General features: G+C 38.5%; 3 protein-coding genes across 4 annotated transcripts; 2 read left to right on the top strand and 1 right to left on the bottom strand.

The window, feature by feature from the left end:
* The first annotated feature begins 19126 nt into the window (after window positions 1-19126).
* Window positions 19127-27786, top strand: CTSO (cathepsin O). 2 transcript variants are annotated; one of them, XM_018926680.3, is made up of 8 exons: window positions 19127-19346; window positions 19957-20062; window positions 21073-21206; window positions 21584-21751; window positions 23161-23282; window positions 24464-24627; window positions 25090-25182; window positions 26525-27786. In XM_018926680.3, the coding sequence occupies exons 1-8, from the start codon at window positions 19212-19214 to the stop codon at window positions 26557-26559; spliced, it is 957 nt and encodes a 318-aa protein (XP_018782225.3). In that variant the 5' UTR covers window positions 19127-19211; the 3' UTR covers window positions 26560-27786. The 2 variants fall into 2 exon arrangements, with proteins under 2 accessions (XP_018782225.3, XP_030094782.2); XM_030238922.2 differs by lacking the exon at window positions 19127-19346 and adding an exon at window positions 19421-19654.
* A 57-nt stretch (window positions 27787-27843) lies between these two features.
* On the bottom strand, window positions 27844-39251 carry TDO2 (tryptophan 2,3-dioxygenase). Its single transcript, XM_009101196.4, is given in 13 exon segments — window positions 27844-28640; window positions 29551-29641; window positions 30203-30282; window positions 30784-30841; window positions 30958-31044; window positions 31047-31068; window positions 32023-32130; window positions 32931-33117; window positions 34793-34920; window positions 36578-36648; window positions 37450-37540; window positions 38643-38748; window positions 39134-39251. Coding segments are annotated over 13 exon segments (1218 nt in total). The 5' UTR covers window positions 39169-39251; the 3' UTR covers window positions 27844-28486.
* An 8383-nt stretch (window positions 39252-47634) lies between these two features.
* ASIC5 (acid sensing ion channel subunit family member 5) lies at window positions 47635-64005 on the top strand. Its single transcript, XM_009101198.3, has 10 exons — window positions 47635-47674; window positions 49843-50149; window positions 51973-52204; window positions 53336-53455; window positions 54374-54523; window positions 55133-55280; window positions 56782-56838; window positions 58889-59057; window positions 62417-62508; window positions 63143-64005. The coding sequence occupies exons 1-10, from the start codon at window positions 47635-47637 to the stop codon at window positions 63340-63342; spliced, it is 1515 nt and encodes a 504-aa protein (XP_009099446.1). The 3' UTR covers window positions 63343-64005.
* The last annotated feature ends 8084 nt before the right edge of the window (window positions 64006-72089 follow it).

The raw sequence follows: 72089 nt of genomic DNA, 5'->3' as shown, positions 1-72089 counted from the left end.
TCCTCCTTTGGTGCTAGTGCTAACAGAAAGCCAAAATTGCTCAGTGAGTTAGTTTAGGAAAACATTTATTATTCGCTTATTTTTTTCTTTTTAACCTTCATTTGTTATTTCTGAGAAATTCTGTACAAATCAGTGTAATATCAGATATAATCACAAAAAAAATTACCTGAAGGCAATTCAGAATGTGAAATGTATGTCTAAAAAATACACTAATTAAACATTGACAGCTAATATTGATTTTGATGTAAAAAGTGAAAAACAGCAAGGCTGAAAATGGTGTAAGTTCCTTAATGGTGGCACAGTCACAGAGCTCAAGACAATCCATCCATTTATTATTTTTTTAATAAGTACATATAAGTTTGTACAGTTCCCTTCTTTTAGTCTAACATATACTAAGCAAAAAAGCAGCAGAGTTTTTAGGCAGACATTATATTTATAAGCTATATACCCTGCTATTTTTTTTTACTAATAACTTTACTGCAGGAAGAGGGAAAGCCACCTATTCCTCTGAATAAATGCTGCCTTCCCTGGTGTGCTAGGTCTGGCTGGGATGGAGTTGATCCTGAGTACAGCCCATATCATGGTGTATTTTGGACTTGTGATTAGACCAGTGGCATAAACACACCAGTGTTTTGACTTTCACAGCACCATGGTTTTCTTTTCACTACTTTGCCCACCTCAGCAAGTAAGCCAAAGGTGTGACATGAGGCTGGAAAGGAACACAGTTGGGACAGTGGACCCAAACTGACCAAAGGGACATTTCCTACAATATGCCATTATGCCCTGCAATAAAAGCTCAGGGAAAGGAGGAGGAGGACAGGGCTTTTAGTTATGGCTTTCACTTTCCCAACCAACCATCGTGCGTGCTTGCTTCTCAGGAATTGGATGGACTTTAGCCTGCCAACAAAAAATAGTGAATATATTTCCAATTTACTATTCTGCTTGCACGTGTAGAAGTTTTGCTGCTTCATCTCAGGCCAGGGGTTGCCAGCCTTTGCTCTTCTAGTTCTCTCCTCTGTCCCACTGTGGGGTGAGTAGCTGGGTGGGTGCTTAGCTGCTGGCCAGTTAACCCATGACACCTGGGCACACTCAGAAACACTCTTCTCACCATTACACTTCCAGTGCTTCTTCTCAAGTTTGGGAATTCTGAATAAAGAAGACAGATTGTGACATTTCTATTCCTTTTAATCTAGCATACTCATTGCTGTTTAAAGGGCAGGGATGAAGATCTAATTTAGAATCTGCAAAAACCAGATAAATATGCCTAAAACCCATGAAAAGTTGATAACGCCTACTCTCAGCTACTTAAAGGCAGCACTGTGAAGTCATCATGCCCAACAACTGATTAAGATAGCTGATGAAAATCATCTAGTGCAGATAGTATGAATACCTCTGAGGCATATAGTACTTTACACATTATGAAACCTTTAGAATTTAACTGAATTATTGACAAACAACAGAGAAAAAAGGAATTTAGGCAAGTGATGAGTTATAAAACTGAGCCTAAGACTGTGAAGCTGTGATCTAAAGCTTCCTATATGTGTTTGACAAATATTGTAGAAAATACTTAAACAAAAGCAAGAGATATATAATTTTTTTTGCCGTCCTTTGTTAAAGCAGGGGTAATCTGTTAGCTACACAGACACATAATTGGGCACAGAGGCAGCACCCAAGTACAAAACAGGCTCCATGCAAGGAAACAAACAAATTCAACAGGAGGGTGGAGTCACTAGAACAACACACATATATTACTATTACATACATATATTACTACTACATATATTACTATTCTACAGCTGTCCAAACAGCTCAAATTGAAAAGTTCCCCTTTAATAAAAATTACCTTCTCTTTTTCTGTCAAAACAAACAAGGACAGACATAATAAAGTATCATCTTGGTTACATGACAAATTGTTCATTACATCAGATCATAGAGTGGTAACCTGTTCACTAAAACAAGTGTAATTATTCTGCTAAGATAAGTTAATTAATTTTTTCCCTTTTCACATTTAGTTTTCCTCATCTTTATTGGATCTCCCATGTACAAATGAGGGGACATGACTCTCATCTCTATCACTAATACCATTACTTTTGACTCTCTTCAGAACATTATGTAAGCAAATAACTAGGTAAAAAAAAAATCCATGCCCTGATTTTTACTGGTGTAAAAAAATAAACAATTCAGATTCAATCTCTATAGCCTTAAATAACAATATAAATAATCCTGTTATTGTCAAAATTACATGGATTATTATTAAGATGACCATTATAAAGTATCACATCTACTTTGTATGCAAGAAATTCTTTAGTTTAAGACAGGAACTGGATATTTTTTCTTGAGACTGGGATCTTCACCAAAAGTGGCACCAGCATAAAAGCTCTCCTTTCCTTTGAGAAGCACAGCAGTTGGGAGGAGAAGCTTCAGATGGGCTCAAGCACAGTATCAATTCACATGACAGTTTTCACCATCAGCCTGTGTGCATTATGCACCTCTTGGTGAATAAATCCACAGAAAGTGTTAGTTTCTTCTCTCTTTGCCAGTCTGAAAAGGACAAATAACCCACATATTCCAATTCAAACCCTATATTTTAACCCACATAATGGAAAAAGGTTTCAAGAACTCTACAATTTTTTCAAGTGCTCCTAATACCTTATTACTTAAAAAATACCCCCCCCCTAAAAAAAAAAAACCCAACAAAACACTAACAAATAGGACAGCTTGCTTAATGGAAGAGACTGTCATAAATTTTATGGCAAAGCATAGCAATAAAGTCCAATTGCTCTGTGATACTGTAGCATAAAATGTCAGCTTCAACACAAGGGCAAGTGAACCCACTTAGTTTCTGGTGAAAGCTGAAGTTTGAAGGCATACACTGAGATGTACAGCAGACCTCTCTAATACATCCATCGGTGGAAAGTCATTTTCTCTTTCATAGCTGTCTGGAGAGAGACAGAGCTGTTGGCTCAAACAACAGTGACTGAACACTTTTTCACTCTAGTGCATTCTGATAAATAAAGGCTTCATTCAACTGAAACAGGAATGAGCTTCCAAATTCAGTACCTCAGGCTGCTTTGAAATATCCCCTTTGAAACTCAAGGCAAACCTTTTGTTGAATAATATCTATTAGTAAAATTTTATACCATTTCTGGCAGACTACAAATAAGAATCAGAAATAAGAATCAGAATAAGAACAGATTTAAAAGATCTCATGAGGTCAAATTTGCCTAACTGAGGTTCTCTTCTCAAGTTCTGAATACCTTTGAAGGTGGAGATTACACAATCACTCTCGTGTTTAATGTCTGAACACCCTCAAGGTAAATTTTTTTTTTCTACTATTTAATTGGATTTACCTCATTGCAATTTCTCTCTGATGCCTCTTGTTCTGTCACTGTGCACCTACCAGAAAAGTTTGGCTTCATCTTCCCTGTAACTACCCACCAGACAGTTTAGGACAGCAACAGCCTCTTTACTTCTTCAGGCTAAGCAATCCCAGCTCTCAGACTCTCCTTGTGTGCGATTTGTTTGTTCTAGCATCCCAGTGGCCTTTCTGTGGACTCACCCCCGTACATCTATGTATTTCTTGTAGTGGGGAGCCCAGAGCTGAACACAGTATTTCAGATGCAGCCTCACAAGTACCAAATGGAGGGACATAATCACTTCCCTCCACCTGCTCTCCCTGCCCTTGCTTTTAGTCTAGCATGCAGTTGGCCTTCTTTATTGAGAGGATACATCACTTTCACATGTTCAGCTTGTCCACAGGGACACCTAAATTATTTTCTGCAGTTCTGCATCTCCAGACTGGACTGGTATAGCTTCATTCCTATAGACAGTAAACTCATCTTCATTGCTTATGTTTTTAAGAGCATCTGGGCTACAGTATCTCATCTTTGAGCACTTCACACTGCCATAACTCTTCACAGCAAACCAGACAAGCTCTGTTTATTGCTCTACTCTAGCATAGCATGTAAGCACTAAAGGCAAACAAAACCTTTTCATTAGCCAAACAAGAGCTTGGATTTTCAACCAAGGCCAAGACAGTGCTGGCAGAAAGCAAAATTACTGTGTATCACCTCATAAATCCTGGACTCGGCTCACATTCATAGGGAGTTAGGAAAAGGCTGCTATGAGTCATCTCTCAAATGCTCTAAGGTTACACCAACCTGAGTGTCCTCATAGCATCCCCTAACAGCCACAAAATAAGCATTTGGGACTTTTGTTTGTGAACATACTAACATTTACTTCCTCTTCCTTGTCCTGGTCCTTTGATATGCGATGTACAGAACGTAGTATTTCTTAGTTTTCATCTGGCTCAGAAAATCAATCTCTTTCATGCCACTGGGTGCCTGACCACAAAATTATGCAATTAATTCTGTGGAGGAGGGGTTGGAAGTAGTACTTCATTATGAGCAGACACCAAACCTCAGTCTCATTTCCTTTGCACTGTTTACCTCAATTTAAAGATCAATGTATCTCTAATCAGAAGTTAGAATGATATATAACATCATGCACTGAAAATTTTGCTTTGGAAAAATAAATGTAAGCTGCAAAGCATTTGATATTGTGATTTCCTGGTGTAGCTTACCAGAAGCAGAATGATCTTACCAGCCCAGTATCAAAACCGAATGCCTAATTCTTCACTCCTTTACAGCCTGTGTTCCTACAGATCTGTAAACAGTGGCAGTAAAATGTTACCATTTTAGCAAGACACATTTTCTGCTTTTTAGCAAAGAGTGAAATCTGTAAAACATTCCAAAGAGATTTTGCCAGGATCTTAATCTCTATTCATTGCGGCCATTACACCTGAAACTTATTTTTACTGCTAAAACAGAAGTTTTTGAGACCATAGTTGAGCTTCCACGAGGATTTAGTAAAATACTCCTAAGGCAGCACTGAGGAATAATTGCAACAATTAAGTATGGACACATCAGCTATCAAAAAATAGCAGAATGGTCACACGGTGCTGACTCCTACTTCTTTCCTTCTCTTCTATTAAAGCATTTAAAAAGAAAAAAAATATGACTCTCTTTCTTGCCATGTTATACACAAGTGTATGTGTCAATAAAAGCTGTGCATTAACTATGATATGTCACAGAGTCACAAATAGGACAGCCAAAAACACCTGCTTTGAATACTTCAAAATGTATTACAGACTGGTGATAATATAGAAGAATTTTAGAAGACAAGAGATCCAGGAAAAATCATGTGCTCTACATGTGCTCAGCAGTGTGCACAAGTAGAACTATAGAATATCCTGATTTGGATGAGACCCACAAGGATCATCCTGAATCCACACAGGACAACCTAGAAGTTAAATCTTATGTCTAAGAACAAACACCTATTTAACACCAAGAGGCTTGGGGCGATGATCACTACCTGGAAGATCCCGTTCTAGTGCTTGACCACTCCCTCAGTGAAGAACTTTCTCCAAATAGCCAGTCTAAACTCACCCTTTCACAGCTTCAAGTCATTTCCTCACCTGTAACTTTCATAATCAGACACACCATTTTATAAATTATGTAACACCTACCTAATGTCAGCTGTTTCTATTTCAATATCTGCTTTAGCTAACAGGATTCTACAGATTTCAAAGAAATAAAATACTAGTAACCTACATTATTTTCTTGTTATTTTCAACTTCTGTTAACTTGCTTAGCTGTTTCAGAACACTAAATATGTTCTTCTATACCAACACCAAGAAAAGTTAATGAGGTTATGGCAGTGGTTAAGGCACTCATTATCATGATGTTGACTTAATAAAAGGAATCCATTTTAAGAAATGCAGCACTGTAATGATAATGGAAAACCTTTTTTCTTTTTTTTTCCCTTACACCTGTCAGGTAGGTGCAGACTCAGGAACTCTATTCACAGCCTCGTTAGAACAAGACTGAGTGAAACAGAGGAATACAGAAAGGGATAACAGAGAAGCACGTGAGATGCAATACTACAGCCTGTGGAGACAAGAAAATCTTCAGAGCCCTAAGCCACACAGAACTTTGTGCATCAGCAGGGGCCACAGGGAATTACAAAAGCAGAAGTCACAGCTGATAGCTCTTGGGACATGGCATATTAAGAAGCCACAAAGTTAGGTGAATCTCTGAAGTAATTGTGCTTACCTGCACAAGGAAGTGCAACTGGAAATGGTACCTTCTGGACATTCTCAGTCTGTACATCTTTGCAGGTGCAGCACTCTCTTTGAAATCTATACCTATTTCACCAGGGAGGAAACTAGATTTCAGTTGCCACTCATAAGATTTTTCTTCTTGAAACAGGTATAATACAGACATAGGATAGAAGAGAACAAGTCAATTTTAGTTAAATCTGAAGTTCAGGTATGAAGCATGATACAACAGAAGAAACACTGTAACAAAAGCTCACTTCCTGATCCATAGAAAGTGGATAAAATCAATTTTTGAAACATTGAGGGGAGAAAAGATACTGCACAGGATCAGAATAAAATAAAAACCAGAACTTGTGGTTTAGTGTGTTTGAGGATTATTTGTTCTTTTTTGGTTTTTTCTGATTGACCAAGCAAAACTTTTAAAACAAAGACATTTTCAGTATGTAAAAGTAGCCTAAAAGAAAGCTAGAGAGGGACTTTTTACAAGGACATGTAGGGATAGGACAAGGAAAGAAGGTTGGTTTAGAATAAAAATAAGGCACAGAAGTCCTGACTGCTTTAGCTTTCTGGTTAGGCAGCTGTTTATTCAGGAAAGCTAGCATGTAACAGCACAAGAATAACAAAACCATTTTGTTGATGTTTTCACAGCTACTCATTGTAACTACCATTTAAATGGCTACATTCTTACACAGTGCATCAAATTATGATTGAAGAAAAAAGTAGTTGAAATAAGACTCAGATACTATGTAAAATACCACTATCCCCTGATATTAAGTAATGTTTGAGTGCAATTGATTCTCTGTCACAGCAGCTGAACAGAGAACTATTTCAACCAGCACCTCCATCCTATGTACTGTATTCCAGAATGCCATTCTCATCCCTGCTATTGCCTGAGTGAATACACAGGCATACATCAGACCAGACAAAGTTTCAAATGGTAATATGGTACAAGACTGAGGTTTAAACTAACCCCTGAAACTCTAAGAGCAGATACATGTCACTGTGGTACAGTTTATTCACTATCTTTTATTGATGCACTTTGTGTCTGACTTCCTGCTCTGTACAAAAAGCCCACTTGACTCTTGCTATGAAATACTTAGAGATTTTTTCCAGACAACCAGATCTTAAAATTCTGATCACTTTTATGCCCAAATTTTTTGTGATATTATATCCCAGCTACAGAATTTTTCAAAATGTGCTCACAAGCAGCATATTGCTCACCTATGCTGCACTGAGATGTTTTTAAGCATTCATTCTTTTTCCCACAGTCTACAGGGTTTGACAGATCAAAACAGGATGCAACAAAAAGCCATGCACCCTTTTAAATACTTTTACATCAAGTGGTGGTTCTGCTATTAAAGTAATGGATACTCAGTAAAGATTGAGCATGACCCTCTCTGTTTTGGTAAATGCAACCTGGAGAATGTAGGTCTTTACTACCAGTGCCCATAATTTCTTGGGAAAAAACCTGTCATCTATTGAAATACACTCTGAATAATATTTACTAAAATACTTTATTTTTTAAATAACTGTGAAGAGAATTGTAAAATACTGTTTAAAAACAATTTCAATTGCTGCATTTCAACACTTAAATACCTTTTTAATAAATAATATGCACCTCAAAGTTATTGTAATTTAAGCTTATAACTTTAGACAACATAGTTATGTATATAAAGTAGGTTTATATTCTATAATAAAAAATATCATTTGCTTTTAAGATGCACTGTGTTAATTACATATATGCATACATTTCTTCTGTTACTACATTATTATTATCATCATAATCATCAAGTTCTCTGTAATTAGTTTACATTTTAGATTGGGAATGGAATATCATGGAGCCAGTATAAGCTAGCATGGATCAGGCTGAAGGAGGAATGACAGCATCTCCACCATGCCCATCTCTGGCTTTCCTGGAAGAATCCTCTCCTTGCTCACAGCAGGAACACACCTGAATGTCTCCACAATACCCCAAATACCATGCTATTAGCTGGGAAGTTTTTCTTTAGCCACAGGTTAATGAGAATCAGCTCAGAGTTGATGAAACATACTGTTCAAGCCCTTTTGTAGAACCCTACTTTGATCCTTCTGGGTTTATAGTTAATTAATAGTAAACTAACTCCACAGTAAACCATTAGTTGGATTTTGTGTTTAGAAAAGATGCAAGAGGCTTCAGGACTAGAAGCTGGTGATAGAAGTTCTTCACAGGATTTACACCATTAAAGGACAAACTGGGGGGAAAAATTAACTCTTTCACACTAAGAAACTTGTGCTTTAAATTCCTGACTATTCCTAAGTACCTCCAGTGCAGAAAAGTAAAACTGCTTAGAGTATTTTTAAAGGTGGCACGCTAAATACTATATATAGCTCTCTAAACATCTTTTATTCAGATTAAAACTATTCAGCAAATGAATGTCTTTTGTCTATAGCTCATTGACTCAAAAGCATCATTTGTTTTTCTTCCTGAAATAATATATCACATAAAAGTTGAACTTAAGTCATGGACAAAGACCTCAAGGAGTGAGGTGAAGATAAATCACTTACAGACAGCATTTATATTATCAGTACCAGTGAGGCTTCTTTGTTTATTGAAAGACTGTTAGAAAATGTATTAATAGCTTTTAATTTGATGCACTGCACTTGCCCAAAATAAATCTAATCCATTTTTAGACCACCACAATTCATCACTTTAACTTATTACATGGGAAGAAATTCTTAATTGCCTCCAGAGTAATTTATTTTAAATGAAAGTGAAAAGAATTCATAAATTAATCATCCTTTTCAATTATTCTTTCCCAAAGCAGTGGGACCACTTATTTTCAAGAATGTTTTTCCTACACAGAGAACATGAGACTGCTCAGTAAAACTCACTGAGCACCCAATTTCATGCTGTATTTTGGTTTGTGACACAGCTGCTGCCCTGACATTTTCAGTCTTCAGAGTGGTTAGAAGAATCAAAGAGAAGCAAGGAAGGACTAAGTTGAAGTCAAAATTGGAGTCATCTCTGATGACTAATCAGTATTTAAGAGCTAAACTTGTATTTAAACCAATTTATCTTCTCTACAGTTACCAACCACAACTTAATCTAGAGTTTGATATTTCAATGAACCAAGTGCATTTGTAGGGTTATTTCATTTGGCAAGCCATGGACAAAATTATTTAGCTTTTTATCATGTTATAAAACTCCTTTCCTAGTCCCCAGAGGTGGTAACTGAATAACTGCAGGATAAGTCCAGAAAAAAAAAAAAAAAACAGTCAGAGGCTAAAATCCACTGTGTTAATAAAACTAAGGAAGTCTAAGCAGGCATGCCAGAGGGGTGTGAAACTTACCAATGACCTATCAAGTTTCCATGGTGCAGCACTTCTTGCAATTCTAGTTAGGCGTTATATCTACACTTTAGGAGAGAACTATGCTTGGATTAATAGTAGAGCAGCTGCTGGTCTTTTTTTTCTTTCTTATTTTGATTTGCAAAAGGCTGGAAAACAATCTTCCCTTTCCAAGAGGATTAAACTAAAGGATTGATCAAAACTATACAGCCTGATGGGATATTCTTCTGCTTAACTGGGGAAAAGACAATGCATGGCATACTTGGCTTTCAAATGAGATGTCATTGACTCAAGTCTTAATTTTGTGGTCCTTAAAATAGTCAACACCTTTATCCAAAGGAACATGAGATAGTACTGGCCATTTGTCCCAACATCCAAATAAGACAATTTCTCCACTTCTGTCTGCATGTCAGCTGGTATCTTGAGCATGGGATGGCTGCACCAGCTGCTCACCAGGAACATGGGTGGCTGCCAAGCCTGCAGTCAGCCCTGGGTGCTGCAGTATATAACTGGGAATCTTGAAGGGGTTACATTCTCACTGTAAAGGCAGAAGTTGCTCTCTCTCCAATATATTTGACTCCAACAAGAATGTATTTTCTAATGCTATGAAAGGGTAAAGTCACCCCACTCCAGTGGGTTTCCTTCCTTTCCTGAAATGCACTGAAAACACAGCCAGGCCAGGCCTAGCTGGAAATCATCACTCTCTGGCCATTTCCCTGGTGTGCTTTCCTGTCCTGCCTCCCTGCCCAGCTGGCCACCTGTGCTGCTCCCCACCTGCTGCACAGCCCAGAGGATACCTTCACCTGGGCAGAATAGCACTCAACAGAACAGAAGAATGAGAAATATTAAATTCCCTTTAATAAAATTCCAAAAAAGGAGCAAAATTAACCAAAGTCTATTCAGATTCAAAACAAAGGATCTCTGAGTCCTCCCACAGCTGTAAGACCAATCTTAAGGAAAGTGCACTCCCAGCACTTGCTTCCCTAATAAGCACATTATCTCTGCAAAGATGAGTTCACAGGGTGCAGCTAGCACAGGGCAGTTGCACACTCCAAAGAAATATACTCTTCATAAAGAAAAAGTCCTGTGGCAATTGAAACTCAGCACTGTTTAAGGCAGCCTGCCCATGTAATTAGCGAGGGCAGACTGTAATATGACAGGCCTGCTGGGGAAAATGAGCTCCTGAAAGCTCTGGAAGTTGGGCTTAGGTAAGCACCTTTTGCCACAGCATTTAGTGTCCATTTTAATTGCACACATGTCCTTGGCTCTGAATTACAACAAATTGTTAAGGCAAATAACATCTCAGTTATTTAATTGCTAGGGCCAGACAGCCTGTGCTGTCAATGGATGACATCTCAGGTAATGCATATTCTTCCCAAAACTGGACCACAAAGGTATATAATAAAAATGTTCTAAGCACTCATTAGAGCTCATTTCCTTCTGCAGTCTGCAAATGTGAAATCTAATTTTCTAGGTCTTTGTACTCTCTTTGCATTCACTTTGGCTGGAAATGAATGGTGGCATGAACTAAAAATATCCCCTCAACATTGAAATTAAGTACATTGGGTTAAAATACATAGTCCAAACATCTGCAGTTCTTCTCAGCTCAAATTATACATTATTTAATTTCACTAAGTTCTCCATCATTTCAAAATACTTAAGCACGACTAACTTAATGGGAAAAACTGTTTTGAGCACAGAAAATACTAACCTTATTTTATATTCATGGTCAACCAAAAGAAGCAGCATGTCTGATTTTGACCCTAGGAAGCCTAGTAGAGATTTTACAAATTTTTTAACCATCCCAAAGGGAAATTATGTTAAGTTCAAAAGAAAGATATCCCTCTGAGTCTCAAAAAAAAAAAAAAAATTAAAAAAGTAAATGAAACAAATGCTGTCTGCATAGAAACATACATGGTAACCTGACAATAAAGAGCAATCTTCTACTCAGCAACGGGCAACACAACCAGAAAAACTAACAGAGATAATTGCTTCTCTAAGAGCATGTACCAATCTCAGCCACACATCCACATCTGCCCATGAATATTATGTTTACATTCCCCAGAAATGACCACACAAAGACCAAAAAAACATAGTTTGACACAATGTTTCTCCATCAGTATTAAAACCCAGTGACATGCTGGTAACTCAACACAGACATCTTGGTGGAGCTGGCAGGCTCAAAGTCTGAAAAGCTCCCACAGTTTTAGCATGAGCATCTCCTATACACATATACCATTCTTCAGACAAAATGTTCCCTCAAGAATTAACTCAATCTATTTGAAAACTGTTGCTTAAAAAATATTACCGTAATGTTGTTAATTTTAAGTGAAACTTAAATGTAGGTGTTAAATTAGATATTAAATCCTTTTCATGTAATACTAAATATCTATTACTTTCCCTCAAATTCTACCATGTTGTGTATTCATAGTCTTTGGATACTGAGCTATCACAATAAACACACTGTAGATGTTCTGTATGTGGCTAGCCTGGTTATTAAAACAGCTATTTCTTGTGTCCTTTTGAAAGAGTGATGTTTCCAATGATCTCTATGAAGGTCTTCAACTCGAATGAGCTCTTAATATGCCAAGCTAAGATACAAGAAGGTTTTGGTTTTAGAAGGCAACATATAACACTTGCCATGATCAGGATTTTCAAAAGAAATTGCCTCTCCAGTTCCCCTTTGTGCTCAGCTACACATGAGAAGCTGTGGTGTGCAGAACAGAATACTAACCCCATCATTAAGAATCTGACTTTTATTACATATAAAGTTTCTACTTCCTGGGAAAACTAGAAGTGTAACTCAGTATCCTCATGAACTAAAATAAGTCAGACCTGGCACCCTTTTAAAACCACAACTAACTTTTGCTAACAGAGAAAGGGTGAAGTTAGCTGTCATTATGTTTTACATCAACCCACACATAATAAATATTTGAGTAATTAATGAAACCTTTTTCTTTTTTTTTTTTTTTTTTTTGCAACAGTTCCGGACATCATCTAATTTTTTCAAAACAATGTAATTTAATCATCTGGGAAACTAAGTGAACTGCCATGTATGGTCTTACACAGGAGGCCAACTCTAGTGGTTTGTAAGAAGAAAACTAGAAGCTGTAATAGGATTTCTCCCTTCCCCCTGACAAGCCGTAGACACAAGTTCAAAGTCTGTAACAAGACAAATATACAAGGCTCCTTTATGCCCACCATAACATTAATTTCATATCACTATAATTACACACTCACACAAAGCTCCTCCTGGTTTGCACCATCTAAAAATACCACTAGGACCACAGAATGGTGAAACTAAACTTTTGTTCACAGTCATAAAAAAGCATCAGCTCACTTGAAAAGTCAACATTTATTTGAAATTATGTTAAAGTAGTAGTTTAAGTTAAAAATTTTACATTAAGTATAAACAACTACAGGCCCAGAATTTTCTTGACTGCTGCTTTACATATGTATAATACATTATCCTATGATCCTCCAACTAAAAAATACATTCAAATTCCAATTTATATGATGCTTACATTAAGTCAAGTGAAAGGACACCTTTATGAATCCTGAAGCATCCTTCCTTTCTGCATGACAAAAGCATTTTTACCTTTTCTTTGTCTCCAAACTTTTATCAGTGTAAGTATATTTGACACACTCCTACTGCACTTTTTTCTTTCTAAAAAGAAGAATCAGTTCTTGCAACTGAACAAGAGGAACTGTCCAAAATTTAACAAAGGCAACTGTGGGGTCTGTACCGCAGTTGTCCAAAATTTAACAAAGACAACTGCATTTGAGGTGGAACAACCCCACACTCCAGGACAGGCTGGGGTGACCTGCTGGAAAGCAACTCAGCAGAGAAGGATCTGGGGGTCCTGGTGGACAACTTGTCCATGAACAAGTAGGGCCCTTGTGGCCAGAAAGGCTGATGGTGGCCTTGGGTGCATTAGGAAGAACATTCCAGCAGGAGGAGGGAGCTGATCCTGCTCCTCTGCTCAGCCCTGGTAAGGCACATCTGGAGTGTTGTGTCCAGTTCTAAGCTCCTCAGGACAAGAGAGACTGGTTCAGCAGAAGACTACAAAAATTATGGAGGGTCTGGATCACCCGTCTTAGGAGAAAAGGCTGAGGGAGCTGGGCCTGTTCAGCCTTGAGAAGAGACAACTAAGAGGCGAACTCAGGTCTGTCAGTACCTGAAGGGAGGGTGACAGAAGGACAGCCAGACTTGTCCCAGTGGTACCAAGTGATAGGACAAGAGGCAGTGGGCAGAACCTGATGCACAGGAGGTTCCACCTGAACATGAGGAAAAACTTCACTGCGCAGGTGATGAGCACTGGTACAGATTGCCAAGAGAGGTGGTGGAGTCTCCTTCCACGGAGATATTCAAAGTCATCTGGACACAATCCTCAGTAAACACAATCCTCATGGTCTAGGGGACCTTGCTTGAGCAGTGAGGCTGGACAAGGTGACTGCCAGTGGATCCTTCCAATCTCATCCATTCTGTGATTAAAATATCAGGATAATGACATGTCACTCTTATACCGGCCATAAATGCAGACTGAAGATGACAACCATGGCAGGTTGTGTGCTTTCCATGGCAATAAAAGAGGTAAAAAAGGGAATAGTCCTATAGCTCTTTCTCTAAATCTATTTTCCTGCATACTAATCCTCCCATTTTCAACAGGCAGCTGGGTCCTAATACTCTCCTAGCATGTCAGAGCTGCAAGACTCTTTTCAGAAAAGCTCAACCTCTTTAGCAGCACGTATGGAAACCGGCAAAATGGAGCTGTATTTCACACAAGCAACAGCAGGGAAGGCAGGACTGTCACTCCTCTTGCATGAAAGCCTTTTAAACCAAATTTTTAAGCAACAAAACAAGTTAAACTTCCAGCAAAACTTTACACAATAAAAAACTCAACCACTGATGTAAAACAGACCCTCTGTGCACAGGTTAGTCATGGACACTGATCTCATGCCTGGGTGCAAATTTGACATTGGTTTTACATTGCTGACCTTCCCACAAACAGCATTGGAGTTCTATGGATAAAAAGCACTATGGGGACAAAGTATAACTTCAATAGCATTACAATCACAGCAGTAAGTCGCAACTGAATCACACCAATGTGACTGTAAAATCTGTTCTTTAAAGTGCCACAGTAAAACAAAAGAGGAAGGTATTGCATATGAAACAGAAAGGATACTGAAACAGAAAGAATATAAAGTCAGGTGATTCAACAGCATTTTTGAATTATAATCACCCATGGAGAAAGTCAGCAAGCAGATCCTGCAAAAAGGAGAACAAAATCTATGTAAGATAGAAATACCTTGATTCCTAATGGTGCTTTTTTTCTTTAATTTTGATTCTCCTTTCAGGTGAATTCTGAAAACCCTCTTAATCTCCTGCTGGATTCCTCTACCAAGAAAGTCACTGATGAGGAATTCATGAAGGACATACAAACCAAGTAACTGGAGCATTTACAGACATCTGCAAAGTAGACTCTGTAAAACAGCATTACTTCTACATATAAGCCCTTTGTCCACATCCCACGGTCAAAAAGTTTGATGGAAGAATTCAGAACAATTAGAGTGAAAAAATGTTTATCTGTACTTGTGCCCTTAAGCCAAGCTGCAGCAAATATTGCCTGAAATTCTTCCTGAAAAGCTGACCACTTAACCCACTTTCTGAAAAGACCGAAAACAAGCAAACAAAAAGTCAACAAGAAAATAAGATTTGAATGACCTGGATATGAGAAATTTTCTCAGCTGAGAATATTTAATGTGAATTTGTAGACACTGGCAAGTGGGACTGGCAATGAAGACAGGGCAAATCAGATTTCTCAGAGAAAAGCCAATTCTCAGATCCCTAAAACTGACAAGACTTCTTACTTCATTCTCACTCAGAACAGGTGTTGCTCCTTTCTGCATTTTTATTTTTTGCTTCACTGTTTGATTTTGAATATTAGCTCCACTGTCAGCCTTCTTCATTTATAATTCATCCCTTACAGACAAGACTGAAGAAAAACCTTTTAAAAGGAGCTAGAGACTTACTGGTGTTAAGAATATTCAGCTGAGCTAAAGCCAGGTTTGAGAAGCAGATCCTCCAGTTATTTCATTATTTGCAAAAGAAGATCATTCTGCCAGGAGAGACTTCATGGCCAACACAGATGTTTGTCATGATCCACCTAAGGCAGCCCCTGGCACAGTTTGGTTATTCCTGCAAACCCAAGTGCTCCCATGTGTAAATTTCATTGCTTCTCACAAATTTTAAGTCCACCTTGGGGCTCAGAAAGGACAACTTCTGAACATTTGCTACATCAACAGCACTCATTTACGCTCACAGGAATACATTTCATCCCAAGATTGCAATTCTCACTTGCTTTGCTTACATTTAATATTTGTTAGCAGTGCAACTGTATTAGCAAACAACACCTTTGCAAGGTCCTAAAATAAGCAAATCCTCTAACACAGTTTTTCCCCACAAGCCTTTTTAGGAACGGGGGTTTAGCTCCATCTGCTGGATTTACACAATTTCTCTCTGAGGCTGAAGACCACACAACACAAATGGATTTCTTTTCCATTTGTTATACATCTTATATGCCTAAAGCAGGAACCCAAACTGCTGCTTAGTAAATACCTCTCCAAGTGCTATAAAGGCATCACTCTTACCTGAAGGTCTATTAACACATCTCATTAATGCCCTTAGGAGCAGCAACACCCATCCTTGGCACACCTGTCTCCAACTTAAAAGTAATTTCTTGTATTTTGCCCTGTTTGCTATGCTAATCATAAACACAGAGGCCAGGGGTCACTGAAGCTAGACTGTCCAACCAGCTTTAATTAACTACTTCAAACTTCTAAGCAAAAAACACTGGAGGACAAAACAAAAAGCCTGACTAGAAAACATGAGCATGATCTTTCAATCTGAACCAGTAATACCATAAAAACCCACCCACTAATAATACTGGTGTGTCATGAGAAATTTTAGAAATATGTGTTTTGCAGCTGATGGGAAGCAAATTCTCTTAGTAAAGGAATATCCTTATTTTAAGAAAACATCTTACAATTATTTTAGAGGTTCCTAAATACATATTCATTGTTTCAGCTCATCAAATACTTCCAATGAATAGCAGAATGGGAGAGAGATATATAAAATTTTATTAAAATATATTTTTAAAAGCTATTTACAGCTATAAAATTTTAAATCAGAAAAAAAAAGGAGGGGAAGGCATAAAAATATTTTTATCATCTGTCTGTGACGACTAGTGTAACTAATATATGGCTTACCTGTGTCAATGAACCAATACGAATTGCATCAATAAAGCCTTTAAAAAAACTCAACCAAACAAAAAACCCAAAACAGTACACCCAACAAACACCCCTATACCCTATTATTGTCATAGGCCTTATTCTTACATTATTTTTACAAGTGTATTTTCTTTTATCTTAATGAAGCATGGCTAAATCTACACTGGAGTAATTCAAAGCAGAGCAGGGACTGCATGCCTGCAGACTGAGCTCTCTGTGTACTTTGGTGGGATTTTGTTCATCTGAGCACAGGCACAAAATGTTTTTATGGCACGGTAGGTATTTCAGTGGAAAAAGAAAACCATCTGAAACACTTTGGCTGTCAGTCACCTACCCCTGGCTGTTTGTTACACTTTCTTTCTCCTGAGCCAGTCACCAGAGGAGACACTGAATTTTCTTACAATCTCTCCTCCTGAACAAGATATATTAAAACATCTATTTAGTACACAGAGACCAAATCCAGGGGAAACAAACCTTTTCTTCTTCCTATACTATACAGAATTTTTAATGCAAAGCAATCTGAGATACATCTATTTTCCAAAAATAGGAGAGGATTTTTTTTTTTGCTTGTTTGTTTGGGGGTTATCTATTTTAATTAAAATAAAAATGAAAGCTGTGTGGTTTGTAACCACATTACAGAAGTCCTTTGCTGCCCTCATGTGTTTCATGGGCAAAGTAACCTTTCAAGTATACATGCAAACCAAAAGGGCTCCTCCAATCAGGATTACTTCTGTTTGAAAACAGCATAGTCTATGCAAACAATAACCAAAAAATAGCTGAAAGTTTATGTCTTTTTTCTAATTAAGCTAGGTTGGCTTGTTTAAAGTTTAATGACTATATATTAAAAAGAAAAAGTATTCAGATTGAGATTATCATAATCCTGGAACAACAGATTTCAAGGGCAGCAGGCCAATTTAGAGAGCATTGATCATGTTAGACTGATGGAAAATCTTAATTTTTTAATGAAAAGTATGTTTTAAAATAAAGTATAATTTCAACATCTTTCTGTTGCTTACACTAACTGGCAAAGTAACTTCTTTCCTGTTCCATTCTACTGCACCATAGAGAATAAAACCCCATGACTGCTGCACTAAGGCTGCTGCTCCTCCCACAGCCAGTACACCCAAAGCTGTGGTGACCATACCAAGCTGTCCTTTGACACTCCTACCAGACACTACACCCTGCACTTCTCAGGAGGGCCTCAGTGCTCAGTCACAGTTTGATGGAATTTGCTTCAGAATTTGGCTGCTGAGGATCAAACCATCCTTAAAAAGGTTTCACTGTTCAGTTCTTATGTCATCCTATTCAGTCCCTGTGCTGATTCCAGACCTCAATCTGTCAAGACGAGTTTGTAATAAATTGTAATAGTCTCCAACGCCAGTCCTGGGTTTACAGTGATGAACAGTGTCAGAATAACCAGTAAAATCTGCCCTGCTAACAAGCTCTTCCATTCACTGGCTATGAGCCATAAATAGCCTTCACTGTAACAGAACCAGTGGCAGTTCAGCTAATTCCATGGGAGGAGGGCAAAGGCAAAGCTGGATTGTGATCCCCAGAGGTTTGTTCCCCAAGCACAGCGCTACCAGGCGTGCTACTGGCACCACAAGGGAACATGTGCCTTCATCTGTGTTAACAAGACGGTAACAAGAGGGTAACAAGGTGGGGAGAAAACAGCAGAGAGAACTGAAACATACAGCAGGTTTAAAACATACAAATATCCTATTTCCAGGCACTGCGTAAAAATGCCTGGTGATGGAAATTAACGAAGAGGGCTCTATTAACTCGTAGTGTCCTAATGGAGCTTCTAAACGCTGAACACTGACCTGCTTACCCAAGCATGACCAGTCTCTGAGGAAAGCCATGGTTTCTCTCCGTCTGTTCTTTCAGCACCAGCTCTCTCACCGGGACGCACGGGCTGCGGGCACGGCTGTGCAGCACCGGGCAGCTCTGCTCTGCCTGCCCGTGCGTTCCCTTGCTAAAGCCTCTAACCTGCATTGCTGCAGCTTCCCTCTCCTATTGGCAGCCCAGCTTGCAGGTACCAATGGACTCTCCTGTAGGAGAGAGTCCTATAACCTGGCAGATACCTGAACGCTCAGCATCCCTTCACCCCTCCCTTGCAGCCCTGCGCGCCTGTCCATCTCCTGCACGGAAAACACCACTGGAAACATGGCTCTGCCCAGGCGCCGCTGAGCGCTCTCGAACACAGCTCGGGCTGGGCGACATCCCCCCAGAGCCTCGGGAGAAGGATCCGCAGGAGCGCCCCCAGCCCCGAGCGGCGCTGCGGGAGCCGCGCTGCGGGGCGGGCGCTCCTTGATGCCCCGCCCCGCCCGCCTGGGCACCGGGCCCGCGGGAAGCGGCAGCGGGGCCGGCCTCCGGCCGCGGGCTGGGAAGGAAGCAGGGTTCGGCCCCTTTCCCCCTCGGAACCCGTCGGACCTCAGCTCCGCGGGCCGGGGTGCGTGCCCGGGCCCGCCCCGCCATGGCACGGCGGCCGATGGCGGTGCTGGCGCTGCTGCTGTGCCTGCTGCGGCCGGGCAGTGCCGCCCTCACGGGCACCCGGCTGCGGGACGGCGGCGGCGGCCGGCAGCGAGAGGGAGCGGCGGCGGCTCTGCGGGTAGGTGTCCCAGCCCGCGGTGCCCTCGCCATCCGCGCTGCGGGGCTGAGCGGGCTCTGCGGGGCTGAGCGGGCTCTGGGCCGGCTGGGACAGGCCGGAGGCGGGGACAGGCGGAGCTCCCCTCCCGCAGGCCCGGACGCGCCCGCCCGGTGCCGCTCCCGGGGTCACCGCCGGCCGCCAGAGCGGCTGCCCAGCGACATCGGGCCGCCGGGGAGAGGCGAAGAGGCCTCCAGGTCATTATGCTGTTCTTTCGCTTCGCGAGTGATGGGGTTAACTGGAGACGTTGTTGCATGTCTCTCAACCACAAGGTTTGTTGTGCTGTCAAAGAAGGACCTCAGATGAGTTTGACGCAGCTTGTTCTCAGCGTGCCTGTTTTGTCTATGTCATGTCAATTTTTTTGCACTTAACAAATGCTTTTTTTGGTACCTCTTGGAGGTGAAATTAGTGTAATGGCTCTCCTATTGCTAGGGATACAGGATGAATTTGAGGCGAACAGTTCTTGTTGGGTAATTTCATGTTTACTGTTACTAACCTTTTTTTTTTTCTGCTCTTACAGTTTTGTCCCTGCTGCTAACTTAATAATGCCCAGAATTATTTTTTATTCCTTCAGGAAAGTGCTAAAAGAATTAGATTATTGAATTCATTATCAAAAGATAATACGACTGCTGTCTATGGAATAAATCAGTTTTCTCACCTGTTTCCTGAAGAGTTCAAAGGTACCTTTTCTGGATTTCTAATGCCTTTTCTGTCATTTTTTACTTCTTTCCCAGAACCTTGTGTCTTTCACACTTACAGATCCTTCCTGTGCTGATAGTCAGCTAATTTACAATGGCTGGTACCAAACTGTAAGTACTTCTGGAGGATACAACAATCCTCTTCATGTTCTGTAGTCTTGCAAGGTTGAATTACCCACAGCCTGAATATGTTTTTGTATTCAGGCAATTCTGGTTTTCTTTCTTTTTCTCACTGCTCTTTAAAGCTTTCTTCAGTTACAAGAGAAGAAAGGAAGATACACAAGGTTCTTCCTTTTTGAAAAAGGAAAATAGACAAGGTTCTGCAGTAAGTTCATATTCCCCAGCCCAGCACAAAGCTGACTACAGTCCAGACAATGCTTGGAGGTCCATGGCTGTATAATGGCAGCTGGAGCTTTCTCAAGCAATATGACACACTTAATTTTTTTTTTTCCTAGAAAACTCTAAAAAATTTCCCCTCGTGCTGTTCATGTCTGTTGTTACATTTTCCATTTATCAGAGGATTTAACATCTTGCTTTCATTTTAAATAATTAAGCAACATTTTTTAGTGAAAACCCAGCAACTTTAAGGTGTTTCAGAATCTTTATTCTCCTCTTATTTTCCCCTTGTACATGGGTAAAACAAAGTATTTTTTAAGTAAGTAAAATGTTTTGGATATTTTCACATAAATTTTTTTTTATGGAGTGGTTATGGTTATTGTTCAGCTTCAGAAAATCTTCACACTTTCTACCCACATTCCCTACATAGAGTTTTTCTGTTCTTTCTGAAGCTGTAGAAATACTTACATTCATTCTGGAGCATAATGACTATTTTAAAATACATGAATTTTCTGTGGATTTTAGAATGCGATATAATCTCGTGTTTGTAATTGTAGATCAAAGTTACCAGTGAATTCTAGTAAAGTAGTTGTTAGTGGGATTTTTTTTTTTTTTTTTTGTTCATAGATTTAGATATGTTTATGTTCTGTGTTCAGCTATTTACTTGAGAAGCATGCCTCACAAACTTCCCAGATACATAAAAGTGCCAAAGGGGAAGGAAAAGCCTTTGCCAAAGAAGTTTGACTGGAGGGACAAGAAAGTTATTGCAGAAGTGAGAAATCAGCAGACAGTAAGTCCTGGTGTTTTCCCTTCCCTCCCCCCCCCTTTTTTTTTTTTTTTTGAAAATAAGATATCTCAAAGTAAAAGCATCCAAAGCATCCTCAGACCTATTGTAAAGAACAAAAATTCAAAAATTCATGAGGAAGGAGTCCTTAAAAAGACACCCATAATGCCTTTCTAGCATTCAGAGAGAAATATAGGGGGGAAAACAGTTCAGTATTTTAAATGGATGTTAACATTTCTTTATAATTGCCTTAAAAACAGGGTTCAAGGATGATGTATTAAATGAGGAGCATTGGAAGATTCTTTTGCCTCTTTTTTCATATCAGGCTTCAAAATCAAAGCTGACTTTTGCTTTCTCTGCCATTTCTCTTCTGTCTCTATCAGTGTGGAGGCTGCTGGGCTTTCAGCGTGGTAGGTGGCATAGAATCTGCCTATGCAATTAAAAGAAATACCCTGGAAGAGCTCAGTGTGCAGCAAGTTATTGACTGCTCGTACAATAACTACGGCTGCAGCGGGGGATCCACTGTGAGCGCTTTGAGCTGGCTGAACCAGGTTTGAAACTCTTTGTAAAAATCCCAAAAGACTTGATCAGCTTCTCTATTAGCGTTCTTATTGATTGGAAAAAAAAACTGGTGGGGAAGGTGAAATGTATAGGGGTTTTTTTAATCATATGTGTGTGCACATATATGCATACATGTATGCGGTTGTGTATATGTATAAATGCTTATTTCTTTAGTTTGAAACCAGAAGAGAATTAGTTCAAGCAGAATTGAAATTTGATTGGAGCTTTATGGTCCATACATGTTCTTGTGAACATAACAAATCAGTCCACAGGGGCTGAAAATAATGTTCCTGAATTGATTTGCAGGCATACAGTACCAGTGTAGGCAGAGCCACCTATGCATATGGTATTTTGTGGATTTAAAGCACCAGCATCTGGGGAATGGGAAGGATCCTGACATTTTCTGGTTTCAAATTTCAGTAGTTTCTCTTGCAAACACTGTAGAATTATGTACAAGAGTGTGTGGAAAACCTCAGAATAAAACAAACTGCATTTACATTTGTTTCCCTTGCAGACCAAAACATTAAAAATGCATTCAAAGATTTTACTTCAGTTGTTGCTAAAATATTTCATTTCATTAAAAATTCAAAATATGTGTCAATAACATAGGTAAATAGAAACATTTTAATATCTTCAAAATAAAAAGTACTCTCTCAGATTCAATTACAAAAATATAAAAAGAATTCTTTCAGTTTTTTGAATTAAAAAAACCCTCAGAATTTAAGAAAGCGTAATTCTACCCCTGAAGAGTAATATACCCATGGCTAATAACACTATAGATAACTTGTATAAGTTTGAATATCAAGAGCAACAGAGGATATTCACATTTATTCCTCTGAAGGAAAATTCCCTCTTGGCAGCAGAGGAACCACAAATGAATTAGGCTGAAGAAGTTGTCATAAATATGCTGTACTCCAGAAGACATGAAAGGAGTCTGGTGCATTCATCATGTACTAGCATGAGAATTCCATGCTAAGAACAGAATTGGACTTTACAGTATTTTATAAAACTTTTTGGGATAATTGTGCTTCTTTAACTGTCCGAAGGAGAATATAATTTTGTTTGTGGAAGTCATTTGAGGAGAATTAATAGTTCATGAATGAACTGAATGAATATCTGTGTCTTGAAATTTACAGGAATGCTTATGAGGATAGTTTAAACCAGAGATGCCTTTTAAATTTAGGTTCTTATTTAAAGATTCCTGAATACCTTCTGAAGCTCAGTGAACAAGGAAACTAGAGCTAGTAAATAGTTATTTCACAACATGACATTCTTACTTCTAATCTTGCCCAGTACACCCTGAATTTTGAGTGGGTTATGTGGTCATTCTCCATACATTTTGAGGTGCGTAGTAGTAAAGTCAAATGCATTAAACTCTTCCTCAATTACCTTCTTGCAGACCAAAGTAAAACTCGTGAGAGATTCAGAATACACTTTCAAAGCTCAGACAGGACTGTGCCATTATTTTGAGCGCTCAGATTTTGGAGTTTCAATAACAGGATTTGCCGCATATGACTTCAGGTAGCTATTATTCGTTCTTTTCTTTCACTGTCATTTTCCTTCTGTGTTCAGCAATTGTGGAGTTAGGTGGAGTGAACAGTGCATTGACCAGGCAAAGGTTGGGAGGTTGATTGCATCAGTTCTGTAGTTCTGTGCTGGAGAGGGATTCATGCATAACATCTTTGAAAGTTAAGGTTTGCCACAATGAATCCACTCAACACTGCCATCACTAAGCCTGTTCAAATAAGAAGGCTTGTGTCTTAAAATTAGGTCTTTGAAATTGGCTATAAACTGGAACAGAGAGTCAGTTACAGTTTTTTACTGTATGAACATTACACTGCTTTTGTCAGAAACAGTAAATACTACCAACAGTAAGTGGAATTTATTGAAAAACTTAGGAAGCATTCAACTACTTCAGTATTCATGCATTTACATATCTACCCACATCTTCCCCAGCCCATGACTTTAGAAACAGTGTTGTCAACTGAACTCTGTAAAAACTTCAGCTTTTAAGGTTTTTGTGTGAAGAAACTTCATTTCTAATTTTTACTAGTACAGTACAGCTACTGAATAAAGTCAAGAAGTATTATTCTCACTAGGGATTGTGTTACTTCTAGATGCAAGTAACCAAAATCAGTCATATCTTTGCCAGTCTGTATTTGCCGAATTTAGTTAATGAACATATTTTCAGTGATGAAAATTTCCTGCTCCAGATGAATAAAACTGTATGAGGGTGCTAATGATAAATGTCTGATAGTGGAAATGTCCTGTGTTTTGATAAGTATAAGACACATACTTAGTGTATTATTACATTAAGAGGTACTTCTGTAGGTTTACAAAACAGTGGGAAATTCTAATACAGACTAATGGTTTGTTCAAAGCTGGTTTTGATTGAGAAGAGTGATGTACAAAAAGTATGAAGTACTCTCCACTGCCACTGGCTTGACCTAGAAAGCTTCTGCTATTTAATAGTGTTATGTGTTTGGATCTACACCTGTCCCAAAGTTGGTGTGTCCTATATTTGTATCACTGTGTTGTAGTATTGGAAATACATAATTACTGATGTGTGATACATAGAACTTGGAGGAAAGGGTTTAGTTATTTGATTTTTAAACTGTTTTGAAAAAGTACATTACAATCACTCTAATCACTTTAGTGTGCTAACTTAAGTAACTTGGTATTTTTACTCACTTCTTTTGCAGTGATCAAGAAGAGGAAATGATGAGGATGCTTGTCAGCTGGGGCCCTTTGGCAGTGACAGTCGATGCCATTAGCTGGCAGGATTATCTCGGTGGAATCATACAATATCACTGCTCCAGTGGAAGAGCAAACCATGCTGTTCTTATCACTGGTTTTGACAGAACAGGTGCGTTTCCACCAGCTGAACTTCAGCACAGTAGATTACTTGTACTTGCAACTTGTCTTTTGTGGGATAAGTGATTAAAATCCAGAACTTGGTTTTCTGTTGGGAGCTGTTTGGTTTGATGTCATATCAGTTCTGGAAGTTCTCTGAAGATCACATCATCTTCACATCAGCCAGAAGAAAAATTCTTTTTGTCATTGCTTCTTCAGTTCTGTGTGACTTCATCCTTGTAAAGTCAAGACCATGGCTGTGTGTGTCTTTATGCTAGAAGAGCCCATATCCAGTCTTCCCATATCAGAATATTAGCTCTGTTATCTGCATGAACAACAGTAGGTTTCACTGCTTGTATCAACTGTCCATCAGAAACTGAGAGATACTGAAATGCTAATTAACTCTGTAGAGTGTGAGGAGGCTAAAGCTTCCCCAGTCTCACATTGTCTCTTGTTCTTGAAATGTCTCTTCCAGGTAGCATTCCTTACTGGATTGTACAGAACTCTTGGGGGCCGACGTGGGGAATAGGTGGCTACGTTCATGTTAAGATGGGTGGCAATGTCTGTGGTAAGTATGACAATTAGTAAGTGGTAAAGGCCATGGGCTGGGATATGTTTCTCAATGGCTATAACAAATTAATATCATCATAATATATTATATGTAATCATACAATAAAGATATAATGGGATCCTCTGAGAGGTGGTAAAAATCATTGCTATGCTTTAAAAGAGGTTAAAGGAGTCCAGATGGAAAAATAAATGAAGTGGTTGCTAGTTCAACCAAGGCATGTAGTTGAATGGTTGAAAAGCACCATGTAAAGGCAAAGCTGTATAAGACAAAACAAATAATCAAAGTACTGTTGTCCCTTACCGTGCAGAGGTAATGGCACTGTAAAATATCCAGCCATGTGTGATGGTTGTAGGTGGGTGCCATTGCTGTACTCCCTGTAGGTAAAACAGCTGCTGTCCTTGTCTGGTGGGTGCCAATATCTCTGGGCTCAGTTTAACAAACAAATATGAAAAGCTAATCTACCTGGAAATTGTATACCCTGCTCGTGGCTTTTCTTGTAGGACAGAGATATATCCTTTCAGTGCTAGTTCAAACTCCTGCACTATTGTTGTTTGCATGATTTTTTTCTTTGTGTTTGAGGGATTCCTGTAGCATTAAATACCCAGTTGTTGCTAGGTATGGAGGTAAGGCAAGTCAAGCTCTGGTTTATCATCAGATAGCTGAGCCAAATTGGTGGGATGGTTCCACTAGATAAGAAGTGTTGTGTATCTGTTGTAATTTTATGTGTTAGAGTAGCCCACTGGCTTTCCCTTCCGTGTGTGTTTCACAGCAGCTCTCAGTCATTGCAGGAGGTGTTAGATTACCTAAGTCTTCTGCACATAAAGAATAGACAATATTCAGTTTGCCTGGACTTAGTAAAGATCAGAGCAAGGTATCCAATCACAGCTTTCTCATGTTACTGAATCTTTGTTCTTACTGTTGTTGTATAAACAGTTTGGAAAGAGAACTATAGTAGTGATACAGCAAGTCAGTTATAGACATGGCAGGGAGAACAGATGTGTTATTTTCAAAAAGCAGGATCTTTCACATTTTCTGTAGTGTACCACACAAGAACAATCTAGCAAAGACAGTAGTTGCTCCTTTTCCCACAGAGATGTTGTCTTCTAATTAAGAGGTGCTCTGACACCACCAGGATATAAAATTTTGAACATAAAAGCAGAAAAAGGAGGAGATTGGGTTTCAACTATATATGCTAGGAAAGGAAGAAATAAAAGGGTTTCAGATGATTCCCTGGATTCCTCCTGTCGTGGCATGGAGGGGAGAGGGCATTATATGAATACGAATTCTGGGAAGTCTCTACTTCAGTATTTATTAAAACCAAATTTCATGTAATTTCTAGGTATAGCAGATACAGTTTCAGCAGTATTTGTTTGACATTCCTCTGGGCTTCTACAACTGGTCAAAGACCACAAGTATCATGAGGAAAGACACTGATATGAAGACGGAATTCATAACACCATTTTCAAATATAAGAAATGGCTGTAAGTGCAATTCCTGCAACTCCTGGCTGAAGTTTTTAAAAATGCTTTTATTTTGAATTTGTGTTGAATGCCAAATTTCTCATGGAGTAAGAAGACTCATCTGCAGAGTACACAAATAGAAGCTACAACGATGGACCAAAGCCTCAAATGCAAGGTGTTGAATACTACTGGAAGAATCTTAAAAGGAAAGAAATGATGACAAATAAGAAGGAATTTGAATCAAAAAATCAATACTATAAGAGTATTTTTGAAATTATTTGAGTATAAGAAGAATCATGAGTAACAGTTTAGAAAGTCAGCAATTATAGAATATATCCAACAGAGCAAGTGTTAAATTTCCCTCATTAATTGAATTTAGAGGTGCAACTTGCTGATAATAAAAAGCTTTTCCAGCTTTGCTGAGCTGTGGGCAAATGTAACTAGAACTCACAATGAAACATGTAATTTTAAAATGCTCTGAATTTTTCACCTCAAATACTTTACCTGTATCTTTTAAGAAGTATTGAAGCAATTCTGTAATTTTTTGCACTCAATTACTGTACCATGTTTTTAGATTAGTTTTTTATAACTTTTATGACAAAGGCAACAAGTATTTATAATTGTATGTTGTTAAGTGTTGCTGTCTTATTCCTTCTAATTGTTAGTATTTTAAATGAAAGGAAGACCAAGTGTAATGTTTCTTTACTTCAGGTTTTGCTGCTTAGTGAATTTACTTGGCTGAAAATTTCAGTTTTAAAAAATGTGAAGTCTTCTGTGCTTCTGAGTGCTGTGTAGTCTGGCCTTGCCTGAGTGACTTACAAACAACAGATAGCACTCTTTCATAACTGGAAAACAAAGTCCCTAATGGACACGGATAAGAGTAACGAAGTCACAGCAATAGGAAACACAGATGTGCCTCCAGTGTTTTTGAGGTGCTAGTGCCAGGTATAAGTACCTGAAATACTGTGGTAGAGGGAACTTACCAGAAATTCCAGCCTGCAGTGTTTGTTTCTTTCCAAAGGAAGCACTTAAAAAGACAGAAGTCCATTTAATGAGAAGATGGCACTGCTTTATCAATATTCTATAGCCAAAGTTACCTTTTATTGTATACCAGTTTGAATAAAAAATCACTTCAAATGCCCGTCATACTCTTGTTTGAAATTTATAGTTTGCTTTAGAAGGAGACTTTACAAAAGAAGAGCTTTAATACTGCTTTATTTGGAATGCAAAGTAAGTACTTATATCTGCTATTTTTAACAGTATTTCTATGTAAGGGATTTACATTCACATGTAAAGAGATAGCAACATGATTCTTGATGTATTATAAGTTCAGGATAGTTTGGTTTCTGTAGAGTCAGGACTTACTTTTTTGAATCTAGCTTTTGAAACTTTTAACCCAATATTCCTTTTGAAATTGCACTAGAGCTCAGAACTGAATAGTCTTCTGAAGGTGATGAGATTGATTATATCCTTAACTAGTCATAAATTAGTACCAGCCATTAGGCAAGCAAGCAAATACAAAAATATGTACAAATAAGTCATTATCATAATAACTGCGTGTAGTTTTCTCTTTCTCTAGGCACAGGCTTTAAGAAGCCAGCTAAGAGTTAAATTTGCCCTGGGTTGAATTGGGGTATCATTTTACTCTTAACATAGGCTAACTCAGTACAGATTTATTTTTTCTACAAGCAATTAATTTCTTCCACAAGCCCATTGTACTATTCACAAAGCTGTCATACATAAATACATATTTACACACCCACCATCTTGGTGGGAACAGCTGGGACACCACTGAAGGTGAAAGTCAGGAAGTTCTTACAGCAACAGCCTAGAAAGGCAGGCTAGTCAGAGTCATCACTGCTGAAGTAGGAGCTGTCACAGTATTCTGCTGTGTAAAGGAATTTATGAATGCTTGGGTTCATCTTTGGTATCCAGTGTCGTGGCACTAGAAATGTTGAAAGATTGAACAAATCCACAAACACCTTGTATCTGTCACTGAAAAAGACAATTGGGACAATAATTCCATCAGCATAGAAGGCCATAATTTCTAAATCCTCAGTAATCATTCTTTCTCATGCAAGTAACAAGATTCCTTGCACTAACTCTCCCGAATATTGTCGAGCAAGAATCCCGTCCTGACTTCCTAGGGCATAGCAGATAGGCTTAATAGGGATCTACAGTAACATTTTCTTCTGAAAATGCAGAATCCATAGGGTGTGATCTCTAGCAGAATTTATCTAGGAACAATAATGTTAACGTGACATTAAGGTAGAGTGGGAGAGCTTTCTAAGAAAAACAGTGAATATTCAATCCTCAACATCAGTCTAACCATCTGCTTTCTGCTCTGCTCTCTGTTCCATTGGTTGTGATAGTAGTTGCTCATAGCACTGCATGGTGGTGCACAGCTCTTTGAGAGCAAACTCCAAGGAAGATCCTCTTTTAAGGAGGTTGTGCAATTAGAGGTCATGCTAGGGAATAAAGAAACCCTGTCACACAGTACCTGGGGCTCACTTCCAGCCTGTGTCACCTCATTGACTTGGGCTAGCTGGCACACCAGCTGAACAATGCAGGGTTCACATTATTGCTGTCGCTGTAACACCTGGACCCCTCAACTGAGAATTACATGCGCTTTGCATTAGTGATCAAAAGGAGTTCTTTGTGCTCTAGAAGACTTGGAATTTAAATATATTTATAATATATGTATATATTTTATATACATATATTTATAATATATTTACATATATTTATAAATAAATGTAAAATAACCAAGGGGAGATATGCTAGAGTCCCAGAAGAGAGTCAGCAGCCCTTTGGCCTCCAGTGAGCCATCTGAATTATATCTCTCAGCACTGGAATATTTATGAACTGTGTTGTTGCAGGTACAGGGGAAACATGCTATTTCTACCTCACTGTTGAGCGCAGGTAGTGGTAGCCTGATGAGCCTCCAGTGCCAGCCTTGCCACCAATCATTCTGTGCACCAAACAGACATGGTTATCTAAATGATACAACAGGAGAAAATAGCACATGTTCAGTACTTAAATATAACTAAAAGGTTAAATTTATTGAAGCTCATTCAGAGATTTTTACAGGGATACAGAACTCTTAGGGTGTTCAGCATTGCAGGAGTTAATTCTGCCATTCTTCAGTCAATTATATAAAAACATTGTTAATTCAGAATGAGCACACTAGTTATTACACATTACTATGCTCTGTGAATACAGAATTACACATTCACTCATGTATGTCTAGATAGGGAAGGAGGCAGAAGGAATGTTTGCATATAAAGACATGACATTATGACTTTTTAGGATACATTGAAAAATAGATACCTGTCTCTTAAGTAAGATAATACACTTAAAACAGGTCATAGAAGTGGTAGCTATACCCATATTATCTAATAATCACAACAGTAGCTCTTTATCTTTTCTCTTGGCTGAAGTAAAACAAAAAGAGTCATTCCTAACGCATGAACTCCAAAGCTCTGTACTAAGACTGGGTGTAACTCAGAGACAGAACAATTTATTTGCATCTAGAAGAGGGAGTGTCACAAACTTACATCTCCATTTAGTCATGAGCACATCAAGATCCATAAGGGAGGTGAGGAGCTGAAAGGGAACCTGGAAACGAGGCTCCTCCCTTGGAAAATGAAAGAGAGGACAGTGAGACCTCTCAGCATAAGCTGTATTTTTCAAAGCTGCATTTCAGCAGTGCTTAGTGACTTAAAGCATGCTTTTCCTAAATTGATACTGGAATATCACTAGATATTTTAACAAAAGGTTCTGCTGTGTAAGTCTTGATCTGCCCCTTTATTTTGGAGCTTGAAAAAGGACTCCAGATCTTTCTAGAACAGGTACAACAAGGCATTTCCTGGTTACAGTCTGAGAAGCAGCATCTGTTCAAGCTGCCCAGAGGGGATGTGCAATCTCCATCCTTGAAGATATCCAGAACTCATCAGGACATGGCCCTGAGCAGCCCGGTCTGACCTTTGAGCTGTATCTGACTTATCAGTGTTCTTGTGGAGGGCTGAAATGGATTGCTTCCCACAGCCCATTCCAGCCTAACTAAACCTGTGCTGCTGTTCTTAACCCTCCACCTCTGCTCCTGCCAGTCACCATCTGAGACATCTTACAACATCACCTGTAGAAGTAGATCATCAAGGCCCCCTTCAGTGCTTTGTAGGACAGCCGTCTCTCTCCTGCAAAATACAGTTTGTTGCTCATTCTCCTGCAACTTCAGTGCTATAACAAGCATTTATAAATGACATGTATAAAACATACAAAGTACATATTCACATATGGTAATTAAACCTACCTTTACTGAGCAGATGTTCATGGCGTTTTTCATCAAATAATGAAAGTAATACATCTCTCTGCTTTTGGAATTCAGACATTAAGTCGTCTTTTCTTCTGATTCTGCTTTGGCCTTTGGTATTTAAAACAAAGACAAGCTTTAGAATTCAACAGGGAAAATGAAGCATTTGAATGACTCATTTTGCAGCTTTTATTTAAATAAATACTCTGAAGTTTGAATCTTAGATGTAAGAACTGTATTTTCAAATAAGATACATGAGTCACTGTCCTTTGAAATGTACAATTACCAAGAAAGGTACAATTAAATACAACACAAATCAGATAAATGAATATTCAAAAAAAAAAGGCAATTTATCACATTTCTTGGTCTAGAGGCCTTAAAAAAGTTAATCATAATTTATTCAAATCTTATCTGATTTATTTGTTTTCAAGGCAAAAAAATTACACCCTTGCTAGAACTGTGGGCAAGAAAATTGTAAATAAAAAGTTTAGATAAGTTAGAAAGTCATAAACAGATATTCTCAGGAAGTTGATAAATTCTTTTTTTTTCATTAAAAATGAAAATATTCAAAAATGTTATTTGCAGCTGCATGTCTTGAAATAGTCAGGGATTTTCTGGTGCTTATTTGCCTTTGCAATTCAAATGATCACATAGCATCAAATTGCCATATACTGTTAAACAGAAATGGGCTGTTAATAGGGACATTTCATATCCACAGCTCAGGAGCCCAAGTCTAGTCTAGACTGTAGATGCAAGTACTAACTTATGGTGAAGTTTTAGTCTCAGTAAAATCAGATTCAGCCCTTCCATTTATACTAGTCCATCCCTTTTGCAATCCATATCTTTCCTGTATCTCATGCTTTAAATCATCTTAGATGTCGAATTTAAAAAATATTCCTGTTTCCTGAAGGATTTGCAATTTTTTTTGCTTCTTGCAGACAAATACTGATGAAAATTATGTGAAGTGAGTGAGAGACTTTGAGTAAGCCAAAAGTTACATTTATGTCAGAATATCATTTTGGCAGATGTCCTTGCCTATAGGTAGTTCAAGAATAAACTATATACCTGTATCAAGGCAAATTCCTCTTCTAGGCCTTTTAAAACATTCTCTTCAAATTGTCCCCAGAAATCAAATTCTTCTGAATCAAGTCCCGGAGTTCTTTCCAGCCATGCCTTCAATAATAATAGCAGTAGTAGTAGTAATAATAATAATATGTTACTATTACATAAAAGTGCAACTGCATTATCCTAGAATTACAATAAAAGTGCAACTGCATTATCCTAGAATTACAAGTTACAGCAACATAAATTCTACTGCTACAATTCTGGTTTAGCAATAAGAACTTCTACAGCATCCTGTAGAAGTGCTTATTGCTAAATTCAGCATGTCCATGTGGAGGATTTACACCTGCATGATGTTGCCATACCAACCCCCTCAGGTTCCAGGTTGCATGGCCAATGTTGGAAGACAGAAGCACTTTCATTCTAAGGATATCTTTAAAATAAACCAAAGGAAAACAAACCTTATTCCACACATATATAGGAGAAAAGTAATGATAAATCTCAGAAGGAAGGAAAACATAGAGCCATCTATAGTTTTTAACCTCTCTAATAGCCATCACTAACAGTTGGACTACTTTTAAAGTTTTTCTTCCAAAAGGGCTTATAGTCATGAAAAACAATGCAAATGAAACAGTGCATTTACATTCTTAGCTCACACTTCTACAATGCAATTTACCAGTTTAACAGCCAGAATTTTCAGACCAAAGCAAGATGCTGTGAAAAAATCAGTAGGTTTACTAACAATTAACTCTCTTTCATCCCAAATTTGTCAAGAATCCAAAACACAATTGACAGAGAATTTGCCAACATGTTTGTTTCTCTTAAGGTAGGAGAATTTGTGACTGACACTAATGAAGGACATTCTTGGGAGATGGGGAAAATGAGGCAAGGTCCAAGACAGACATTGTCACCTCCACAAGTTGCAGCAGTGTTGGTTCTTGCTCTGATTGAAGCAGTAGTTCATGATCCTGTCCCTTGAAGTTATCACGGTAATGCCTTCTGTTATAAGGGACTCTCAGGCTTTGGGGAACACCAATCTTGTTCTCCAGCAAGCGAAACTGCAGGCTCTGAAAACCTGAGGCTGGGCTTAGGTAGTATCTTTGGGAACAGGAGAAAAGATAGAAAAATGCAGGATGTTATTTTACAATGGTGAGTTTCTCTTGTTCTCTAAAAATCCCCCATATTTCACATCTGAAGAATATCGAATAGCTACCTGAGGACTTTCTATATGACTGCACTTAGGAAAAGGAAAAAAAACCAAGCAATTTTAATGCAACTGCAGTGCAATTATAATCTCATTTTCTAGTTCTGTATTGTTTGTGCATACACAGGTAGTGCAAAAATAAATGTGTGACTTTGTGCTTTAAAAGGGCAGCTTTGTGCATGTGATGTACAGGAGGCAATGTCAGTGAATATCATTTCCTTTCCAGATAGACTAAGCACCTGCACCCCAAAAAGCTGTTACAAAAACTTTCACAATAACATGCCAACAACATGCCATTTTTAATAGTCTTGATACACAGCATAATTCCTATATATAATATTACATATAACAGTCTATATATTGCAATATATATGTGCAATATTGTATATTGTCTTATTCTGTAGAGTAGAATAATGCTCAGAAACTCCAGTGGGTTTTGGTTTTTTTTTTTTTTTTTGAGGGATTCATTAATGGGAATCTTAAGAGTTAAATCATCTGACCATGCTGAAAAACAATTATTAGTAAAAGCAACCTGAAATCCTACATTTCTAGGTAATTGTAATGCATTTGGAATTGCGAGTACAAGATTTGACCAAGACACATCATGGATTTAGTCTTATGTTTACTTATCAAATGAGTATGTGTTGAAAAGCTGAAGCAGGTATGGATGAAAATGGATGATTAGCCCATGGATTTCTCCTGCTGTAGGGTAATTCTCAATTCAAACAAGAGAAGAAAAAAATCATAGTTCCCTGCTCTTTTCAATAGGGAACATTAAAAGATAGAAGGGAAAGGGTACCAAAATGGGATGGTGGATGGCACTGAGGTCACAAGGCAGACAGACATGCACAAGTGACATGAGCAGGAGAAGAACAGGGAAGGAAGACAGTGGATGAAGCTGTAACACATGGTAGTGTGGTGGAAGGGCCTAGATGTGGAGAGGGAGGAGAAAGAAATGCCATGGGAGAGGTGAGATAAGCCAAAGGACCCAGAGAAACCTGAGCAGAAGGCAGAAGAGGTACAGCCACCCAGCCCAGCAATGCATTGAGCTGCTACTGGGCAGCAGAAGTTATTGGGGGAAAAGGACCAAGGACAGCAATGCTTCCTCCAGCCTCCAGCACTGCAGACCCAAGGCAACCACTTGCAAACCAAGACAGCTGAAATTCCCACTTGATAATATAGGGAGCATGCATGTCTCTCCCCCAACACTTCTATGATTTGCCACAGAAAAAGGGTTCAACCTGCAGTGCCAAGTTTCAACTAAATTGCTAGCAGAACCATGAGCTATTTCTGTTGTTTCTGCAGTTTTAACTTTTGACCCTGGAACTAGTCAGCAGCACCCTACACAAAAGAGTCAACAATTCACTTGTACTTTTTTGCAGAACATGCTGGACTCACAGTCAGGCTCAATTTCATAACTGACCCTTGCACTTTAATGTCATGTTTGCCTCTCCAAGGTGAGCTCTCAGCTTGCTGACAGACACCAGCACACATGCAAAATTCACAGTCAGTTCTAAGGATGGGAATTACCAGCTCCTGGATTGCTGTGGAGGAATAATAAGTCTTTACCTGAAATCAAAGAAGTCCAATGCAGTCATAGTTTCCAAAACTGAGAACTGTTCCACAAGTAATTTCAGAATCAGTGAAATTCTGTTCATTCGAGTGATAACCTTCAGCATGTTCCTCTCATCTCTTACCTGTAAAAAAAAATAAAGTTCATAACCAGAATGGTGTTTTGTCTAGACCCTACCTAGTTATTTCATGTCTTTTCACTGTTGTACATCACTATAGTTCCCAAGTCCTTCCCATGGGAAATCCATAGAGACAGAATCTCATATGGAATAGAGCACTCTGTTTTTAACTTAAAACTGAAATTCTAAATTTCAAAGATTGAAATCCATTTTTTTCTGACTCATGCTTTGTTATATGTAGGCCTATCACACAGGGGTTTTTTTCCTTTTTTATGTTTCTGACTAAAATATAAGTCAAAGAAATTAAATTATAAAAATTACTTATAATTTCCAATAATTACAATATTATTGTAACTTAATATTATATCTATGAAAATTATATACCTTTTGTTATAATTACTTCTAGAATAATTTCTATTTTTGCTCCATTCTGCAAGCCATAAGGCAGGTAAGGAAATTACTTAGAACTTGAGAAGTTAAATGATGTGACAGCTACATCAGGAGAGCAATCCAAAACATGTTCATCAGAAATGTGCATTAGCAAGCAGAGAAGAAGAGAAAAGACTCCATCTGGTGGGAAATAGATAATATTAAATGGAAAAAAGAACAGAAGTTCTTTTTTTTACTAAATTAAACACTCTGCCTGCAGAGGAGTCTGCTAAAATTCTGTTCAGTTTCGGTGGGATTAAACTTCTCTCTAAAATCTGGGCATGCAACCAGGAAATATCAAACTACAAAAAAAATGGCAGATGATATTCATTTCCCTAATTGCTTGGCTGTGTATTTGACCTTAACACTGACATTTCAAATTCTGATCACAAGCAAGGCTTCATTTTTCACCAAAAAAAAAAATATCTTCTTTAGAACTGATTATGGTATGTTACAATTTGATAAAATATTAAGCTAAAAGGCCAATGAAATTAGGAATATAATGGACAACAAAGAACATTTTTATTGGACCTTGAAAAGAAGTTTCCTTCTTTCAATCTGGTCTAGTTTCAAATTTGCTGCTTGGACACATGCTAATGATGTACTCAAGGTATTCCTCAAACTGCATGCAGGCAGATTTTTCTGTGAATGTAGTATCAATTTGAGAGATTTCCATTCTTACCTACTGTCATAATGTGTGTTTAGCTTTGGGCAAATGTGAAGATGTGCTTATATCTGTAATTTTCAGAAATTCTTGCACATTATTACACTGTTTTGGATTATTGCTTCTCTGTTGGATTTACTGTTACACAATCACAAAAATGAGTTCTCCTCACAGCAGATATTGGATGGGAGGAGATAGTATGTAGACATCAGAAACTGAACAAAGGCAGAAATTAATTTTCTACATAAAAATACCTTTGAACCCTCTGTTGTTCAGTTTTGCCTCTGAGCCTGCTTTTTGGGCAGTAGATATTTCCAACTAATGTTTCTGCAGTTACCCAGCACTAGCAGGAGAATATGAGAGCATTTTGGCCAATTAAATTGGCCTTGGAAGGAGATCTACACAAAAGGCATATTTCAGGAGGAAGTAAGATTTTGCTGATCAAAAATCTGTCCTGTGGGGATATAAGACTCAGAAAAATTTTATTTGGCCTTTTGATGCTGTTTCAGGCAGGAAGCAACAGAAAATCAGGGCTGAATTTTCCCAGAATTCATATTTGTTTTAACTTACATGACCATTTTGAAAGATCACTCGCACTGAGTCCATTTCCCACAAAATCTGCTTAAACCAGAGTTCATATGCTACAACAAGAAAGACACTGTTAGCATCAACTTCAAGGTTACTTTGTCCTTCTTAGCACCAAGAAAAAAATTCTTACATGTGTTTTTGAACTTGCCAGTGTGCAAGAAGATACCTACACACAAACTTATTACTTGTTACAGTCTTCTGTCCCTTACCTAAAGTATTAGGCAAAATAATCTAGAGTCAAGAATACTGACAGAATTTTTTAAAATATGTTTTATACATCAGATATTTGATCTGCAGATTGTTCGGTACAAAAGGAGGAAAGAGAAAATCCAGATCTGATACTTCAATAAAATCTAACTCAACACCAGCTTACAAACTATGTGTTTTCTGTCAAAACCAGAAAATATCATCATTCCAGGGTCTGAAAAACAGGAAGATATGGACATTAGGGAGTGCCTAACTGGTGTGCTGATTTCTAGACAGATTCTAGATGGCTGAAACTGGAATTGCAGAGAAGGCACAAGGCAACACATAAAATTTGCCAACAATAACCTGTATACCAGCCTGTTGTTTGGATGACACCAAGGTTTTCACCACCTTAATTCCTCTAAGAACAGAACCATCCATATCTTGGTTTACCAAATCCAAATGTTATACTTATGGCTTCACAAGCAAAGAGTTGACTACTGCCTTACAATTTATATATGAATATCTGCATATATATAAACAGATAAAATACAGATATTGCTGTGCTAGTGTCTGAAATGAAAAAAATGGTTTATTGCATGTGTCAGCACCAATTAACTCTCTGTGGCAAAAGAATTGGTCAACCACCTCTGCATTCCTCCACTTACCTTGATGTGTCACAATGAAAAGATGCTCATCATGTATTTTTTTCCCTTTCTTCTCACTCTCAAGTTCTTGAGCATTCAATATTTTGTTCAGCTAAAAATAAAGGTAGAAACTGTTCTGTAAAGCTCTGCTATTAGTAATTGCAATTTTACTGCCTACAGATAATTTTTAAGAATAATATTTTTAAAAAATACACATACAGACCTCACACTGTAGATTATATGAGAAATTTGACTAAATTGTCTCAGGTATGACTTTTTAATTAGGAAAAGCTCTTGCCTGAAATGGAACACTTAGGTACCTCAAGTAATAAAGTTTTGACAATTTTAAGGGTAATTTTAATTATATAAATATATATATGTATGTGTGTGTGTATAGTTAAAAAATAGAGAAACCAAAATATCCAGCATGTTTTCCAGATTTTAGATTTATACTGCCATGTCCCATGAAAACAGAGTTCCTATAGTAAAATTCTGAGTAATCATACAACAACATCAGCATAAGAGCTCTGAGTTGAGGCAGTAATAATAATTTCAGTTCTGACATGGCTAAATTTTTTTTCTTAGTCAAATTTGCAATCTAACCATAGCTGTTTTCAAATTAATCTTTGCAAAATTCTAAAGAGTTTGTCAGCAAACCCAAGGTGACATACTCGTACTTTGGTTCAAAAGCAGAGTAATTCCCTTCAGTTCATGCCATCTAAAAAAAACCCCAAAATAACTTCTGGATTCTTTTACTACCTATGGTATTTTATTTTTACTTAATTACTTCTAGCTTTTGCAGCTTTTGTTTGGGGTTTTTTTATGTCCCCCTAGTCATCATCCCACCCCCTAGATTTCTGAAATAGATTTTTCCAGCTGAGCATGCTGGACTTTCAGGGATGTCGCACAGAGCCTGCTGTCAGGCAGAAATTGCTGACTGATTACTGTCAGACCAAAGAAACCTTTTAGTGGTGTGTCACTTCACAGTTTACCAACATGGATAATTCCCTACCAACCCCCCCAAAATATCCCTATTCCTTGCAGTTTGAGAGGTCTTCCCACAGTGCACCTTGAGGTCCCAGCTGAGATGGGCACCTGTGCCTGTTACACCTGGGCACCTGTCTCAGTAACTGGCTGGCTGCTGGGAGAAGTGCCAGTCACAGGTGCTGCCTCAAGAGCAACCAGGACAGCAAACATGAAATCATTAAACTTACCTGTAGGTATTCTCCGTAGATAAGCCCACCTTTGCTGGCTTTATTTACTCCTTCTTGAGATTTGTCATCATTTTCATCTTCCAAAGATAGCTTGCTAAAATTAAATCTAAGAAGTAAATATGAAAAAATTAAGTAAATATATAAACTGTTCAATTAAGGAATCATGAATATAGCTGCCTTTTTACTAACAGATGCATCTACAATTCAAACAACGCTTTATTTTGCTAAAGGGAACAAGTAAAGCAGGCTTTTGATAAAAACTGAAATTCCTCTTGTCACAGTAACAGCTGGTAACATCACATAAAATAACAAGTGCTCAGACAAGTCCTTGTATGCTCTCTACTTATTTAGCCACAGCTAAATGATAACTACAGCTACAGCTGTCTGTTTGGTGATAATAAGTAATTCCTCTCTGAGATTTCATATTTTGCACCAAAACCTTATCATTTGAATTGAATTTACAGAGCAAAACAGAAAGAGGAAGGACTCACAGGTAATTCTTCCCCGCAAAGGGGCACTGGCTCATGATTTCAAGATCCAAACTCGCTGAGCTGCACACCGGGGAAAATACCCTGTTGGTGTTCCCAAACCTGCTGCAGCTCCCTTATATGTAGCCTTATCTCACTGCCAAGGCCAACCCCCAAATTCCCCTCCTTAGCCCTCTGCCCATCCCCACTATTCAATAATGACAGAAACCATCACAGCACAAAGGTCAGGAGGTTCATGCTTTGTTGGCTCTCCAGGACTGTGTTTTTCCTTGCCAGTTAAAAACTGAATGGATGACATGCTTGTTTTGTCCTGTGGCACAAGCTTTTTGTGCTTCTTACTGCAAGGTCTCCACCAGTTGCTTCTTTGGGTGCAGCTCTATGGTGTAGTGTGGAAGGTGTAAGTCAATGAGAGGTCTGTGTGTGATAAGAAGGCAATATTTGATAAAACCACAAATTGTTACAGTAGGTTTTTAACCTGCAGCCTTTTGTATTAGGGTACTATTAAGTTAAAAAAATCAGACACAGGGAAAGAAAAAAGAGGGGTGGGGAGAAGGTGGGAAAATGTGTTTCCATGACAGACTAAATAGTGCTTTTTCAAAGAGGTTTCAAGTAAAATATATAATTTTTTAAAAAGTACACAGAATAAATAAAGTACTAAAAGCATCATGAACCTCTCATGCTGGTTTTCCAAGTATTTAATTCAGAATAATTTCTTAATTTTATCTCCTTGCACAAAAGTTTCAGTCTCATTTATTGACAAATGTTACTCAATTCTATCTGGTCATCAGCTTAACACACAATGAAGTAACATGTAACTAGCATGCACTTCTTTTCTGCCTGCCAGCCCTTTCTGAAAAAAAAGTTAATGCTCAGTTTCACTGCAAACAAAACTACAGGACCTCTGTGACCCTAGATCATTTGCTCTCTGCAAGACTTACTCTGCTTAGTGGTGTCTGTGAGGTGGTTCCAGCTGTTCCAGTCACTTAAGAGTAGTTTTCTCATTAAAAAAATGCAGATGTAGGATGTGGGTGATGGGATGGATACCCCATTCAGCCAGATGTCATTTGTCAGGCTTTACACAAATGAGCTTAAAATTAAGTTGAGCCACAAGAAATGTAGGACTTTGCTGAAGCAACTCACCAAGCAAGGTCAAGGAGTTCTTCCTTCATGATATAAAACCTGACAGAAGAATATAATCCTCTCCTTACACACACGCCTACACGTGCTCAGCGATGAGGACAACTAGAGATGAAAGTGAGGACATCAGAAACCAAATGTTTCAAGCCAGTGTTCTCACATATTTGCACCCAAACAGCTTGATTTACAAATGTGGAAATCTTGCACATCCATTTATCTCAAAAGAAAAAGAAGGTTTATCTTGTCATTCCTGTGTATCTTCACCTGAAACATCCAGACTGAGCCTGCATAATGAAATCAAGCTGTTATCTTTTCCCATGGCACAAAGAAAGAATGTGAAACCAGTAAAAATAAGGACAGTCAGAAAATATTGAACTTTTAACCTCACAAAATATATTAATGTGTGTTTTCTTCTGTAGTTTTGTTTTCTTCTGTGAAATACAGAGAGTGATAAACTTCTGGTGCAATGATCTCTGACAGGCAATCTTTACATTGCCAACCCAGCAGGCAAAGGACTTTGAAGTATCAGAGCCCTTTTACACTCTATACCTAACAAAACATTAACTCCCCATTTGGGAAGTACTGGTACCATTTATTCACTCAGGGTTAGCAAACTCACTCGAAATCTAGCTGGAGACATTGTCTGAACAACAACCATACAAACACCCCTTCCTATTCAGCAACAGACAGGCTTCAGTCAATCAGGCAAATCAGCCAGACAAGAACAATTCAGAAAGTTTTTTCCAGTGTTTCCAACATGTCAAGCTCCTTGTTAAAGGACATCATGGCTGATTGGTCCCAAAGCTGTAAACTGACCAATTCCTTAAAAACTGGGTAGTATTATGGATAACATTTGCATCCAATCATTTAAGAAATTTTAATCTCACACTAGCTGAATTCAGTTCTCCAACCTTTGCAGCTACAATAGATCTCAAACTCTCCAAGATCAGTGGAAAAAGATATCTTGATGAGGACTTGAAAACTCCTGAAATAAAACCATAGACAATGGTTTTCAGACATAGACAAGGTCATTCCTCTTACTGGCTGCCTTCATCTGATCTCGATAAGGCTTCAAAGTATGTAATTAACTTGGTAGTAAAATAATTAAGGTGGCTTGTATGACCTGATTATGAAACTGTCTGTTGGCAGTGTAGATGACAGCACAACTTACAAGAGCCCTCAGGTTTGGATCAGCTCAGAGCCTTGAACTCTGACATGGCTGCAGACACCCTTAAAAATAAATGTGCTTCAGCCCTGCTGCTCAAATTTGGGGCTCACTGTAGGGACCTGATTTTTATTTGAGTGTCCTTGATATCCTGACAGAGATTTTTTGTCATCTCTCCCTACTAGCATAATCATTAACAAGTCTTGATGAAAAAAAGCTCTTCAATGTGAATGTATCCAAAAGCAAAACATAACTTTATTTTAAATTATGGCATTGCTTTTTTCTCAAAATGTGCCTTCATTTCCCTTTTTCATGTTGAACTTTCAGAACCACAAAGAAGCAGATCTAGCCACACACAAAACTTGCTGTTCATGCTGCAGATGACTGAGCAAGGCTGGGAAAACCAAAAGTGTGTGTGCCCTTGAGCTTTCAATTAGTTATTTGTTAATTTACTTTTAACACATGAAAGTCAGATAAAAAGCCTTCTTTTCATCACAGAGGACTCTAATCTTCAGCAGACAGTGAGAATGTTCTGGTTTGTGACTGGGCTGAATACAAGACAAACAGTTACACACAACGGGGTGGGGGGGGTGGGGAACAAACAAAAAAAAACCACTAAAAAACCCCAGAAAAAAAAACCAAATAACCCCACAGCTTCTCAGAACTGCTCTTTGTGGCCTTCAAATGTACTGCCACAGCCTTCATGACCAAGCCTGGGAATTGTTAAGCACCCCTCTTAATTGACCCTGGCCCCTTTCCATTCACCTGCCCTTCCCCAGTGGGTGTGGGGTGGCTGGACTGGCTGCAATAGGGCTGCAGAGGAGAGACAAACTGAACTTACATGGACTGACAGAAGTGATTCCCATGGGCAAAAAGGGAGCCTCTGTCCAGCTGAGGGAGGTCCAATGTCAGGCAGAGGTGGCCTGCAGCATGAGTTATGGATACAGCCAGAGCCAAGAGTTTGTATGTTCTCACTGTGGGGCTCTCTGAAACCTTGTGGTCTGATGAGGACAGGTAAGTAAGACTGACCTTCTACACACTGTCATCAATCCAAAAAAAGTATGAATTGGAAGTGACCTGTTCACCCAAGCCAAATCTCAAATTTTCCTACATGAAATCACTTATGGAGAAGAAAAAGTACACCCACAAGTGGTTTGGACAGTGTCACCCATTCTACTGCTCAACCTCTCATCCTGATTACAAAATCATCACAAATCAATTTGTTTGTCTAGTGTTTGCTGACTTGAAGAAAGAGCTCAGAGAGCTTCTGACTGCAAACAAATGACGCTTGAATCTTCCCAACACTCCTGTCCAACAATTGCAGACTAGGAGCTACCCAGCACACATGGCTTTTACCTATGAAACAATGCCTGCAGTGAGTCAAAGATCCAAGTAGGTCATGCCATGCTGAAAAGTTTCAAAGAGAAAGTAAAAGATTTATTTGGAAGAGCTATTAGAACAAAAGAAACAAACATTAAAAAACAAAACAAAACACCATCAGCAAAAAAACAAACCAAAACAAAAAGAACCCAAACAATCTAAAAAACAAGCTTACAAGCAAGCTTACAGTACAATAATTTCCCCAGAATATTCATGAAACTTTCCAGTTTTGACAGCCTGTGACCTCCTAAGATTTCTGTGTTCTTGCATTTAATAACCTTTTTGTGGATTCTGTGACTTCACAACCTGCAGCAATGAATTCCATAACTTAAGTACACATCATGTAAAGGAGTATTTCCATGTGTGAGTTTCAAACCTCCTGACAAATAATCAAGTAATTTTCACTTCTGTTTGGTACTAATTCATGACTAATGAGAAATAGGTGCCTTTGTAGTCCCAGTCACTCTGTTCAGCATTTGTGCAGATTCTGCTGTGACCTTTATGAGACAAAGTACTCAGAAGGAAAATATCTTTTCTACATACAGATGTTGCATTGTTAATTTCATAAAATTATAGTGATGAAATAATTTTGATAACAAACACACAACTATAATAGTGAAATACAGTGCAGCAGCTACTGCTTGGGTTGACAAAATGCAACTCAAATTGTAGAGTTGAAGCCCCCAGTGTCCTAAGCCAGAACCTCACTGTGCTGGCTACTCTGCCAGCACTGAACAATAATCACTTCCTCACCCAATAATAACATAGCAAGAGTTATGTGAATAAAGACACATAAAAGGAAGGTGAAGAGCAGAAGATAAACTTGAAACCAAAATGTGTCCTCTGCATGTTTTGTGATTTTCCAAACTGGACTTACTATCTAACTAGCACTTGAAATTAACAGTTGGTTTTAAGAAAGCTAAAATTTGGTGACTCCAGGCTAAAACAAATAAGCTTAAAGTTGATGCAATATTAATAATCCAATCAGACATTTGTACCTGGGGGAGGAACAGAGATCAAGGTCGTGCAAACTACAAACAAAGAGATGAGATAGAGCTGGAAAGATTTTTTTTTTTTTCTTTTTTTTTTTTCTAAATACTGCATTTGTTCAAATTCTTAAACACAAAGGACTGTGTCATCACTTTCCAGAATACTTTTAACTTCCATTTATGTTTCACACATCCCAGCACAACCTTCCCCCCACCGTCTCTCATTTGTGGCTCAGCAGAATGCAGCAGTATTTCTTTCACATGCTGATAACTTTTGACTGATAATTATTCCCCAAGTATGAAGAAAATGTTCTTTCACTTCTATTGCCTAAACACCCTGCTTTCATCAATGTAAATGGATCAGTGCCAGCCAGAAATGTAAACTTAGGAGAAACAACATCTCTTGAACACATTCCACAGCGTTGTCCCAAGGCAAACCTACTCCCTGCTAACACCTTGCAGCCACACACTGCAGGGCACAGTACTTTGGGATATAAAGTATACAATCCTTTAGGCTGTTTTTCTCCTCCTGAGCACCCCAGTCCTGGTCACCTGTCAGGTCCAGCGAAGCACAGAGCTGGGACCATAAGGTACTCCCGTGCCTCCACGTGGCTCAGCTCGTGTTGCTGTTTACGGTGCAGCTCTCTGGCAAGTGCAAAGGGCTGGCTGAGGACAAACGTTGACAGAAATGTGCTCATCTCATCCTATTCAGCATTCTCACTAACTGATGGGGGGTGATGGAAGAGGTTGTGCACTTCTTAAGCTGACAAATGAGAGCAGCCTGGGAAGTCTAATAGCATGCTGGCAGATAGGAGCTGGAATTCAGAATTACCTTAAAGCACTGAAATTAATAATGTGCAGCTTCTGCTATGCAAAGAGCAGTACTTTCGAACTTCAGCCATGATAAACAAGCTTACAAATAAGAAGTTCTTTAGGGCAAATCTTATCCTGGAATTTTTAAATAGCAACTTTCTACATGGCACGGAACCCCTCACTTCTGTCCAGCATCCGAAAGACTTTATCCATTATATTACATCTTGAGCATCACTCTTCAAGACAGATGAAGACAATGTGGAAAGGGTTCAGAAGAGGGTGGCAAGAACAACGGATGTTTGATGTAGAAAATCTGGCCCCTTAAGAAAGATGGAAAGAATTTACCTGTATAACTAAGAGGAGATTGTGGATGGAAAAGTGAGAAATACTTTCCTTTCAAAAGGAAGGACAATAAGCAACTTCCAATACACCACAGGATGGGAAAAGGAGAAACCAGTTTAAATTATGTCAGGACAACACTGACATAAGAAAACAAAAAATAAGGAAATTCAAGTATCTTTAAGCACTAGAAAACAATGATGAGAGCTCATGATTTCTCTAGTCATAGCTAATTCTTCATCAATGTAGAGAGAGACCCAATGAGTCCTCAAACTCTCCTTGAGCACCTCCTGCTGCAGCCCTTTCTGCCCCCCATTGATGAATCCACTTTTAGTACATGCTCTAAGGAAGGAGCCAGACAGATGCTTGCATATACTATTAGTTACCAGCATTCCATGACATGGCAATGGCAATACATTACAACAATCCAGGCAGTGATCACTCCGTTGGTTTTTTTCCTATTTTGCTTTTTTCTGCTAATATTTTTGTATGAATTGAGTAAAAGTATTTGTAATTTGCCATATTAGCAAATGCATTACTTCTGTCTTAAAAGTAGATAATATTTGAGATGCTTCTATTAAAAGAAAGAGCTAAGTAAAACATCAGGAGCATTAATGTCAAAAAAGAACTTATAGAGGGTGATGCAATGTAACAGGAATGGGAAACAAACACTGTAATATATTCTAAAAAACACAATATTGTCCAATGAAAGCTAAATATACACCAAATTCATACTGTGTACACATGCATTTTATCTCGGCAACCTATACGAATTCTCAAAAGACATTTTGCTGCAACTAGGCTATAAAGAATTAACTTTATCAGAAACATGTTATCTAATTGTCTCAGGAAATAGCTATGTAGTTACGCTGGCTGCAGCAGTGCTTTTTAATTTAGCACCATAACAGCAGAACTGAACAGCACTTAAATTGACTTCAAATAATAAATTGAGTACAAAATTTGCATTATGTGTGAACGCAAAAAACGGTGACCACCTCTGTCAACAGTTGGGTTTTCTATCTTTACTGCATTAATTAAGTATTGGGGAATGTGTGGTTTTAATAATCAGACAGACATGCTAGGAGTAAGTGGACAGAGCAAGTTGCCTGTGACCAATTTCCAACCTGGTACCTGTTTGTCCAAGCCATTTGGGAAGGATGAACAAACATAAGATGGTTGGTCTTTGTCCCTTAGTGTTTGCTTAAGAATTAATATAAAATAACCATAAAAGAAAGAAATTTTTCAAAATCAATTTCTTACGTAAAACACAAGGGGACAACATAAGCCTTGTTCATCTAAAGTATTGCATAAGCATGACAACTCTTTGTTAGGCAGCAACACAACTAAAAAAAAAAAAAAGAAAGTTGAATCACTAGCTGTATAGAGAGCCAAGTAACTCACAGTTGTACTTCTTAATTCTATACACAGAACAGTATAAAAGATTAACATAATTTGTTTTATGAACACAAGCAGCTCAGGCAAGAGGTGTTGTCTGGCTTCTGTGAATTACAGTGGTTTGCATTAATAGGAGTCAATGGATCTGCAGGGCTCAGAAACTGCTCAGCAGAGCATCAGCTGGGGGCTCAAGTGACAAACATCTTAAAAACTGCTTGTGTCAACACAAGTGCTGTGCAAAACTTGCCCTGGCAGACAGTGACAAATGGAGCTGGGAATTCCAAGCAGTAGAGTACAGAATCTTGTCAGCCAGGAATAATTAAATGGAGTTCAGTACTTTACCTTGTTGCTTATAGCATGAACAACACATCCAGAAAATAGCAAACAACCAGGCAGTGAGGCACCAAGGACCCGAGCTGATACACCTGGTAACCCAAGAACTCTGTAGGTGACCAAGAGGACAACAGAGGGAAAGAGGTAAAGAGATCAGAAAGAGAATGTGAGGGGGCTTTTTTCTTATTTTTTCCTAAAGCATTAATGAAGTACATCCCAGGTTAGAATCTTCTGGAATTTTTATTCACTTTTATTAGATGTTCAGCTCTTTTCTTGAGATAAATTTCAAACAAGATAATTTTGCACATTAACAAAAAAGCAGCCTCTGTACTTTTGCATAAGGTCTTGCTGGAATGATTGACCCTGTGTGTGCATTCATCCTTGCCTACAGGGTTAGTCCTTAGGAGTAACAGCTCATCTTTGCTGAAATGTCCACAAGAGGATGAAATCTGGAGCTGGTTATGAAGACAGCTATTCAAAGTGTGGATAAACTGCATCCTGTTCCTTCTAGGAACATAGTGAGAGACATTTACTGTCCTCCAGACCAGGAAGGGGCCCCTTATTTATTTCAAGAGAAGCTCTTCAGTTCTGAACAGCACAGTATTTTAGCAAAGATCATAGGCCTTTCTAAAACAAGAGGAAAATATAAGAAAGATATTTGTAAGGTGGTGCAATACACAAGTGCACTTGTACAACTACTAGCATAATAAGAAATTGAAATGTATATAAATGCGCACATCTGATCCTGTAATCAAAATTATCTCCTTCACATTGCAGACTGTGTTAATAAAAGGCAAAACATAGCAACCCCAGCAAAGTAAATTACCCAGTCCCATGTGTCATCAAGAATCACCTCCCATTTAGTGTTCTATAAAAGCCATTACCTAGCAGTGATCCCAGTGGTAAGGCAGCTTCTTATCCATTCCTTTCCGTACTGAAATAAGCACGGCCTCATGGACCAGCTCAGGAGATTCATTCAAGCAGATGCCAAAGGTATGTCACTAGGTATATTAGAGTACTTTACCAAGAGCTTTGTTACTTGTCATCTTGTCCAAAAGTAGCAATACTTTGTACCTTTTCAAGATACAACAAAGAAGGGAGAGCTCAAAAAAGCTTGTAGAAAAAAATTGTATGCTTATTTAAGAAATTTTAAAAGCCTTTAGCTATTGGCCCTCTGTGTATTTAGAATAAAGCTAATCCAGTTTTAACTACGGAATAGCTAAATAGCATGTTCTAAAGGAATCTGGGAGTAAGGATTCTTTAAGACACTCACAAAGTAGTGCTAATGAAAGCAGCAGCATGCTATTATTGCATAATCCTATACATTAAAAGCAAAACAATGGTTTTTCAGGTGAAACATTTTTACTGACTACTATTTGCTACCCTAGCTATGTACAGGAGCTGAAATAGAGTTTATTTTCATGTTTGCTCAAAGTTACACCTCTGCTGATTGATGTAACTAGTGGCTTTTGATGGCACTGGACTTCTGTGTAGGGACATGATGTCATTCTCATACCTAGCACAGTGCATATAGGAGAAATGAACACTCCCAGAACTGTCCTTGAAGAAAAGGATCTGACTTGCCTGTGATCTCTTTTTGGAGTCTACAGGCAGCAGATGCAGAGATTTAGGAGTGTAGGAATGTATTTATCCCTCTGCTCTGTTTTGGGGAACATGCAAAGAACTCGTCCCACTGCCCACGTGCTAGTGAGAGAGAAGCTTGCAGCAAAACCAGAAATCTTCTCCATTCCAGCACGATGTACAAAACCCCACATGGCTGAACAGATTTGCAGTGGGCTCCAACAGTCACTAGAGCTGGGAGAGAAACTTTTGAATGGTTTTGTAGAGAAAACTGTCTGAGGATAAAACGAGGTCATAGTAAATTACATAACATTGATCAAAGTACATACACAGACCTTAAAAGAACAACACAAAGTAAATTCTTTCCCTTCAGAAACAGTTTGAAACCCAGCACCATCTGGGATTTCATTATCATGGTCCAGAGCCTGTGGACCAAAGAAAGGCCCCAGAGTACTGATGTGGTCACAATGTGGCTGATGTGGCTCTGGCAGAGGACTCTTCCATCCCTTTGTTCCTCTGCCCAGCTGAATAGCCTCAAGCCTTAAAAAGGCTATATTCTCTTCCTACCACACATGCAAACTATTAAAGCTAATTTTTGGATACAAACAGAAGGGAAGCATTTAATTGCTGTGTAACACTGATCTAAATAATAAATTTTCAGATATTAAAAGCTGTCTCACAAATTTTCTTTGATTTACTGTTCTTATGGACTTAATGCCAAAACAAAATAGTGGATGACCATCCATAAAAGAAGCACTTTGCAAAAAGAGTGATCCAGTTATGACAAGGTACAAAAAAGCTCTCATGAAGTTTCCCTTATTCGGATATTTTGGGAGAGAAAATAATGTTTAAATCCATGTCCAAAAGATTATTCAGTCATAAAGCATAGGAAAGTTACTGCAGTTCCAGGTATTAATGACATTCATTATTGCTATAGCCCTTAAACGTAGCTTTAAAAATTATTTGGTTTGGTTTATTTTAATATCAGTTTATAGAAAACATGATGCAATTGAAAACTAAACTCATCCCATTTCAAAGTTATGGAATCAGACAAGTGTGAACCTAAGAAAATGAGATTAGATATTCTTTTGAACCCGCAACCTTCCAATTCTTATCTTGAAAGTTTTAATAGTGAAAGAGTGAAATTCCCTTTCATATCATTACTTATCATTCATTTTAAACCTAATTTGTCAGAGCATGTGTGAAGGACCAGTCCTTTATGGAGCTGTTACTGTAAAACTGAGATGTTTAACTTTTCATATAAGCTCAGGGCAACCTATGGTTTTAGACCCCTGAGGTATCTCAAAATCCTATCTTTCCCCCAGAAGTGGAATTACTCTTAAATTAAAGTGCTTAAACATTTGTGGCCTTGAAATACTGCAAGATATACTTTATACTCAAGGCAACACTGAGCCCATCTCTTAGCACACAACTTTTCCATCCTCAGAATCAAGTTCATTACCTAAAGAGAGAACTTACAATTAAAGGGAAAATTTACATCAGAATTATGTGGATCCCTTTTTTTTAAGTGATGGTTAAATGCTAATTTTTTTTAAATTGTAACTTCATTCTATATTCAGGAATACTGGAAAAGATACGATTGTGTTTAATAAAGAAACTGCTGCCAGATTTGGATGACAGAAGGAAGTACCATGAGGAGTTCTCCTCATCCACTTCATTTCATGGTGTGCATAACATGGTGCACACGCAGAGCAAGGCTCGCAGGGCGCTGTGGCTGCTGGTGGTGGCAGGCTGCCTTGCCACTGCTGCCTGGCAGATCTGCAGTCGCTTCATCTACTACTTCAGCTGGCCCACCACAACCACAATGGTGGTCCAGTATGTGGAAAAAGTCAAATTCCCCGCTGTCACCTTCTGCAACTTGAACAGGTAAAAAATATGGGGTTTGTTTGCTCTTGAGACACAACACATCTTTATCTGAAAGCAGTCAGGTTCCACAACTCTTGTGGGCCAATCACATAAACCAAGGAAAATTTGGCTACAAGGGACACGTCTTTCACACCACCCCATGGTACTTAAATGAAGATTGAGTTATGAGATTCAAGGAAGGGAGGTTGCTCTTATCACCTTCCCCTTCCTTCAGATGACATGATTTCTAAGTTTCACAGCAGAAGTAGTAATAGAAAAACTCTGGTGGTAATGTTCTATGTATGAGTGTTGCTTTTCAGTGTAACTAAGGGACAGCCATCAGCCACATTCAAGTTAAAAATAAAAGACAAGACTAGCAAATGATTTTGAATAGAAACTTCCTGCAAAGGTAAAAATCTTGGGTAAAACAGATATTCCTTCTTCAGAGGGGCTCAGCCTTTAAAACTCCTGCTGATGTCTGGAGTTTTTGCAGGAGGAAAGCATTTGGGTTGTTTGGAAATTGTGTGTCTAAGCAAGAACTTTGCTACAGATTTCAACACTTGAAGATAGTGGCCAACATTCAGTGCAGCCAATTCAAAAATAATAAAATTTTGGCCTGATTTTTAGAGCAAAAAACATAATTTAGGAACAGTTTTAGAAACACAGAAAGTTCATCCACATTTTTTTCCTCAAATATAGTACATTTTCTCATTTTCCACCTTTAGCTGGCAGAATCAGCCAGAAGTCCAAGTCTCAAAGACCTGGAGTTGCTCTGCCTCCCTCTGCCACCTCCTCATGTCCTGCATAAAGCTACCCTGGGGTACACCAAGAAGTCCCTCTGGCTGCAGAGGGCTGGCTGTTACAAACATGCCTCACTTCTCATAACTATAGCAGCAGCACACTGTAAGGAGTCAGATACTGAGCACAGCATTTTTCCATCTAAGTAACAATTTGCTGCCATATCCATCTGCCAGTCACGCTGTGCTTATCCTCCTCTCCTGTTCTTATTAACTGGGGCTATTTCATTAGCAGGACAAAGAGGCACAGCACTCCCTTTGTTTTTATTTTTTGAATCAAATTTAGTGAAGAGCTCTTCCTACCAACCTTCCTTGAACTGGGGCATAAAGATCTATTACACAAATGTGTTACATTAATACAATTTTAAAAATAACTAAAACTTCTGTGTGAAGCCTTACTTTACTTCAATAAAGAACTTCAGTGCTGTACATAAGGAAACCACCACCACCAAAGTCTGATCATGTTTTTGAGACTTTGCAAGTGGATTTAAAGATTAATGATCACCTTTGATTGGAGCCACCGTGCCACCAGCTCATGGGAAGGTACACTGTCTACAGAGGGGTGTAGTGCCAGGTACATGAGACTACTGCAAATGTGCTTAGAATTCCATTTCCAAATTAAGGAAGACAGCTTTTTTCTGAAAGGGACAGCTCCTCTTAGCTAGTTTACAATGTAAATTCAGTTGTTCAGCTTGTCATCTGCTCTACTAATATGGGTGTTGTCTTATGTGAACACTTCAGCTACTTCAGGGGATTTGGTTTTTAATGTCTAATAAACAAGCACACAACAGAAATGTTTCCTATAGGACTGGAACAGCCATGGGAAGGTGTCTACTTTCTGATTCCAGATATGGAAGATACATTCCTAGCGATAGGTACTACAGTGTTTGTTCATGTTGTAGAGATTAAACTGCAACTTGTTGGGCAAGAATCACTTATAGTTTGTGAGCAGACAGCAAATTGTGTCATAGTTTTGTCAAAAGCAGCTTTGAGATCAGTCCCATAACTACAGAACCCCAAGCAAGTCTTTCTCCTTCTCACTGACAGGTTTCAAGCTGATGCTGTGAGCAACCTGAAAGTAATTTTTTCAGTTTGGAACATTGTATCTGCAATTCTCCAAAAATTTGCTATGGAAGAAAAATATTCCCAGGAGTTAAATGATTTCCTTCTTGGGAACCAGAACTTCAGCATCAAAGACTTTACAAGGAAAAATGGGTTTTATCTGAACAGCAGCACATTGCTAGAATGTGATTTTTTTGGAAAGCCATGTTACCCACAGGTAAATGTGTCTATTTTATTAAAACAATAGCATGGAGAGGAAGGAGATATATTCTTATACTCTATTTAAGACATCTAGCTTTGCCACCCGCTTCCCTATGCTCTTTTACAGTCAGAAAATAGAGAACAAAAGTCCTGCTCTAAATTACCCTGAGGGTCTCAGTTCTCCCACTGACTACAGAGGCAGCCTGCTGGACTCTCTGAGCTGTAAGATGGGATTTCAGTTTAAATTGCTCTCTGCCTAATGCCACTTCTGCACAGAGAGCAGCCTTTGAAAGCTGTTATACCTCCAGGCTGTATCTAACAACCTTTTCCATCAGTGGCCTACAATGAAGGACAGTTTGAATGAATGAAGTTTTTTTGCATGACGTGATTCTGTGGTCTTGTTCTTGAGGTCAAGAATACAGACAGCCAGGATAACAGGAATTTTAAATATTGAAAAGAAAATAGCCCATCTTTGGGAATTTGGGACAACAGCCAAAAAAAATGATCATCCCCTTTCTATGTCAATTCTTCTGTAAAGGAACTCCCAGCTTAGATAGAAAATGTGAACAAAGAAGTCAGGTCTATATCCTTTCAGTTTAATCTAACCTTCAGATATGCTGTGGTTTCTAAAATTAGGCATTGAAGACTTCTCTTAACTGGAAGACACTAGTGCTAAGATCTAAAACTAAAGTAATGAGATGCAGTCATATTAAATTACGAGGTGGTTTTGGGAAAAAATGCAAATATTGTACTTTCATATGTAACATGACAGTTTTGAAACAGTCTTCACTAAGTAGCTAATGAAAGAAATTTAGAAGTTATTTTTTAATATATAATTTCTATATAATGTAACAGGTATAGAAATAACACAGGACCTCATTAAACTATTCTGAGCAGCTCCTAAGTATTAATAAAGAATGTAAAATTTCTCCTTTAAACTTCATTTTTTGTAGAAAGGGCTGAAATACTTTTGAATATTTCATCAAAAACTATTTTTCTGATTGTAATATTGAGCACTTTGGAAGAAAAAATAAAACAAAATAACCCAAAACCAGCCCCAGTAGTCTCTTCCTTGCATTGTAATTAACTAAGCAAACTACAAGTGTTCTTTCTTTTTTTCACTCTTCCTTATTTTCCTTTATTGAAGGATTTTGAACATGTTTTCACTGAATATGGAAACTGCTTTACTTTTAATCACAATGATCTTTCAGCAAGAAGAGTGAGTTTGTCTGGAAGAGGCTTACATTTGCTTTTTGATGTCCAGCAGGTACAGTTATCCTAAGGATTATAAGCAATGAATCATGTACTAAATAAATTAGTGGAGGGGTGTTTTTGTTTGGTTTGGGATTTTTGTTTGATTGGGTTTACACAGGCTTCCAGAATTTCATGCACAAAAATCAAAATCATGACTATTTCCAAATGAGAGGGTATTTTAAAGGAAATACCCAAATAGAGATTTAAAAGACAGAGTTATTAGTGACTCTGTCCCAGGTAAGGGGAAGAAGGTTGTGAGTGAGCATATGCATGCACTGCTCACCCAGAACTGAAACGTGTCATCAGAAGAGTGATCTAATTTTCTACAAGCAGTCCATCTCATTAAAAGGCCCAGTAGGGAAGGTCACCTGGTGCCAGTTGCTAAACAGCACCAAATTTTAGTTACAGAAGCTGCAGCAGCTCAATGCCAGCCAAGACCTTTACACTGTAAATTGGTTCTGACATTAGAATTGTCTTTGAGCAACAAAAAAGCAGAACACGGCGCATATCACCTTGTGAGAACAGGGAAGAAAACCAACAGATTGATAAATTACTCAGACATTGGCTTTTCTTCTCTAGCAATTATGAGTCAGGAGTGAAAGGTTCTGTAAAGAATAATGGAAAGTTTAGTGAAATGTGATGGGTAGTTGCAAGTAAAAGGAACAAATCTCCAAGTTATGAGTGAATGCTGACCTATGACATTTTGTATTTAAAATTGGGGATGCCAAAAGGAATAAAAAGATTAAAACTTTAGCAGCTGGAAAGACACCCACAGAGGTAATGAACAAAGGAAATTCAAGTCAGTTTGCTTCTATACTTTCCTGTAAATTGCCAAAATGTTACTAAACAGCACAGTACCACAATAAATATAGCTAAAAGTTCCGATGGGAAGCAAAGCCAAAACTATTTTAAACAATTCTTTTTGCATCAGGACAAATTCACTGATGAGCCTACCCTTGGTCATACTGATGCTGGAATAACTTTTGCTGTCCACTCACCCCAAGAGCTGCCACGCTTTGATGGTTTAGGTTTGCTGACACCAGTGGGGATGCACGCGCAGGTCGCAATCCGCCAGCTGAAGGTAAGGACTTGGCCCGTGCTCTGGAAGAAAGTGGTTTTTACTGTCAGTGTTTTTTACTGTCTCCAACGCTCTTCTGAAGCACCAACAATGAATCGGACATTTTGGAATGTAAAATATTCATTATGCCTTAGTGACTCCAAAAAAGAACATTTCCTCCAGACATAAATTAAATTACTGCTGTTTGGGAGAATACCACTGGTTTTCCTAATTTCTCTATCAAATTGTCTCTTTCATTTGTCTCTATCAAAGTCAGCCTTTTTTTGCTGTAACTTTACAACCTCATTGACAGATAATGATAAAAACACCACAGAATTTCCCTGTGAATGCATTCTGCTACCATTAAGGGGGTCTCACACTCCCAGCAGAATTCAAGTGCAGCAGAGTGCCATTTTACACTAAACTGTCTAATCAGGCCCTACTTTTGCTTTGAGAGAGGGGAGATGAATTTTTAATCCCAAGAGCATGAACTGTAATTGCCTCTAATGATACCACAATGTTACAGCTTATGTCTTCAACAGGATTCCTGCAGCACTTTAAAATGTGGAAAAGCAATACCAATGTCTAAAACAGACCCAAAAATTTGTATCTTTTGTTATTATTACCCTACAGTCAATTATCCAAGAATACCCATGGGGAGAGTGCAAGCCTGATTTAAAGCTTCAGTACCACAGGATTTATAGTACTAATGGATGTTTGCTGGAATGCAAAGCCCGGTACATACAGGACTGGTGTGGCTGTTTGCCATTCATTCTTCCAGGTATTTCTCAGGAATATCATCATACCACACATTGACTATCCTCCTGGAAGACCTCACATCTTACTGAATAGCCAAGGAGATAGAGCACATAATTGAGGGAAATCTCCAGCTGAGATTAATTAAAATTCTAAGGAAACGAGCAAGATATTTGGTTAAGCCTAAACCTAGCATCTGGGTCATTGTCTATTCCTAGGATACAGTCCAAAAATAAAAAGAAACATTTATGCCTCAGGAGTGTGAGATAGGTCTGTAGTCTTCAACCTGACTTCCTAAGGAGCTGGAACTAAATCCCCAAGAAGGCATACATTTTAACATGTAATCCAGGCAATTTACTTTGCAGGCAGGTGTTCAGCAACCACAGCAGAAGAGCTTGCTTGAAGACAGAATCTCAGGACTCCTACAGGAGCCACAGAAAGAGCCTGGCAGCAGCAAAGGCTCTAAAAAAGCCAAAAATGCTGTATGAAGCCTTCTAATCAGCTTCAAATGTGGAGCACCAGGTGCATGCTGTAATACTCCCCTAAAGTATCCAGGCTTAATCACTCTAGAAATGTAAAGCAGTAACACTGAGCTCTCACACTTTTTCAGCATTAATGACAATACTGTCACCTAAAGGAAGAGTTTGAATGTGAAATTTCTGCTCCTGCACCTCTTTTTTAACAACTAGCAGGCAAGAAAGCCACTAGATCACAAGAAAAGCCACAAGAAAGCCTGTACTTTCTGACCCACTGTATTTTTAAAATATACTCAAGCAAGGCAGAATACTCTGAGTAAAGCAGACCCATTAATGTGTAATCTCTAGCCTGTTTGTTTGAGAACCCCTGGGAAAGGGGGTTGGCAGTCTTCTGCAAGCTGTCATGGAAAAGGGGTTGCCAACACAATGAAGTCTGGGTCTCCCATGCCTGGGGTGACAGCTTTATACAACTTTATACTAGGACAATTGGTTAAAGGAGAGCAATGCCTTCTGGAACCACATGTTAACTGCTGCACAGCATTTCTGTGGGATGGATAATTTTTTTAAAATGGGTGAAACTGAGGCCAACTGAAAATTTTGCTCTATCTCACCCCTGGATCTCCAAACAACTCCTGCATGAAGTTCAAAATTTCTGCAGAAACACATGGGATGCAATCTCATATAGAATCTAGTTTAATTTGGGTTGATTTTTTTTTTTAATTTCCACTAGGAACAGCAGGAATTCCTGTCTTTAGCAAGCCAACACAAAGAGTGAGCCACAAGCTTAAAGGCAGTTCAGGCTGGCACACATAATGCAGGTGTTTGCTCCAACAGCAGCCTCCTGGCTTGGTCTGTTGTGTCTCTCTTCAGCCTGTGCCCCTCCTGGTGTTGGCAACTGCACTGAGCCCAACGGGATCGATTTCTCAGTTGTGTAATCATTAACGTGAAGTGCTGAGCAGGCTTTGAGGACATTGCATTTCAGTTTAGTACAAATAGAGCTAAGGGTTACATGGCTAATTGAGGCTCCTAAACATTTTTATTTCTTTTTAGGAAATGGAACAGAATGTGACTTGCTGAAGTTTTACAAATGTGTTTATCCTGCAGTCTGTAAGTAATAACTTCATATTCATGATTTCCAAGCCAATTACAAATAGAACACAATATCAATTATGAAAATATTCTGAAAGAGAGTACATCCCAATTAATTTAATATTCTGAAAACAAAGACCAGAAAGAGCATGAAATATATGCCCATTAAGAAACCAACAACCCACACAAAAAATGTGTTTTTATATAAATATATATATATATATACACTAATAGAAGAATTCATTTTAGCAATCAGAAATGGTTTAAAATGGAAGAACATCCAACTAATCTGTTTCCAATTACCTACCAAGCCTCTGGCTAGCATTTTCACATCTTCACAGCATCCTTCTAGATCCAATGCTATATTCTTTGTGCAAGAAGAGTGAACAGCACAGTAATAACAGGTTTGTTAACAGGTAAAACATAAGTCCCTAGCTTTAAGGTTTCATCTTCTTTTAAAAGTAAATTATAAATTTTGAAAGCACTTGAAATGCAATTCTTTTCCATAAACAGTCTATGCACAGTGGGTATGAAATTTGCAAGTCACTGCAACAGACTGGAAAACACTTAAAATGGTAATCTGAGAAGTAACTTTTCATGAACTTCAGAAAGCTTTCTTTTTTAATGGGTTTGGTTTCTATTGTGTAATGTGACTCTGAGTGATTAGTAGACTCAGAAGTTGGTGGGGAGGACTGCTTTGATAAGGTGTGTGCAACATTCAGGCCAGATCTACTATTGTGAACCATTACATTTTTTCCTTGTAAGCTATTTTAAAATGGATTCCACTAAGTCCACATTCTTATATAACCATGATCTTTAAAAGCCTGTCACGAGGAAAGATGTGTATTATTTTACTTAATAGATATTCAGTGACTGAATGCCAAAGAAACCACAGAGCAATAAGCAAAAATCACCCTAAATTCCTCTGAAGGATGGCCAGGATTCAGAGCTGGATCCCAGAAGGTTTGTAGATACAGGGTCCCTGGGATCTCACTTTAGGAGCTGACCCTCCTTTGACAGTGTCAGAGAGGTAACACATCTGGTAACAAAATCTCAAGTAACAGCACACTTATCCAGTATCTGCAGGACCCACTAAGAGCATTATTTTCGGAGCTCCAAAGGCTGCCTCTCCAGAATAAATCCACAACCCCAGCATCCCTGGAGAGTATTTCAAATCATCAGCTAACAGGCTGAGATATCTCCTCCTCTGTACTTTGCAAAAGTGAGAAGCCCACAAGCAGAGTGAACAGACAGAACATCTGCCACCCCACAAACAGGACAAACAGAGCTTCAAAAGCAGGAGATCACAGTGATGGCCTATGATTTAGGAAACATTTATGCCTTACAATTTTTCATCCACACTGTTTTCCTCTAGCTTTGCCAGATTTCTGTAATGATTATTTTCTGTAGTTCTTTTTGTAATTCCTTGTTAAGATGAATGACTCCCCAGTTTCATGGCAGCCAGACCTGCAGAATTTTATGACTTCTCTTCAATATCTGAAGAGACAAAGCTTTCCCTAATCCTTCTTAGTTGTCTTGAGCCCAATTATCAAATGGCAGGCAGGGGTTAAGGTAAAGGTAAAGTGAACTTATTTTACCAAGGTTCTTACAGTTATCAGATGATAGCTAAGTACAGCTGGAGCTGCTCTGGAAGCTGTTCCTGAGCACTGAAATGAGCTGGGCAGGCACTAAGGCATCAAGATCAAGGATATAAACCTAAGTATTTAATTTAAAAGCTAGCACAGAACATGGATAGTCTTCTTGCTTAACTGTGAGTGAGAAATAACAGGCACATAAAGCCCCAGTGAAGGCAGAAACACTTAGAGGCGCTGCATTTCTTTGGAAAAATGAGAAAAATATCTCAACCCTTGTTTTTGTGCACCAGTTTCCCAAATGAAAGTTGTAAACACTTATTTGATCCTTCAATACTGGTAAGTATCCACTTTTCCTGGGATAATTAATCCACACATTTATCAAAGACAATTAAAAGTAATTTAGTAAGTTTAAGTTTTTAGACTGTGTGCTTTTAAAGAAATATTATACAAAATTATTTATTCTGAAATTTCAGATACTATAGAGATAAAAGGATTATGTACAGTAGGAACACACAATTCCACTTGCCCTGCCCCATGTGAAGAAACAGATTATCCTACCACTGTCACCTATTCCAACTTTGGAGGAGAAAAAGCCATAAAATATTTTTCTACAAAACTGAAGAAAAGCTCAGAATACATCAGGTAATGTTGCTTAACACCTTGTCTAACAAAGAAATTATCAATTCCTTTTAACCATGCTAGCAGAGAGTATGAGGAAAATATGACCTAAAAAAGATATTCTTAGGTGTGGTATTAATAATTTTGCCTGTGAGATAACATAATCTCTTGGACAAAACTGGTTAAGATTTATACAAATTCATATCCATGTTGATGTATGTATGTATTATACACACACACATATATATATATAATATACTTAGATACACCTAAGACTGGATAACAATAGATAATGCAATTACAAAGTAATATTCTCAATTATCCTCTCTCTCACTAATCTCTGAAGACAATGTGTTTTGATCACTGTTTCAATTAGGAATAAAAAAAGCAGGGTTATCAAACCTATTCACAATCAATTCAGTAGAGAAAACCAATCTTCACAGTTCCACAAAATTAGGGCAATGAAAAAACACAAATAGATGGTGCATAAAGTTTTTCTCCTTTTAGCATATTCCCAAATGAAGTTTTGTAAACACTGAAGACCTGGGTTTTATTGTAGCAGCAATGCCACAGATTTAATAACACTTTCTATTGTTAGTACAATTCCCCAACACTATTTATACTATAAAAGTTATTTAGAAAATCTTTGGTACCACATCAATTCTCACAAGGCAGCAGAAGAGAGAAACAGGATGGCTGTGTGTGATTGAAAGCACTACTCAGAAGGCGGAGGTAGAAAATTTATGCAGTTTCATACACTGAATTGCCTCTTTCTCATAGCCAGAGATGTCAGCAGTACAAGTAAGTATTAAGGCAGGTGCTACATGAACTCATAGTATACACAACATCAAAGTATGTTTATAAACAGCTGTAGAACATTTGAGTCATGAAATATCTATGAGTTTCGTTGTCTCAGTGACTTTGGTTTCCTCACTTTTGAAGCCATCAGTCTGCAAGGGCTGGCTGATTTGCTGGCAGATGTTTATACATGCACAGGAACTATACAAATGGTAAAATGGTTGGGTTGGATGGGACCCTTAATGGCCAGCTAGTCCAATTCTCCTGCAATGAGCAAGGACATCAGCATCTACATCAGGTTGCTCAGAGCCCAGCCCAACCTGACCTTGAATGTTTCCAGGCATGGGCTATTCACCATCTCTCAGTGCAACCTGTTCCAGTGTTTCACCACCCTTCTTGTAAAAAATGTCTTCCTTACACCTAGCCTGAATCTACCCTCAGCTTACAACCATTACCTCTTGTCCTATATCTACAGGCCCTATTAAAAGTCTGTCCCAAATGAACATTATGAAAATTTACCCTGTTATATACAAACAATAATAATCCCTTCAGGACATTTTATCTTTGTTGATTATTTTATTGTCTGCAAACACCACACACAACTGAGTAATTATTCAATTACACAAGGGAACATACAAGAAATTCCCCTGTTACCAGGCCTCAACCAATAGGAATCCTGCCAACACAATAATGAGTACACATTTCAAACTACAAAACATAGAGATGTAATTGTTTCTGAAGATGTTATGAGGAAAAAGTTAAATATTTATTGGCTAATTCTGCTAGCAAATCCATTACAAAGGCAGAAGCCTTATTAACAGATTCTAGGAGAATAAGATTTTTATATATTAGTGCTACCTGAATTTTAGAATTTTCACCCAAAGAAATAGAAGTGATGATTTTGTATAGAAAACACTTTATTTTCATGAATATTGTTAACAAGCTCATTGTCACTGTCAAAGCAAAAACCTGTAGCTGTTAACACTTCTGAAAAATCATAGGAGGGTTTGGATTGGAAGGGACTTCAATGATCATCCAACCCCTGGATGGTTCCAACCTGTGTGGACAGGGATACCACCCTCTATATGTCAGGTTGCTCAAAGCCCCATCCAACATGGCCTTGAACACTGCCAGGGATGGGGTATCCACAACTTCTCTTGGCAACCTGTTCCAGTGCCTCATCACCCTCACAGCAAAGACTTTCTTCCCAATATCTAATCCAAACCTACCCTGTTTTGGTTTAAAGCCATTCCCCTTGTCCTACCCCTGCAGGTCCTTCTAAAAAGTCCCATTCTGTGTTTTCTGTGAGCCCCCTCTAGGTACTGGAAGGCTGCTGTAATTTCTCTCCAGAGGGTTCTGTTTTCCAGGCTGAACAGCCACAATCTCTCAGCCTGCCCTCATAGGTCAGGTGCTCCAGCCCTCTGATCACCTTCATGGCCTCCTCTGGACTCTCCCTACATCCTTTTCATGATGGAAGCCCCAGAACTGGACAAAACACTCCAGGTGTTCCATTCTGCCCCTCTACTTCACTCCTGTGGACCTTCCCTCAATGTTCTGGTCACTCTTCCTTCAATGCAGTCCAGGCTGCCTCCAAGGGCTGCAAGTGCACACTGTTGGTTTGTGTTGAGCTTCTCCTCAATGAATACCACAAGCCCCTCCACTCAGGGCTGCTCTCATTCTATTCCCTGTTCAGCCTCCACTTGTGCTTGAGCTTGCCCTGGTCCAGGTTCAGGACTTAGCACCTGGCCTTGCTGAACCATGTGAGGTTTGCACAGGCTCACCTCTCAAGCCTGTCCAGGTCCCAGCTCCTGGGACAGCATCCCTTCCCTCCAGTGTGTCAGTCACACCACATAGCTCAGTGTCAATCACAAACTTGCTGAAGGAGCTCTCAGTGCCACTGTCACTAAAAAGATGTTAAACAGCACTGGTCAAAATACTCCACTTGGACATTGAGCCATTGACATTACGTGCAGTCAGTTTTTGTGTCGGATTTCTTCCAAAGCCACTATTTTTACATTCCATTTAAGACTCAGGAAGAGTCTTTCTGCAGACAAGACACCATAAAGAGGAGCTCTTCACTCAGTCATTACACAGGTCTTGCTCCAACTGAGATTTACCTACTCTTCCACTTTTGCAGCAGGCAAGAATACAATTAGGTAAGTGATGCTGCTTGCAGAGGGTAGAACTGCACATCCAAGCTTAGGACAAGCACTGCTCTGCACAAGCATGCCTATTGAAATAAACACAATTTAATATGCAGTTGCATGTCCTCAAGAGTGGTAGGCTACACTTTACTTGGCATTTCTGTTCAAGTTTCTCTCAGTGATCCTTTAAAAAATGTGAGTCTACCCCACGGTACAGATCTAGAGCAACACAGCAGGAAGATGTACTCCTGCTAAACTGCTATTGTTATTTGGATTTAGGATTTTCCCCTTCTCTCATGTAACTGATTTGGATAAAACTCATCAAACTTTTCATTAAAAACACCATCCCTCTCCCTGAGCTCAGACCATGCTGACCAGATGTTGGTAAAAATGAGCAGCACTCCTGAGTGTCTCAAGTAAACTCTATGTATTTGTCACTAGGCAAAACCTTGTGCGAATTGAGATTAAATATCATGATCTGAGCTACAAAATAACACAGCAGCAGAAGGCTTTGACTATCTCTGAGTTGCTTGGTAAGTAAATGCTTAATATTTATTGTTGATTAATAATTAATCTAAAAATAGTAATTTAAAAAAAACCACCAGACCAAAAAAACTCCTGATTTTTTAATTCTCTCACCCCCTGAATAAAACAAACTATGTGGGCTTCTGAACAATAAGCACAATTTTTATATATAATAGTAATAATCACATCTCTCTCATGGTAATTTTTGATACTGTCTCCAGTCATTCCACGAAAGAAGCCATGGTAAGGACAGCAGCTGAGAGTAAGAATTAAATTTGGCACTAGTTTATGGTTCTGTCACAGACAAGACTGTAAGAACAGTGACCTTTTGGGGATTTGGAGAGGAGAGGGAGAACAAGGAAATGAGAAGCTAGGGAACAGCTAAAAGGGCATAGAAGTAGTAAATATTTTAAGTATCTTTTCACAGTAGGATGTCTTGTGTTATACTTGCTTTATTTAGAATTTTCAAAAACACATCAGTCCTCTTCAGTAAACTTTCTTAAGAATATTAATTCTGTTTTCCTAAAGTGATGGATTATGTATATTGAATTTATGCAACACTTGAGCCTGGCAGGGGTTTGTTTGCTTGCTAGACTAAACCAGATGCTTTGTGTGACATATGTTTATTTCCTTCTATTACAGCTGATGTAGGTGGCCAGCTTGGATTGTTTTGTGGTGCCAGTATGATTACAATCATAGAACTGCTAGAGTATATTTTTACTAACTTCTGTTGGATGTGCATCTTTCTTCTTTTGAAAGCTCCTGAAATGCCTCAATGGAACAATCCATCCCAGAACCAACCAACACATAAGGGAAAAAAGAGGGGAATACAAGAATGTTAATGGCTTGGAGAAGTCTGGAACTAATTGGTTTTGCAAATTCCCTTTCTTTTTAAGATATAAAGGAGACTGTAATATTTTACACTTCTCCCTTCTCTGCTCTCCCTATTATTCCCTAAAATGATTTAACTGTGCTAAATAACTTTAAAGAGTGCATTTCACAAAGTCTCACTTTCCTTCTCATATAAATAAAAATGTAATCTTTAACTTTTATTTTAACAAATTAGTTGTTTAAAATAGAATAGCAAGTGATGCTGACATATGATAAAATTTAGCATTCATAACCCAGATTTTATCTTCTGCGTTTTGAGTTATGAGCAATAATATACATGCCAAATTATCTCACAGAAATTTCTGGACTACCATAAACATGGAACATTGCTATTCTTAAAATGCCAGTTCCTTATTAACAACTCTTCTCATAGGTTATCATTGTAACATATTCCAATGAAGAATATGGCAACTTCACCCAGAACAATTAGGAATGTGCCTAATAGCAATAAAATTTACTGTTCTATCTGTCTGAAACACAGCAAAAAACCTCATCAGTCTGCCAGCTACTGAAGAGAACCACAGAGCATCCAAGTGGTTTGCAAGTGGGCAAACATGGGTCAAGTTCAGTGTTCAATGTCATGAAAAATGATAATAAAGGCTTCATCTAAGTCTTACTAAATATAAATCAGTGTAAGAATTCTGTGGCTTTGGTACTGATTCAGGCTTCCTGAACATTTATTTCAGTATTCAGAAAAGCTTCTGTGGTTTCCTGCATCTCTTTGAGCTTACAGAGCAGTAGTGGTTTAGTCTCATTTTTTTTTTAAGAAGACTGCAGTGATTAAATAAAGTAATAGGTGTATTTACTGACGAGCCAAGTCCTTAAGGTCAGATATAAAGTAATGAAAATGCTACCATTTGGCCATCATTGGCAACAGCTTCCCTTCAGCATAAGCCATAGGATTTACAATTCAGGAAACAGAGGAAATGTTTTTGCTACCTAGACAGAGATGCCACGACTTGGTCCTCTAACCTTAAGCATAACTCAAAGATCTTTTTTCTCAATTCTTATTTATTGGTCCCTCCACTTCTGCTGGGACTTTTCCCCCCTCACTGTTACCAAGCACAGGCACATTTGGCTCAGCACCCCAATAAAAATGTTGTCCTAAACCCACTGTTCAAGGTGGGCATTAGCCAACCCAGAGGAAGAATGGAAAGAACAGAGCAAACATCCTACAATGTTTCTCCAAAGATTTCTCCCAGCCTCAAACAGATTCTAACTGTGAAATTCTCGAGCCAAAAGAAATTATAGGTTTGGAAGTAGGAACCAGGTATTATCTGACTTATGGAAAAAAAAGAAAAGCAGGGTAAAGTTTAATCATAGTAATCAAGCACACCTTGTATTTCAGAGATCAAAGTGTTTTGTAGCTATCAATCACAATGATTTGTTTTGTTTGCTTCCATTAATAAGAGCTGAATAAAATAACTTTAGTATTGTGAGGACTAAAGAAAACAAAACTGGTATTGTTTCTGTCCAAAGGTTCACGTGAAATGAAGCCCAGAACATGCTAAAAAATCAGCCAAAAAAGCACCAGCTCCCAGAAAGGGAATGTACTGGAATCTTTGCTTTGTTTAACAAGACTAAAATGACTTTTGCTTACTCCACTGACTTTGGACAAGGACAGCTGAAATCACAGCTTGGTTACAGATCCTTTTAACATACGTGGCAGAAGGAGTTCTGAAGAAAGCACAAAGACTTGTTTTGCCCCAGGTCAAGTGACAGACTTGGATGGGTTTTTTTCAGCAATGGTTTGTGATAAGATTATATAAAGCAATTGATTCCCCAGCACAGCTAAATTTAGCAAGTGTGCTGTGCAGCAGAGCAGAAGTAAGGGTGCTTTTGTATTTTGATGTATGACTACTCCTCTATTATGGCAATAGAATTTTAAAAAGTGTTCAGGACATGTCTGGCATTACTGACTGGGTGACAATGTCATATCTGTAATGACAGCAGAAGCAGGGTATTTTAACAGTTTGAACAGATCATCTTCTAGCTTAGCATTACTTTGTTGCTTATATATTCAGTTTTCCTTTTCACAAGGGCACATCCATGCTCCAAGTAAACATACTGGCAAGCTTTTCCCATAGCAAATGATTCTAAAATGGTAGTCCTAACAATGAAATTAGTTTATATGATTGGGAAAGCTCCTTAAGCATCTCCCAAGTTTTTGTCTAATGTGCAAAAAGAGATGCAACATAGAATTTTGTAAAAAAAATTCAAAAATACATTTTAAAATGCATTCTGTAAAGTCATTAAACTTGAATGCTGTAGAGAATCTCACACTGTTGCATACTTTTTCTGAAGAACAGAGGAAGGCAATTTAGTTATGTGGATAATGACCTGTGTTTGGAAGTTCTGGATTTTATAGAGTAGTGTTGCATTCACTTATGAATTTTCTAAGTATTTTTCAGAGAGTATTGTTTATACATGGAGTATTATTTATACATAGTATTCATTTTCAACTGGGTTCCTAGTATGAGGAAGACAGACTTAATACTATCAGAGAACTTGCCATGAGAGAATGGCATGGGGGAAAGTTGGAGATAGCTAAAGACATGAATCACACCTTTTGACAAGTCTTTTTAGCTCATTTTCCTTCTCCTAACTGTCTTACAATACTACTATTGCAATGTAGATGGCAGATATCTCTAAAGGAGTGCCAGAAAGTAAGGAATTATTCAAGAAGCAATTCCATTTTTTCCCAAAGAGCTCAGGAAACAGGTCTGGCACTTGCTTATTTGGCAAAGCAAAATGTAGAATGTACAGAATGGCCTGTTCAGAAGGATTTGGAGCAGACTCTCACGGTGTAGAGGAATTCACTGCAACATTTCACCAGCAGATGCCCCACTTACCTTAGGCTGCTGTTCACAAGGCTTCTCTTGCACAGTTCTTGGAGAATTTCTCAGAGTAAGTGAAGTCAGATTGTTTCTTTCTGGTTAATAATGTATCAGCTGGGGAAATAGTTCAAAAGAGCTCCTGACAAACCTGCCATGATTTAGACTGAACTAAGAGACATCATCTTTGCAGCACTATGTTTAGATTGATTTCTGAGGAAAGAAAATGAACAATAGTATACAGCCATCCCCACTCTGCATCAAAATAAGCCACCAAAGCACTTCTTAAGGAGCTTATACAAGCCAGCTGATCTAATGTTGCTTAAGAAAGTGTTGGTTAAGGTAAAATAATTATCCCCACCAACTATTCAAGCTGAAACTATCTGAGGGGGGTGGTGGTATTTCCCTATATAATCACTCAAGTTTGAAGGTAGTTAGCTGTGCCTACACCCTAGCCCAAATACGAGTGTTTGCACTGGGTGTGAATGTAGTGCTGGCAAAACTTCAGAAAAGAACTCTTCCTCACCTGAGCAGTACCTCATGGCAGCACAAAACAGCCAAGTTTCTTACAAATAAACATTGCCTCACAGTTGCTCAGTATTTTGGAAATCCAAACATGATCATGCAATTCTAAAAACTCGCAGACCAACATAAACCATAATGTTTCATTCACACTGTCTCTCAATGTATGAAGTGTTTCCAGAACTTCAGACTTCTGTACACAGAAGTGAGTACACAGAAGAAGTCTTAGGCTACAAACATTAGTACATCTTGTCATACTAGCTGCATCCAGAGTTAAACACATTTTGTGTTGCCATTTGGTGTGCTTAATAAACTCAGGATACAGGAAATATTTCCAGCTTCGTACCACATTAATTACTTAGTGCAACATGGAAACATGACAGGGTTATAAATGATAAATCCTGTATGGTGAGGGTACGGCTGCAGGGTTAGCATCACATCTTGTTCATGCTGCTTATGGCCATTCTGCACTGTCAGCCCTCTTGCACTCTGTCCCTTTATCCAGCAGGAGATGCTCACCTCTGTTCACTCCTCACTAAAAGCAGTCACCAGAAGAAAGAAAGGGAAACAGGGAATACCTCTTGTCTCAGGACAGAAATGCCCAAGGTGCTGGGTTTTGTGGTTTTTAGTTTGATTATTTTTTAGCATCTTTTGGGATCAGGATTACTTCCACTAAACTAGGAGAAAGAGGTTCACACATGTAGCTTTTCTTTCCCAAGTGAAATTCTCAAATGCTTCTATCTCCAGAGAAGAATGTCACTTTGCAACAGGAAGCCTGGTTAAATGCATATCTAGTTTTGCCTTGCTAATTCTTGGAATTACTTTCAAAGAAATAACCCTGAGCTCTAGAAAATTTAGTACCACCTCCAGGATGCTTCAAGGTCCTTAATGGAAAGGATGAGAGCTCACACTGTAATTGTTAGTATTTCTGCCTATTTTGTGACACTCAAAGCCACTCTCCCCTTAGCCAGTCATTTTGAGTTAAAGAGAGGAACACTAAATAAACACAGGTTGTGTTCCTCGTGGATATCAATCTCAGCACAGCACTGGGTTCCCTGATCTATTTCTACCTATTTAAGACTTGGCAAACAGGTGTGCAAGGCAGGATTGATGATTACACACTTGACCATTCCTGATGTACCCCTGACATACTGTCAATCAGCTGAAGATAACAAATGGGAACAGTTACAACAAGGAATGCTCTCATGCACAAGCTGTAAAAAACGTGGGTTTTTCAGGGCTGCACACATACCACAGAACATGCTAAAACAGTTCATTAAAAATGAAAATTTTCTTCTGGTGTTTTTCAACTGAACCCATATGCCTCCCCCAACAATGACTCATTTCTTATGCAGTTTCCGTAACTGATACTCCCAATAAATTTAGCTAAGAATATTAATATAACCCATTTTCCTGGGGTAACCAACAGGTCTTCGTGTACAATAGCTACAAAGAGAACATTAAAACTTAGAAGACCTTCTGTGAATCCTCCTTCCTGGACTAGGCCAGGAATATTTTCCTGTTGGTCACCTGGCCTGCTATATTTTTAATCATGAATTACACCTAAACGTTTCTAGCCCCATTGCATAGGGCTCCTATTACTTGCTACACACTTTGATCCAGAGTTCAGCAGAAATTTTCCAACCTTGAAATGCCAACAACTTCAGCCCATGCTCATGTAAATATACAGTTCACTTACAGACTGTGCATGCTCTAGTCTGGAAGTGCTGCATCACATCTTAATCTCCTCCTGCAATCTGAATAAATGGAATTTCCTGGGGTTGTTTTACTCCAAACATCTAAGCAATGTATGAACAAAAATGGCAAACAATGTCCCACATGAAACAAACCAGGTATGAGGAAAAAAAGCCCTATTTAACTGGAGAAACATCACAAAAGTCTGTTTTAAAACTAATTATAAGAAGCTGCTCACTGTTTAAACATGAAAGTCAAGCAAACAGTAACAAGTAGGAGGAAAATAATTTTTTAAAGGCCACACTGTTACTAAGAGACCTACATAATTCTAAAAAAAATACCTGAGAGAAGTGAAGTCATAGAGTGCAGTACAGTACCAGATTTTAGAGAACTCATTTGTCCTGAAGTATAAGTTGCTCCTTGCTTTTTCTTTTTGTTTCAGTATTCCAGTTCAGACAAGGACTCTGCTGTGTGAAATACCTCACAGACCCTGCTCCAAAAGTCCTTCAGCTTTATAAAATTGTAAAGCACCTGGTTTGCTCCTCAACTCAAAGCACCTGTGTGTTTGGGAAGTCACTTTACATGGTCAGATAAGAAAGTGTGGTTAGGCAGGCAATAGCAATTACCTTCTCTCTCATTCTTATTTCTTGCACAGAAAAGTTAAATGTCTCAAAACAAATGGCATTTATAGCAAGCAGAGAAGAGCAAGAGCACTGTCATGTGATAGACATGGCTCTTTCTGAGCCTCCCTTGTGAAGGCAAAGAGGTTTTGCACCTGGTGTATGAAGAAGGGTGGAGAAACAATGGTTTTGAGTAATGTGGACAGAACTTCCTGTCACCCAGTTGTTTTGATGTCATCTTTGGGTTTGCTTCAGAAAATACTCACCCACATAAGCTCTGCTGGTGACACTAGCAAATACTGCATTATGAGGTTTGTATCTATAGTTGGAAAATAAACAATCTATTTATTCTTTATTGCTGACACATGGCTGAATTCTCACTGGCTGGCATTGCCAGTTTCTGCAGACTCTATGGGAGGTTTTAAGTACAATAAGCCAATAAGAAACTACTGCCAGAAAACTGTCTGGAAATCAAGAACATTATTAGCAAATTAGTAATGGTATTCAATTCCAAAGATGCATCCAAGGGTGAAAACCACCTATTAGGGGAGAGGAAGGGGTAGGTTCCAATTGAAGAAGAAAGTATTTCTCATGATAGTATAGTTCATATCTCTGAGGAAAATCAGGAGGGCTGAGGATCCAAACAGTTGCTGTGCTAAGGGAAACATCAGACTTTAGCTTTCTTCACCTCTGTGTCTTTCATAACGCCAAACAGGAAATAAACCTTCTAAAGGTATAATCTTCTACTGAATTTGTACCCAGCAATGGAATTCAGCTCTTCAGCTGCATTAATTAACCCCTACATAAAACACTCATCACATTCTCACAGTGTAAAGTCAACTGCATAATTCTGACATTTCTGCCTTAATAAAGAATAAAAACAAGTCCACAAACTGATCAGTAATTTACATGACATCAAGACCAGATCCAGGATGCCCTGTAAAGAAAATATGGAACAGCTACTTACCAATATGAATGTCATTAACCACAAACTATGCAATAGTGGTTGAAGCTACCAAAATTCTTGATTTATAAATACTATGTTACTCAAAATCTTTCTACCTTCAAATATTCAGCAGAAAGAGGCTGAGGGTTAATTTCTGAGATTGCTCAGCAATCAGCTGAACAGAATGGCTCTCCTGCTGAGAAAGCTACAAGTGGAATGGATTTCTATCACGTATTCCGAATGCATGCATTTCGTTTTGTATTACTAAGAGCAGGTTGATGAAATAAAGCATATACAGGACTTGATAATAAAAATGAATGCATAGTTCACATGCATCAAGAGATGAGTATTTGCCCAGGGGGGTGAAGGACAGCAGAACAGAAAACAGATGGTAGGTAACTCTCAGATCCATAAACCAAAATAATTCTTTTGGCCAAGCTTACAGAATCTGTTAGTGCCCAAATTCTGTCCCTCTTTTTCTTGTTAAAAGTGGAAAAGGAGCAACATTGCTTGGTACTGTTGTTTGTTTGGATGCTGATGGAAGATGAAGTCCTCAGAAAGGACTTGGGTCTCCAGCACCTTGCCCAGGTCTCCTGCACCCGCAGATCCACACTGCCTCTGCTACAGGGCAAGGCAGGTGCATCCCAAATGCTGCTGCTTGTGCAAGTGTGCAGACAATGAGAGAAGCCCAAATAAGGCCTCGTGCTCAGGAAGCAACAAGTCTCCTTTTCTTCACCCTCCTGATTATCTGCTCCACCTGCCCCTGCAGGAAGGAAAGAATCATAGTTGAAAAAGCCATGGCAGTGCCTAAAGTCATTGCCTGACTAATCTGTGTGCTGGTGGGTGGGTACAATTCCTTTCATAGCCTAATTTCCCACTCAGAATCCTGTTCCACTGATTGCTACTAATTTTTTTTGCACCAAGCTGTGCACTGATAGAATTCACCCACTTGCATATCAGCCAGAATAAAGCTGCTTTTTGTTTTTCCACAAGCAGGCAGCTTTCCAGCATGTTTTTTGTTTAGGAGCAGGAGATGTTCCAACCTGACCTAGTACCTGCAATTAGTTACTCTAATGACCTGTGGATGTTTTCAAGCACTTGACTGAGCATGTAAAACAGCTCTGGAAAATGCAACCCAAAGTTCAAATCTGCTTAACTGAGATGCATAGAAGGGAAATTGTAACAGAAACAGATGAGGGAAAGAAGCAAAGACTCTTTAGCATCAGTCCTTCCAGTTTGTCCACATCCTCATAATTAACAATGGAAGTAGTTTGAAGGCTGCAGAACAGAATAAAAGCAGATGCAGGGAACTTTGGCATGCTCCAGGTATAAGCAACAGCCTGGAAATAATATATTAATTCTTCCTGATTTGCAAGTATTTTTAATTACTGTCTTCAATTCAGAGACAGTTTCAGTAGCACTTGTCTCAACAGAACTTTTCCTGTGTATTTACCAGAGAGCTGTAGAGAAAATGAACATAAGGTACAGAAAGAGATGTGTAAAATGGACTACTCTGCCTCAGGAGTGATACTGCAGGTCAGCAGAAACTCCTAGCAGAAAAATGAGCAGTCTGCAACAGAAGCCACTCCTAAAGTGCTGACGAGCTCTTTCAAACACTTAATTAACAACCAGATACACTTTTTTTTGCAGCAGTGTTACACTTGCCATGGGCCTTCACTTTCATGGGGACAATAAAATCAGTAATGCAAACAGAAATGAACCAAAAATCTTTGTATGAGAAACTACACATGAATGATGAATTTGAATGTTTAGAAAGACCTGTCAGTCTTTGTATACCTGTAATATCTTTACCTTGTGATTCTTAAATGGTTTGAACAAACTAACTCATCAAATATGACCTCCTATGATGGGACAACCTTTAGTTATTTCTAGGATGCTTTCCTTCTAAGAGCCTCATGTAAATGTAGCTATAGGAATGCTGGGTGCTGCTTGGGCAAAGTTGAACTTCTTTTCTTGAACTGAAGAAACAACACTGTTGTTACATAATCCTTACCAAAATGTTACCAAAGATCCATGCCATTGAAACCATGGCTTATGTTAGGTGTTGGAATATTGTAACT

This window comes from Serinus canaria, chromosome 4, assembly GCF_022539315.1.
Source record: "Serinus canaria isolate serCan28SL12 chromosome 4, serCan2020, whole genome shotgun sequence".
In the NCBI taxonomy this organism is placed as follows: Eukaryota; Metazoa; Chordata; class Aves; order Passeriformes; family Fringillidae; genus Serinus; species Serinus canaria.
This window is presented reverse-complemented; position numbering and strand designations above follow the sequence as displayed.

Bases quoted from the DNA above. Each gene is read 5' to 3' on its own strand.
- CTSO (XM_018926680.3), top strand. From the start codon at position 19,212: ATGGCACGGCGGCCGATGGCGGTGCTGGCGCTGCTGCTGTGCCTGCTG. The intron at 20,063-21,072 runs GTACCTTTTCTG...TTCTGTGTTCAG, and splicing joins GTTTCCTGAAGAGTTCAAAG to CTATTTACTTGAGAAGCATG. The intron at 24,628-25,089 runs GTGCGTTTCCAC...TGTCTCTTCCAG, and splicing joins CACTGGTTTTGACAGAACAG to GTAGCATTCCTTACTGGATT.
- ASIC5 (XM_009101198.3), top strand. From the start codon at position 47,635: ATGGACCAGCTCAGGAGATTCATTCAAGCAGATGCCAAAG. The intron at 55,281-56,781 runs GTATTTCTCAGG...ATTTCTTTTTAG, and splicing joins TTTGCCATTCATTCTTCCAG to GAAATGGAACAGAATGTGAC. The intron at 59,058-62,416 runs GTAATGTTGCTT...ATTTGTCACTAG, and splicing joins AAAAGCTCAGAATACATCAG to GCAAAACCTTGTGCGAATTG.